Genomic DNA, 72089 nt, shown 5'->3' on the forward strand with positions numbered 1-72089 from the left:
TTCACATTTTTAATGCAACAGAATTTTGGAGGCTTTTTTTTTCCCCTCTTACAACAGTTTTTTTATAACAGTTCCAGTAAGAAGAAATATAATCTCTACATAAAGACCAGCATGCCAGTGGATTTCTGGAAAAACAATCACCTTTCTGAGGCGATATAATCTCCCAGTCACCGTTTTGGGTACATGTTTGCGTGCTGTTTTTGAGATTTGAAATGGAGTAAAACCTTCAAGGATGTTCAGAGGAAACAAGCCTGTATTCCTAGGATGTGTTAGGTGACTAATAAATACACAACCTACATTCAGAAAATATATTTACCTTGAAAAGAACTGTATGGCTTACAAAAATGCACTGAAGGATGGCTTGTTGTTTATTTCATAGGGAAGTACTGCTGTGCAATGTAGCGTTTCTGTGGTCCTTAGGCTTCATGGACAGCAAGTAAACAGATTTATGATATTGTTAGAATAGACTGTGGTTCTCACGAGGTGTGACAGCTGTTATTTTATAGTACTTAAGTCAGTGTGAAGTGACAGTCAGCCACCTACTGGAAATGCTACACACAGGCATAAATAATGTGTATCCACATCATACCTGCAGCATGTAAATGCAATAATGTAGTCATACTCCCTCTTTCAAATGCACTCTCCTTGGCACATCAAGATCGCTTGTTGGGCAGCTGTGATACTCTGTGACAAACTGGCCATTCTCCATGCTTATCCGTTTTTTATGGCAGGATCCACCCTTTTTCAAATCTACACTTTTGTTGCATTTGCAGTTTTTCCCACCCGCATCCTTTTTAATACACAGACTGACTGAATTACTGGTAAACCCACAGATGTGAAAATAACCACCTATGTCTTCTCCACTAAAGATGAAAAAACCCACCCAATATTACTATCAGTATAAAACAGGGCTAGTTCCTGACCCACCTTCGTCACAACAGAAGAAAGATGTTTCGACTGAAGCACTGCATATGCAGGACATGCTTTGAAACACAGCCAAAAAAACATTACCTGATGCAACACATTGATTTGACTCTGATTCAGGCAGGACCCGATTGAGTAGAGTCAGGATAACCTCATGAAAAGGGTACAATGTCAGGAGCCAAGAAATGTGGCCTCTCCTCACGGCTCTATCTCAGATGATTTATGTAACCACTGGTAACTCGGGTCAGGGCTCAAATGCATGACTGAATTATGAGCATCTAGTAAGTTACTGTGGGTCTAAGCAGTGATAACTCACAATAACTACTTGCATTCTCATACTCAGCGAAGGACACGTAAGTTGATCCACATACCTTGGATCTGGGCAGACATAAGACAGCACTTAGAAACAGTTAATAAAACTCAGCTGACAAGGGGATAAATTCATGAAGTGCCATATGTTGCTTCTGTTAGGTGCCCATAAATTGAAATAAATCATTGTTTTTAAGCAAGCCTTTACAGTATCTCTTACAAAATCCTGTTTATTTATCACGTTAAAAGTTCTGTTTCCCTCAACATAGAAGGAATTTTGTAAGAGAAAACAGTGACCCTGCTCAAGTTAGTTTACACACTCAGCAAGGTGGGTGGTTTTGTTTCGGTTTTGGGGGATTTGAGGGTTTGTTTTTAAACTTCCAGGTTATCACGCAAAATGCTGATCAGAACTCATTGTGCCAGGTCAATTTTTTTTTCAAAAATATTTGTAGGTTAAATTTATATCGGCAGATTTTATGTAGGACATCATCTGTCAGCACCTGTCTAGCTTTACGCAAGATTTGGTATCATTTGTCCTCCCACAGACAATATAAAAGAAGAAAACCAGTACAAAACCCCATGCTGCGTACTTGGCTAACTCAACTTGGCAGGATATGGGGAAAGACAGACAGGAGGAAATTAGGTTGCACTAAAATGGTTTGTTCCATTTCACAAAATGCCATTTGGTTGCAAAATGTGTTTCATACGCACAGACTAAAATGAATTGATAAGAACTTGCAAAGCAAGTAGAAACATAACAACTATAGCCATTGCCAAAATAGAAGGGCTGGAATAGAGTAGCGCCCAAGACACTGACAGGGGATTAAAACATAAGGAAGGATGTAATTAGAGGAGGAGAGAATGTGTGTTTCATTATTTTAATAACATTTCTATCAACAAGCTAGGAGCTCTACATTCAGCTCCTAGCAGAAGCCAGTTGTGTATATGTTCCACACGCACGGGTGATTATTTTATTTGTACACAAGTGATAACAGCTGCATTCTGATCCCAGCAACACACCCAGCACTCCCTTTGTCCTGCCTCCCCACCAGTCTCCATGTTTGAGCTACCAAGAGGTGGCAGAACCATCAACCGAAGTATGGGGTAGCCGACTGACAGGCCAAAGACCCACACTATTTCAAAATTACTTCCGTGTCACCAATTTACATATTGAAGCAGAATGACTGAATGAAAATCATTGTTTGGATTCATTAAGGAATCTGGATGGGAGAGAGAGTATCTGCTTTCTCAGCTGGAGCTCTGCATGCTCAGCATTATGACCATGGCATTTCAATGGGTTCCTCTACTTCAGCCAGGTGGATCCTGGCAAATGCTGCCCCAGGACAGGCATTTCAGCTCCGCTTTATAATTTAATTGAGTTCTCTAAAGTGCCTATTGTCGCACGGCAGAAGAGAAAACGTATGTTCCTCCTGCCCTGTGGGCATAATACACAACTTTTCATTAGATCACTACTCAAAATCATGCACATTCAAGGCTAAAAACCCTGCAAGTGCCAGGTGTTGAAGTGAAATGGATTAAAGTCAACTGGGACCCCTCAGACAAGGCTCACTTCATCTTTCCTGTTTCCCATTTAGCACATTCATTTCTGTGCCAGCGGGAGATGAAGAACAGATGATGGCAATATCATCAACAAGTAACCACTTAAAATGTATTTTCTGTCTGTCTTATGTCTAGATAAAATTCTAGTAAGAAGTGGTGCCTAACAAGTGGGTTCGATGTGAAACTGAAAACTACAGTTTCAGAAGACAGCAACACAGGTATAGCCCCAGCATCAGCTGATGTGGACTACTCAATATTCTGCACTTCTGAAGCAGATTGATCTCATCCACCCTGAATAGTAGATGTTCTGGACTCTGAAAAAAATAAAATAAAATGAAATAATAATAAAAATAAAATATTATAATAATAATAATAATAATATTCTATGCTCCACATGCCAGATTCAGCTGAGGACACCATCCTGCAGCTCATCTATATCCTGCCGCACATCTGTAACATCCCTGAAGTCACTCCAGGACTCTCATCTCCATACAGTCTGCCCCACAGTTCATATTATTAAAACAATGCTACATTTTGTACTGCAGGAGATTCACGTTTTAGAAGACAAGCTACACTACCAGGGCTTATGTCACCTGGATCTACCACAATTCCTGGTCTTCCTCTGGAGCCAGGCCAGTTTTCCTCTCCCACCACCACACATTCCCTAGTCAGGCAACCATACCTAGAGAAAAGAGGGCTACATAAGCAGTTCACCTAGGTTCTGACCAGCGACTCAAACAAAAACACACATTTTCAGCCTGACTGGAGAAGTCTCAGGGTAGAGGTTGTCATCCTCACGCAGCGAGGGGTGCTGCAAGGCATAAGGAGCTGGGTGAACTGTAACACCCGAGCAATCATTGCAAACATTATTTCCTCCAGTTTCTCTACATCCTGCCTGTAACTGTCTCTGCTTGTGGTTGTGGTTTCCAGATGTACTGCTTGGGACAATAAAACCCCACAAACAACATGACCATGAAATGAGCTATTGACAGAGTTCCTCTCCACCTTAACTCAGACAGCACTGGTTTACTGGTTTCCTCATTCCCTTCTCTCTCCACTGTGGTTTCCTCGTCAAAGTCCTCCATGCAAGGTTGGAGGACCAACATAAAACAAAACAAAAAACCACCATACCACAAAACACAAGATGATGATCTATTTCCCTAAATATTCCTCAGCTCAGACTCTCACTGTATCTGCAAACCAAAAGAGCCTAGGGCAGTATTTGCAAAGCCCAAAGCATCAGACTCATACAATGGGAACATCCCATGCATCTCCACTGGAACAGACAGCTCTGAGGTCAGGCTTGCACGCCCACAGCAGCCAGGCACCAGCACCACCGACCAAGATCACTGTCAGCACCCCTTCCACATGCTTATGGCTGGAGAATGGGTCAGACTGAGCTAAGATGAGTCAGGCACCTCACTCCTCACGGATACCTTTAAGAAGCACATCAGTTTTTGCCAGGCTACAGACACACAACTCAAGACTCTCAACAGACTTGCAACGCAAATCAAAATAAATAAATAACCCAGTCCTCACCTCCACTCAAAAAAGCCCCCATTAATATGTATGTTGATACCAGGTGTATTTATTCCTTGGTGGACTGTCCCAAAACAGTTGCTTGGAAAAAGGTCCATCTTTGGACCTCCTCCTCCAGTTACTGGGAAAACACTGCAGTTATCCCTAATGACCTGAGCTTCTCCACAGCACCTTTCTTGGTGGGACTGCAACTCCTGGAGGAATGACACAAGCAGTAATGTTAATTTAATTTCAGCGTTACCTTAGTTCCTAAAATAAATGCTGTCAAATCAGACTCCACTGCTCAACAGGTAACACAACACACATGACATTTTTTAAACAAACTGGAATCAAGGATGAGTTACAGCCTTAACCCAGAACTGATTCAGACTTACGCTAGGAGTGACTGATGGTCAATTGATATCACAACTGCTAAGTGGCCTCTACAAAGCTGGTCTCTGTCCAGTCCCCAAAGAAACAGGTGCCCACACGACAGGAGTCAGCAGCATGGCTGTACAAATCACTACCCAAGGGCAGATCAGTCTGGCTCAAACCCGTCAGTCACCAGAGCCAAATGATCCTCTGAACAGCATTTTATTCTGAAATTAGCACCATAAATGGCACAGTCAAGGTATACTACACAAGGCTTTTATTTCAAGTCCAACAGAGTTCAGAGTTTTCAATTTACAAATAATAAAAAAAAAGAAACCAACAAACCCCTCAGCATAAATATATAACACTGATCTTCCATTCTCTCTAACACAGTCCTCAAATCTGGTTTTGCATTGTTAAGATGGCAGATTTGCATAGATTCCAGAGAAAAATGGCCCAATGAGACATACTGAATCCCAAAACTTTTATACCCTCCACCTTCTAAGGAAGAGACCTAGAAAACAATAACTTTCAAGCAGTCTTGCAGCCAACTTCTGAATCAGCAGGACAGCATCTGAACCCTGGCTTCAGAATGCGCACTTCTAAGGGCAATCTAGGGCAATGAGTGCTGGTCACTTCGCTCACATCTCAGCAGGGTGGCCAGAGCACAGGCAGATTCGATAGTTCAAAGCAGAGGCTTTCTGCCTCTCAGAAAAAAAAAAACAAAAACACAAACAAAAAAAAACCAAAACAAAAAACCACCAACCTTTTTGCACAGGTTTTTTTATCTGCTTGGTTTACAGCAGTAGTGCCTGAACTCCAAGCGATTCCCAACATCTCTAAGAAAAACAGATCAGGTAAAATTAAGCCATTTTCTTCCAACCCCACTCCCTTCCCTTTGCAAAACCTGTCATCCCATTCAGGGAAAGTGTAGTGGTCAAAGTGCTCCATAAAACATAAGTGCCACACAACCCACTTGAATCTAGCTTCCATCTGCATCTTGCAGAAAATAAAACAAAACAAAACAAAAAGACTTCACACACAAACAATTTTCACACGTTTAATGTAATGGCACTCTAATTAAGTTTACAGTACTTTCATCTTCACTAGATACTGTTTTTCAAAAGTATAATGGGAAAAAAACAAACATGAAAACAACCACTTTTTTTTGTAAAGGTTTAGAAACTCAGCCATTTGGAGTTACATATGCATAAACATCTTTCAAAAATTGTTAAGAATTGTATTTTTCACCCTCACACAACCACAAAAAAAAAGCTTTTCTGGGTCTTTTCAGAAGATATGGAGATCAAAGATGGCACTTAAACTTCTGGAGTCAGGGGTGTCGTAAGGTTATATCAGGACTTCCGCTGGAGAGCCTGCCATGAAGCAAACACTATAAATAGGCAAAGAATGTGCAAGAGCACCGAATAAGTGAGAAGCACAACATGTTTTGCAAGCTTGTGTTCTGATAGCCATGGAATTGAAGACTGCTGGCTGAGGAAAGTCTGTCTGAATTTCTTCAGCTAGAGTCAATTCAAAGCATACCCATCATAGAAAGTCATACGGATAGCAATACACTGCAATATTGACAACGAGCTCTCCTTTGGATTTTACCTTGGTTCAACAACCAAAACAAGGAGAAAGGTCACTTTGAGAAGCTATAGGAATAACAGGAACTATTTGTTGGTCTTCCTATGCCAAGTACTTCAGAGAACTAATATGGAAGCAGATAAAAATAGACTAGGCAGAAGTCTTTTTAAGGTACTATCAGCTAAAAAAACAGCAACTCCACCATTTTATTATCAGTTTCATATTTTGACTTTTAAGAGTTAAGGAAAAAAAAATACATTTAGCATGAATAGTTTGGAGCATCCTTAAAGAGGGGAAGCTGACCTAGAAGCAGCCAAGGATCCTTGGTTTTCAATGAAAAGCTTATCCTGAAAGATGGTAAACTCATATAGTCACCTAAACTAGACAAATTTTGTGAGTGGCTGTGTTTATTACAATTTACAGTGCTTATTTTAGCTTTTATTCCTCTAATTCAGGATTAGGCAACAGATCCAAGTTCATAACTGGAGAAAACTACTGTTGGAGAAGTCAATGGTTTGGTTCTGGTAAGAACTTCAAATATTCCTTCTCCCATGCTTAGTAACTGCTCATTCTGCTGTTTCCATTTTTTTTAATTAAGAAAATATTCACTAGACTAAGACAGACATTAACATTTTACCTTTGCATTCTGTTTCTAGACTTGCCTCCCACCTCTAAGTTCCAACAGTCATCATCTCTAAAGGACATTCACTAATACTCTCTTATATTTAATACTAAAGGACACACATCCTTCCAAAGTCTTAACACTGTGAACAATTCTCCCCAAATGCATACAGAAATGCCCTCTAAAAAAAACCTTGATGTTTGTGATAGAAAGTAATTCAGAACTTTAAGTTAATTATTTGTTCACTTGGATGCCCATATGGTACGAATCAGGCAGATCATCTGATTCATACACAGGACTGATGGAGTATGTTAAAGAAAAAAATGCAGAAATCTACACGAATTACAACTTTTGGTTGAATCATATATTAATTATACAGAATAAACTAAATATTTCTACTTACACAGAAAAAGGGTGGAAATAAGAGATAAACACACTCACTCCAACACTTTTCCTATTATAAGAATATTGCACATTCCGATAATGTTACACAAATTACTGGCTTTTTATAAAGACCAAATATGAGGTATTAGTCTATTAATAAATAAAGAAGAACATGGAAAAGGAAAAGCACTTAATATAATGCAACAATCCATTAGAAGTAATTAGTGAATGAAAACTGAACAAGCAATAATACATACCCTTGAAGGGAAGGTTAAAGTTACTTAGCAAATAGGCAGCTTTCAATACCCAGCTGAGAAGCAAAGGGTTAAATCTCTTGATAAAGATTTTGAGACTTCAAAGCCTATTAGAACACTGCTGTTTAAAATGCTCATTTTGCTCATGCAATCAGTCTGAAAGGTAAATTCTTATATCTATTCTATAGAGACAGCAACATGTGAGTGACAGTAATCTTATTAAGGGGAAATAAAACAGAACTTTTGGATTGACATCAGCTAAAACATTCAAGGGTTTTCTTGTGGGGTTTTGGGTTTACTCCCCCCCCCCCCTTTAAAAAAAAAAACAAAAACAAAAAAAAAAACTTCTAAATAGTTTAGACTATGGATTTCCACGGTGCTGAAACTGATACCCATTAGTACTGTCCTTATTATTAGCAGATTCCAGCACCACAAGGCATTAGATGAGTACAATAATTTTAATTTTCAGTTTTACTCTGTGTTTATGTTAAGAATTTATCTTTCAAATCACAATGCTGAAAAATTCCTGCTGAAAGGTAACAAATCTGTCAATCTAAACATAATCTATTTTTTATTTAGACTCTTCCAGAAATATTAGGAATCTGTAGGCAAGCTTAAGCTTATCTTGTTTAAGTTCACAAGAGCACAGAGTAGTATTTAAGTTCAATAAACTGAGCTATGGAATCTACATTGCACATGTGGTAATACAGTAAGCATAAAACAAGAGTGTTTTCAGTATGCTCTTCCAAACCTTTTTAAAGAGATATTTGTATTTTGGAAGAAAAAGAAAAACCCTTACATGCACACAGACTTACAGACATGAATATCCCTTAACTAAGTCAAGGCTTAGTCAAATCCTAAGACCTTTTCAGGCCAATGAAAGGCTATTTGGAAATAAAAGTAATTTCTACATCACTCTCCAAGGTGAAGCACAATCTTAACATATTCCTTCTTGTTATTTTCCAACTTCGAAAAGTGTTTTTTTATTAATACATTTGCAGTGTTGGACAGAGTAACAAAGATCCAGGTAAGTCATATTTCTGCTGCTATTTTGTGTAAATAATCTAATTTGCACAATAAGTCTGTACTAGGTAAAAACTGCAAGTGAAAACTTGGAAAGACATGATAAAAAAAAGCAGCACTTCAAAATTAAAGTATCTCCTCTGCTGCAATCCATGCACCAGTAATCGAAACAGTCCTGAATTGGCATATATGAAAACATTTATATTACATTTCTGAAATTTAAAATATATATCTTGTGTTGAAGTTCAAATTTATGGAAAGTGTTTACTCAACTGAAACATATATACTTTCTCCTGTCACGTGAGATTTTTTTTTCTCTCCCATTCTAAGTAGTTACTGAGACACCTACTTCACAAATGCATGTTTTTTCTACTCTGACGATTAGTTTCATCTACAATTTCTTTATAGTAGTTAAGTGTTTTTTAGAACAAACTGTTCAAAGAAATTTTTTCCATATTAGCACTAACCCAAGAAAGATTATGAAGATGTTGAAAGAAGAAGAAAAAGAGATGAAAATAAAGGAAACGTTATTGTCCGGAACAGTCTGTATATGTGGTAACCATGTTTCCTCGTCTCTGAGTGACAGTCCTACAGTGCTTGCTGGATCCATGAAACCTGGTATCAGTTCGCACCGCTTGTCGGTGTGCATTTTCAAAGTCACTAAACGAAAACATTTTTTCCATATTTTCAAACACATCATCAAACAGTCCACCTCCAAAGGAGAACTCTTGGAAAGAGCGTCTTTGCCGATTGTGAGCTTCCCGATGGCTTCGGAAGTGATTTTCAAAGTGCTTTTTGGACCGTGAGTTTTGACTAAAGAGGTCAAAGTCTTTGAACAGATCATCAAAGTTGAAATTAAATGACTGATGGAACGGGCTTCCATTATTTCCTTGTCCTCCATGACGGCCAAACTGATCATATTCTCTTCGTTTATTCTCATCTGATAATGTTTCATAAGCTATTTGCATGTAAAAAAAAAAAGTTTTAAAAGTTTATTTACATTCCCATTAAAAGGGAAAAAAAAAGAAGAAGAAAAGAAAAAGAAAATCATACACAAATAGAAAAAGAACAGCTTTCTCCCAGTCCCTCAACAGGACAAATTTTAAGCAAGACTTTCATTTGACACACAAGCCAAATCAAGCTCACCATTTGCTTCACTTTCTCCAACCCAAAATAAGCTGTTTCAAAATAAACAGGGTTGTTTTTTTTTCTAATAATAAATATAGCTATACTATGAGGACAGATTATATCCGCAAAGTTTTAAATTCACATAACACAACACATTTTGACTAGCAATAAAGACTAGCGTTTTTATATTTGAAAGAAAATAGCAATGGCACACGGCCATCAGAAAGACTGAGGGAGAAAAGAAGAGTTAGGAGCTCTGCCTAACAAAACGATCTGCCTTCTGCATTCCTATCACAGAGACAGTGCAATGTCTGCAAAACTACTTGCCAGCCAGCGCCAGCCAGCAAGTTCTAGCTACGCCACAGTTACAACTAAGCAACAAGATAAACATAGAGATGAAACAGAGGCAATGAAATTTCCCCTATGTCCAATAAGCCTAAATTTTGTGATTGGATATACCTGACATAGCATTAGGTTTCCACCAGATCTTTGGTCCAGAACTACAGATACTGGTGTTCCAAGGCAGAAACAGAAAAGACAGAAGATATACGCATTCTGATATCATTAAGTATGTTAAATGCTTTCATTTTCTTATCTCTCAAAGGCTTGCAACTATTCTATATGCTTCAACACTTAAGAGTTCCCAGTTTCTCCCATAACAGCCGCTAACAACTGCAGTAAGTATCTAACAAAATTGTCTCTCCCTTTCACTGTATTAATAACTACCTTTCTTTCAAGAAACTGTTATGCAGACAAGAAGATAAAACCCAGAAATCTCTTATTAGCTTAGTTAAGAGAACTACACAAATAGATGGATGTTCCTCATAGACTCTGTTACAACGAAGTGGGAACACTTTATTTTTCGGCAAGCCTTTGATTATTTACTTCCACCATATGTTTAATCACAACACACTTACAAATGGTCCAGATCAGAGGATAATTTAGGTTGGAAGTGACCTCAGAAGGTCTCTACTCGAACCTCCTGCTCAAAGTAGGATCAGTTACAAGATCAGACGAGGCTACTCAGGGCTTTATCCACTCATTCCTAAAAAAATCTCCAGGGACTGCACAACCTCTTTAAGGCAACCTGTTCCAACACTGACCTATCCTCAAGGTGAAAGAGATTTTCCTTATTACCACTCTGAACCTCTTGCATCTCTTGTCCCTTTCACTCTCACTAGGAATGACCTGCTTTTTTTATAATCTCCCCATAGTTGCCCTTAGGTCTCCCTGAAGTCCTAGTAATCCTGAGCTGGATCTTGCTAGACAGATCAAAAGAGAAGAATTAATCTCCTAGGGCTAAAGTTGTCCTACTGGCAAGTATTTTTTGTGACAAGAGACTTAAGTCAAAAAGCCTAATAAACAGGAATACATAACCTGTGTAAAAGGCTTGCCTATGTGCAAGGCTATAGAAATGAGTCAGATATTGATATAGGACATTGGACACCACAGAAGTGGAATTAAGAAAAAAAAAAAAACACTTTTTACCTCTTATTCAGTGAAAACAGTATACTTAATTTATCACATTTTCTCACAGATACAACTCATGTTACCAAATTATTAAGACCAAAGTTAGCATATATTACCTTCAGCAATTTCTCTAAATTTTGCTTCTGCACCAGGACTCTTATTTTTGTCTGGGTGGTATTTCATAGCCAGCTTATGAAACGCCTTCTTGATCTGGCGGTCAGATGCATTTTTTGGAACTCCTAAGATATCGTAATAGCTCTCTGTAGCCAGTATTAATTCTGTTATCATTAAAATGCAGAGAGCAAATGTAAAGACAGATTGCGTAGTTGCCATTTCTCTCATTCCTAGAAAGAAAAAGAAACATACTTAAAAAACAAGTTATTTTAGGTTCCACAATAACTTAAATGTACAACTATAAGCTCAAAGAGGAAGACCTGTATGTTTGGAGTCACTCAGTGACAGACACCTAAGCATGTTGTTTCACACACATCAAGCTCCATTCCCCTAGTTCCATAATCCCAGAACATGTGAATGAAAATACTGCAAATTCACATTTCACATGCACACAAACATGCTTCAGTGTTTATCTTTGTTTTACACCTGTCCTTAACAGTACATTCTCCCACAGAGGGGTTGAAGTAAATATACTCTATGTTTCACTGTATCAAATAGTTCATGCTAGCATACCTGAACTAGCTTTAAATTAACCCTTGAGTTCTAGGATCATAAACACAGCAGCTTTAAATTAAGTGCAGGTTGCAAAACTCGCTCAGTACTGCAAGACCAATCTACTGACTAACTTGTGCAACACTAAGAGCCTGAAAATACAACTGGCTGACAGATCGACTGTGAAGTGCAGGAAGACAAGACTGTCAGACACTCATGCTTGGCTCCAGAAGGTCATTTAACTGACCTAAGGTGAATATAATAAAGAGTAAAACACTGTACTCTAAATTAGAGTTCACTCCAGTACGGCGCATCTTCCTTTACTTTACAACAGGCTGTGCTTAGCTTACTTTAATATCAGATTGTACTCTACACAAAACCATCTACCATATCTTTAATATCAAATAATTCATCTGATTAATTCCACTGCATATAAAGGTTTACATATGAAACTCTCAATGTCTGAACTGAACTCAAAAAATAAGTCTTCTATACAAGACAAGCAGCTTCAATAACAATTAAAAGTTGTAACTATTTTTTCAGCAACATATTTGTAAAAAAGTCACACTTTAAAACAAACTGATGCTAGAACTCAAGGGAAAAAGCTGTGGCATAAATAAGTCATAAGAAAAATCAATTCCTGATTTTTATGAAGTACAGAGTGAGTTCTCTCTATCAGAAGAAGAGATCAAATGATACTTCCAAGGCTTGTGCATATTATATTTAAAACACAGAGTACAGAACCATGAATGTTCAAAGAATGCTGGCTATCACCTAACCAGCAGGATGTATGACAAGGCCTTGAACAAGCCAGAAGTAACGCATTTCCCTCAGACTACACTGATCTGAGTGTACTGTAAGTACAACACAGAGATGAAAGGTATTATTTCCTTGAAAGTTGAATAAACTAGCCTCGCAGTCTGGGTACCATTAAAGTTAGAATACTTTTAGATGGTATGTGACCCAAACATTTGTCATGTGGAGTTCAAAACATTTGAGTATGCAGTAGACAAAACAATTAAGCCTTTATTAAAAAGTCCATATCCTCTAAAGAAAATTAATACCCACGCACTAAAAACTGGAAAAAAAAATACCATTTCTAATAGGTAAGTGAGGAGGCTCAAATTAATGTTGTGAGGCAAGAGCAGAAAGCTTGTAAGATTAATGTACCCATGCCCTCTTAAGCATTTATTTGGCTTGCAGCCTGCATGATATCAAGTGTTAAGGAGCAGCAGTTGAAACAAATTGTATTTTGATCAGTGTACTTAGATACCAAATGGACAGTTCTTTTCAGTATTCTTAATGCATGATACCAGACACATTTTTAGTACAAGCCTTTCCAACTCTTCCATGTATTTTCTCTCACCACTTCACTAACCTGAACCTTTGTTCTTGGGCACTAAGAACTACACACACGTACATCCTTCCACACTTTTGGGGCTTTCTTGCTGTTTGTACTTTACAGATACAGATTTACCTCTTCATCTCATAAGCAAGATGGGTTTTATTTTACTTCATCCCCCCATGCCTGCATCATGCTTGTATAATCACCTGCTGCATTCTTTCAAAGCTAGGCTCTCTGCTTCTACTATTAAACACTGAAAAGAGCTAAAAAGAGCAGTTTATATCCTTCATTAGAAGCCAAATCCTCTTTTATAACTCCCAAACTCATCAGAGCCTGAGAGCATCAAGTCACTCCTTTAAAGTTTTCTGCTCTGCCTAACCTTCTCAACTTCTGTTATTCTTGAAAATGAATTACACCTAAGTTTTCCTTTTTCTACAGTTTTACATCAGGATTTCTGTAATGCAGTTCCATGCTATACTGCCCCTAGCTTTATCTGAATTTCTAAACCATATTAAAAAATAAAAATCAGCACTTAGGTTTCATTATTTTTTTAAATAATGTAGACAGATTTAATGCTGCCCTTGAAAAACTCAAATGAAATTAAAGTATAAGAATGAAATGAAACGTAAATGAAAGTCAAATACAAATGAAACTCCAGTATAAGCAGGATTTTAAATTATATGGTTATCACAAGGACATAGTAAGTCTTATATTTAGACACTGTCATCAATTATGGAACGTACTTTTTAGGAAACATCTCTTTTATATGCCGTCAGCATCTTAGCGTTGCTACTAGATGTTAAATGCCTGACCTCCACCCTGCCATGCTTAACTATTTTTACAATCTCTTTCAAAATCAAGTCTCTTTTAAACAGTTACTATACTTACCTCTCTTCTCCCTCAGTTTCTCAATTGAAAAGGGATAGATAAGTTTCACCTTCCAGCTACGTGCAGCAGTTACTTAAAAGTCCAGGATTCGTTACATTCTGTATACTTCTTGCCATTAAGCTCACCCACAAAATAGTCCCTCCTAGCAATTATGAAGAACTACATTTTATTTGAGTACAATCTAGCAATAAAGTTAGAGATTTTATTAACACAGATTAACTATTTAACTCTGTGGGATAAGCAGTTACAGATCTCAACTATTATTAAGCTCAATACAAGAAGTACACTGTCCAAAGTTTACCAAAAGTAGTATAGAAGTGATAATGTTCAATCGGTTCTCTGTCAGTTTATCAATATTTATCAATAGCTGCATGATGAAGCAACGTTTAAGGATGATGTCCCTGGAATAAAAATCTGTCATACACAGAAAATAAGGAGCTACTTCCATCTTGCAATGCAAATATCCTATTCCATCCCTCTTTGAATATAATTAGAAAGATCTTAGGTAAATGTTTATATTCCCAAAGCCTCACATACTCAGAAAATCCAAAGCATCACTACTGCTCCAATTACACAAATTGTGATGCACCATCCAGCGGAATTTTGATGTTATGTAAGTATTTTTGCAAACGATTTTCAGTGGCAAGAAAGCTATCGAAGTTTTCCATTGGTTCGCATATCACGACTAATCCGATGAGTAAGCAAGTCTCCTTAGTTCACAGCCAGCTACAAGGAAGTCTGTCAAACTCCAGGGCTTGCATTTTCCCTGGCCTCTCCTACACCGATTGGAAAGCAAATCCAGGAGAAGGCTCCTGAATCTTACTCTGGAGAACAGGGAGACGAGACAGAAGCCTCCCGTGGCACCACCCTCCTTAGGGAACCTCATTAGAGCCGTACCACAAAGCGAGGCCGAGTTGGAGCTCGGCAGACGACACCAGCGACACTTAAGTGACACTGTCCCATCTCCAAGTCGGCCAGCCTCGGGAAAGATCACAGCAGACAGGCCTACCGGGAAATGAGAAGCCAGAGAGCCTCAAAGGGCAAATAAAACCACCAGACCGAGTTCGAGCTCCAGCTCCAGTCCCAGACCCTCAGCCGCCCCGGCGCCCCTCTGCGTCCGCCTTCCCTCCTGCTACCTCAGCGGCCCTTCGCCATCCCCAAGCCCTTCCGCAGCGGCCCAGGCCCCTCGCTCTCGCTCCCGGCCCTCTTCCCCTCACCTCAGCCCTCGCTCGCCGCCGCCGCCGCCAGCACACAGGCCGCCGCCCCTCAGCGCCCCGCGCGCAGCTCCCGCCCAACGGCCACCCGCGCTCGCGCAGACCTTTCCCCCCGCCCCCCGGCCGCGATTCCTACACGAAGCGCTGCGCCATTGGCCGCTCGGGCCCCCCACGTGACGCGGCGCACGCGGACGGCCGGGGCTGCGGCGGCGACTGCCGCTGGGCGGGGCCTCAATCTGTGACGCGAGGGGCAGCGGAGGAGAAGGGGGCGGTGGCCGCGTTGTCCCCGTGACTCCCGCTCCCCGCGCCCCCGCTGCCGGCGGACGGATGGTTCCGCCCCGCGCCCGGGCTGCCCGGCACCGCCATGCCGCGGTACTGCGCCGCGTCCTGCTGCAAGAACCGAGGGGGCCAAAGCGCCAGGGACCAGCGCAAGCTGAGCTTCTACCCGTGAGTGGCCGGAGAAGGGGGTAGGGCCTGGGTCGGGGCTGGCCCCGGGGAAGGCCAGCGCCAGAGGGGCCGGCCCCGAGCGAGGCCAGGCCTCAGGAGCCGGGAGCGGGGGTGAATGGCCGGGAAATGAACTTCAGGGGCTCGGAGCCTCCTTTGAACCCTATCAGGTCCCGAGAGGCTGGAGGGAAATACCGCTCTCATCTCTGGGAGGGAGAGGTGTATGGGAAAAGGGTGCCCCCCTTGCTTAGGGGCAGCAGCGTCGAAGGGCTCTTGAATAGTTGCATTCATGAAGTGAAAACCAAAGAGATTCGACTAAAAAAACCCCAGCATCTTGCGCTTGTAATCGTGAGGCTGTTTAGCTGTTAGAGCCGAGTAGCACCGGTTACCGTGTTTCTTTCCAGCTGCCTTTGTGGGAGGGGTGTTTCGGCAGGGTAGGCATTAGTGGGGGCAGTGGCTTAATGGCGAAGGAGCCGAGTGTCCTGTATCTGACAGCTTGTGGGCCAAGCAGAGGGCCTAACAGACTAGAAGAGTAAACATATATTCATTCTTTAAAATAAAATATTCCCACTAGAATAATTATTTTGCCTGTGCTGCGAACAGAAGCATCGCTGGTTTCTTTGGAGGCAGCTGAGCTAGCTGGAAGCTAACAGGCTGGCTTGCCAAAAACCTGTTTATGGTGGCTGCGTAGTACTATCAGGCCACCTGATTGATTAGTCACCATCCCAGGCCCGCAGTAACCTCTGTACTGTTGTGGTTATGTGGCTCTTGGTTCCCAGAATGGTAAGTTAAAAACAGTGTTTCTCAATCCTGAGAGGAGCACAGTGCAGGTAACTAAATACTAATTATTTTTGTTGAATAGAAGTACAATAAGTGTTTGTTAACAGAAGGAATTTTGTAGCATTTAAGAAAACTTTGAGGAATAGATTTCATAAATAGCCTCAAAATCTGTTTTTGTAAAATCTATACCTCAAACAAAGTTGTGAGTTTGTTTCAGTTGCTAGGTAGTCATTGTTATCCCAAGATCAGGAAGGCTATGTAGGAAAACCCACAGGAAGACTGCTTTGAAAGGGATTTTAGTTTAGATTGAAGAAAACCTCTTTATCCCAGCATGTCTCTAATATGTGATTGATCATAAAGCAATCATGAAAATGAGGGGAAATAATTTTTTTTATATTGCTTTAGAGACTGAGTGCCACATGGATGATCAAAACAAGTTTGAGTACGTATTTATATTCAAAACCACAGCTGTTTTACCTAGCCATTGAATTGCTCTGCATTACCAAGTGCCATGGTTCTGTGGAAGAGGTGTTGAGATTTGATTTATAGAGAACTCTTGCCCTGCATTAGCAACTGCTACTGATACGAATTGCAGTGTTTTACAAGTTTTATTCCTTTGCCTCTTACTATCCCAAAGAAGTCCTCTGCTGCTCTGTGGTTTTGGATCTGACTCCCTTCTGAACTTTCTGACCCTGACCTAATCTTGGCTAGCCTAACTGCCTTTGTTTTATTTCTTCACACCTCTGATTTCTGTAGGCGTGCCAGGTCCTGAATAAATTCTGTCCACTTCCTCTTTCCATTTTCCTTTTTTTGTGTCTTCTTTACATCAGAGAACAGATTCTGATGATGAGTAAGGGGATATTGAGAGCAGGAGTAGGTTTTGGCAAAGTTGCTCTTTAGCTAATACAATACATTTCTCCACCAGATCTTGTCTTTCACTACAGATTTTGTTTCCCATTTGAAGCTGGCTGACTGTGGGGAAGGCAGCACATGCTGTGTTGCAAGGGCAACAGCAGAGGAAGCAAATGTTCTCAAGCCCTTCTTGGAGAGGGTGCAATCTATGACATGACTTTCATGTGAAAGAAGCCATCCTCTTAGCGAGAGCCTTCTTTAGACCTATGTAGGAACATTCCAGGCTAAGCTCTGTTACTCATGGGGCATGCTGTGTAATATATGTAATGCTGCTATTGGGTGTACACAGTCTAAGTAGGCAGGGTTTGAAAAGACTGAACCTCTAACCTGTCCTGGAGAGCTTATTGTGTTCTCGCTAGCATTACTCTTTGCACTCCTGCAGACACTCAGAGCCAGATACATCAACAGCTTGCTCTGTTTCCTTGGTAACTTCAAAATTTAAATGGCAACAAATTTGAAAGATTGGGGAAGGGGTGAAGACATGCACATTTATCCTGTGAATCTCGGGTATCTTTCTCTCAAAATCAGCTAAATTTGCAGTTTTGGAATACTGTGGACCTGCAGAAGAGTCATTGTTGTGTGTGACTTTTGGAGGAAACCTGCAGCTTCAGGGATTTGAGGATGGGACCTAGGGTTTGCCAAGAAATAGCCCAACTGACTGGTTCCTTTTGTAGCATTCAGGTGACACTGGGCACTCTAGGCTCCCTCCCCAGCTTCTGTTGTGTGGGAATATCTCACTGCAGAACCAATTTTTTGTGCATTGAAGTTCCATAAACATATGGTAATAAGCTTAACCAAAAGAACTGATTGTTAATTAGAAGGAAAAAGGAGTTAAGGGAAGAGAAATGGAGTTAGGAATGATCCATTTCTATTTAGGGAGTAAAACAAAACGGCTCTTGTAAAGAGGCTGTAGGCAGTTGTTCACATCTGGATGTTTCTGTTGTCCATCATCCTGCCACCAGCTAATACTTTTTACATCCTATAGTTACGATCAGGTCAGGTTTAATGACTACATGAATCTATCTCTTACACGTTCATATACACAAAACCGCAGATTTTTTCTTCTTATTATTGCTCATGATTCTAAGGAATATTGCTTTCTTAACAGTAGTTATTTAACAGTACTCAGAATTGAAGTTATGGTTTATATATATCATATGTGGTTATATGCTAGAGTTGAAAGAAACTTGATATGCACCAGAGAAATCTGTGCATTACAAATACCCTAAATGTCTGTCTGGTAAGAGATGAGAGCCAAGAGTGGTCTGAATGTTCATGTTGCCATTACCATAACTGCTTGGGTGTACGTGCACATTAAGGAGCCTTTAATTTCCCTTTAATTTGTGTATCGCAATTCATTAGGTGAATTACGTATCTTTACCTACTTTCTTTTAATTTAGTTTGCTTTCATATGTGTATCTTTTTAAAATCAATTTATCTTTTTCTATGAATCTGTATACTCTTTGATTTCCTTTTCAAGAAGGTTAGATGGTTGAAAAGTTAGTTACAGATTACATAATATTATGTGGGCTCTCAGCACTGTAAGAAAGCTTAGTTGCTGAAATACAAAATATAAAAATGCTTTACATTTGTTTGTATTCACTTTTTGAACAACATTTAAATCCTACACTGGAAATACTCAGATTTCCATATTATCAGATAACCCGAAGTATGACATATATTAAGAGATACTCTGTTGAACAAAAAATAATAACAAAAGTTTTTGTTACTAGTTTTGTCTAGTAGGACAAAAAAAGCTTCACAAATACTATTTCTAAAATGAAGACCAGACCTAACTTTTCTTAAATGAAGTCAGAGTATTTAATCGGACTTCAGCAGAACTACTTTCTGAGCAAGTGTTGGATTAAGCCTTTTAAAACATCTTGGCCATGGGTTCTGAAATACTGAGCCAGATGAAATCGATAGAAATTCTGTTGCACAACTCTGGAGCAAATATCCAACTAGAAATAATATGGATAATTATTGGATTAAGTAACATCCTAATTAACATTTCATAGTTAAATTTTATTTAAAGGATTATTTTAATCTTTTTCTAAGGAAAGACTATGTGGTAAGGAACAGTGAGATATTCTATACTTAAAATGAAAAAAGGAAGAACAAAATAAGAGCTTGTTTTCTTTGTGTTTTTGTTTATTCTTTCAACTGCTTCAAAAAGATTTCCACTTCATGATAAAGAAAGACTTGAGAAATGGTTGCGGAATATGAAACGAGATGCATGGACTCCGAGTAAGCACCAGCTTCTATGCAGTGATCATTTTACCCCCGATTCCCTAGATGTGCGATGGGGTATACGATACTTGAAACATACTGCTGTACCAACAATATTCTCTTCCCCAGATGATGAGGTAATGTATTTCTATCTTTTTTTATTATAGCACAGAGCTAACCAACTATTTATGTTCTGGTTTTGTTTGGTGGGGGACGGAGCGGCCTAAGGTGGTAGCTTCTGTAGGAAACTGCTAGAAGTCGCTCCCCTTTGTTCAGTGGACTCGGCCGGGCCTAGGGCGGACCCGCTGCAGGCCAAGGCCGAGCCAATTGGTAGCAGAATGTCCCGTGATAACGCCTCTGCGATAACGTATTTAAGAAGGGGAAAACAGGAATAAATAAAAGGAGAAGATGTGAAGCAGCTAAGCCAGTGCAGAGAGGGGGAGGCGTGAGACTTGTGGGCCTTGCAGGCCTCACCCTCTGGCCTCCCGCCAGGCAGCTGACTGGGCTCAACTGGGCCTGGCTGCAGGAAGTGGAGAGGAGATGAGAAGTGAATAAGATGTAAAAAGGATCCTGAGAGGCGTCTGCCAGCCTGTTGTGAGGAACGGCTGCAGACGCCAAGGTCAGTGAGGAAGGAGGGGGAGGAGTAATGCGGCTCCTGGCCAAGATTCCCCTGCAGCCTGTGGTGAAGACCATGGTGGAGCAGGTTGTCCCCCTGCAGCCCGTGGAGGTCCCCAGAAGGGCAGAGATCCACCTGCAGCCCGTGGAGGACGCCATGCCGGAGCAGGTGGAGGCCTGAAGGAGGCTGTGGCCCGTGGAGGGCCCGCTGGGGCAGCTGTTCTGGAGTGACTGCACCCCATGGAAGAGATGACCCACGCCAGAGCAGTTTCATGAAGGACTGTGGCCCGTGGGAGGGACCCCACGCTGGAGCAGAGAAGGAATGCGAGGAGTTCTTCCCCCGACGATGATACAGCGGCGTAAAACAATGTGTGATGAACTGACTGCGACCCCCATTCCCTCTTGCCCCCAGTGCCGCTTGGGAGGGGAAGGTAGTAGAGATAATGTTAAGCCTGGGAAGAGGGAAGGGTGGGGGGGAGGTTATCTTGTTCTCTGTCTCATTCTACTGCTAATTTTATAAATAAATGATGTCCCCAAGTCGAGTCTGTTTTGCCCATGACGGTAACTTTAAGGATTTCTCCCCATCCTTATCTCAAACCTTGAGCCATTTTTTCTTATATCATCTTCCCCTATTCTCTCGGAGAGTGGGGGGAGCGAGAGAGAGACTGCGTAGTCTGGTCCCGATCACGGCTGAACTACGACAAATACAAATGTTCTGATTATTTGTCATATATTCATATTTTATTTTAAAAATAGAATTCCTGCCCATCAAAATATTTTTGTCAACAGGACTGACACAAAATGAATATGTGATTCCATAGTGTAAAGGAAGAACAACTTCCCATACTTTGATTGGAGGTTCTATATCTTTCTTTAATTGGAAATTACAGAAGCATTTCCCATAGGAAAATAAATTTCCTATGAGAATATTATGATTCTAAATATATTTTCCTGTGCAATTACTGTTAATACTTTAATGTTCTTTTAAGGGCTTTTATTAACTGTACATAAATACTGGCTTTGGAATGTATTCATTTCAAACCATGCATTTCTCTTTCCTGTCCATAAGCTCTATAACACCTAAGAAAGCTATGCCACAAGGAACGTTCCATCTTGTCTTTCAGAGTTGCACTATTTGTCACATAAAATACTGTGCTAGACAGACACCTAATCTTGATCAAAGCTATGTTAATTCTCTTCTGGCCCATAATTGTCTTCTTCTGGATCATCATATTGGAGGTGGGAGAAATGGAAAGACTGGAATTATTATCAAGGCTTAATTGCTGAAACTGAAATGTGTGTAATTAGTTTTACAAAATAATTTAACTATAGTAATAAATTTCTCTGTCTTCTTGGATAGCTGCAAGTGTTGCCCAGAGTGCTTTTGACTCTATAGAGTGAGAAGCAATCTTGGTAAATCTCTCAAATATAAAAATAGAAAATGTTGCCGTTTATGGCAGTAGTAACTTAGCAATAAATTTATTTCCTTCCACACACCCTGCCCCACTTCAGTATATCCCTTACTTCCCTGTGCCTCTTCATTCTTTCTTGTTTTGCCTGTGACCATAGACCAGTCATAGTATACCTACAAAGGTGGACAGTAGAGTTATGAAGTTAACAAACTTTTTATGCAGTGTTATTGCCAAGAACATACCAATGGCTTCTCTAAATTATTTTTGCATTAGCAGTATATATGGGAAATCCCAGATAAATCTATCCAGTTTGGGAACAATAATATTATATGCTTCCTTTCAATGTATCCATCAATTCCCTGCTATCAAAAGAAGAGAGGTGCCAGTTCTTGATATCTCTGATACTGTGAACTTGCTTTCCTGGGATCTCACTTTGCTCTCTGGCTGTCTGGCATTATTGTCTTTTATCTCACTCTTCTGACTGTGCTTGTCTAAACATCTACACATATCCTGTCAGTGACCACCTTGGCAAATCAACAATACCCATTGGCTTGGCCACTGGTGCTGTAGTTGCCCCAAGTACAGGTCTTCAAGCAGCTCTATCCAGAGAGGTGTTTTGGTGCCTTTCCTTTAAACTTAGTGTCAGTTTTGATAGGCAAGGATTTGGGGGACATTTCCCTAATGTATTTCATAAGAGATTTGTCTAGTTATAAGATTTAGTCTGAGAAGGCCTTTTTCAGCTGCTGGTAGAATCCCTAAATTGATACCATGTTAAGTATCACTTTTGTCTACATGCATACCTTATGAACATACACTTTGAAATTATATTTTCCATCATAATCTGTTTTTTCTTTCAGCCCTCTTCTCCCCATCCCCCTTTTTCAGTTAAAGCTGATTCTTGTTCTCTTTGTTTTGGTTTGGTTTTTTTATTTTGTTTTTTAGTCCATAGGCCTAACATGAGTACAAGTTCTGCAGCGTGGTCTCTTCATAATCAAGCCTACTAGAAAAAAATAAGACACTCAGTGTGTTTTTTTTTTCCACTGATGACATATCAAAGAGCTTGTTTGGATACTGATCTTAAATTGAATCATGTGGTAATGTCATTATGTAGAGTGGTGAAAAAGAAGGTGTCTAAAAAAGGATAAGCTTCAAATTCTCTCAGTAACAGCTTCTGTTTAAAGTCCTGTTGAAATTTTAGCCTCCTGTTAAAATTTTTGTCCATCCAAAACAAAGTTCTCCGTTCTTATGAACTGTGAAGTTTAGTTGTCAGAATTGACTTGTTTGTTGAAAAATCCGCCTGTGTGTTTGTGCATGAATATGTTTCACTGTTCTTCAAGCCTGTGTTCATAATCTTTGTTGTCATTGTTGTTATTAAATTCTCTTTGGAGTGGACCACATGACTAAAAAGTTGCCATAACTGGCTAAAATAACTTTGTTGCATCTTTAATACAAAAATCTTGTACTATGTGTATTTAATACACGTTTAATACAACGTTTCAGTTGGTAATAGGAGATGCTAGCAGTCTTTAAAACAGATTTGTCTAGCCACTTCTCTTCAAGTGCTTTTAAAATTTTGTGATGATTCATGTAAATCAGTAAATTTCCTTAGAGTTTGAAAAAGCAAAAAAAAAGTATTCCTGCCTTTAGAGCTTAAAAATAATATTTTAACATTTAGGACCTGAAGCAAAGTTATAGAAGACACATGAACTTCCAGGTCTCTGGTGTAGTTTTTAAATAGTGCTCAACTAAATTACTAATTACTCAGTACCATGCTATAGAATGAGATTTGCCCAATTTTTTTTAATGTTCAAATGATTTTGTAGTTACAAGGTTGTTGGATTTCTGTTGTTGTGTTTTTGTTTTTTTTTTGTCCAGGAAAAAGATTCTTCTCAGAACACCCCACAAGAGATAAAGAGAGAAGACGTGGAAGAAACAAATGTAGAGTCAGAGAAAGTGTCTGTATCACTTGAACCCTGTACACCGAAGAAAAATCCTGTAATTGCAGAAAATGTAGATGAGAAAGCAGAAGTAGTTTGCTCAACTGCATTAAGTAAGCCTTTACAAATTCAAAAACTGCATCTTCAAAACGGAGACTTTCAAGCAGACAGCATCATTCTTGATAGTTCTTCTAAGCAGCATATACATCAACCTAATCCTGTTTTAATGGCAGCAGCATTCCAGAGCATGGAAGCTACTTCTGTAGAGGATCCAGTAGGTTGTACAGCTACAGTCTTGCAGTTTACAGACCCTGACTACTTGAATTCATCCCTGAAAAATGCTTTAGGTTCAATTACTGACTATGCAATTGAAAATCCTAACTCTCATGTTGTAGACCATCCTGTTGAAGTAAAACAAACAAATGAAAATGCAATTTTACTGAGTACAGTCACACAAACTATTGAAGAGTTCAGTGGAAGCGAAGAATCTGTCATTGCTATCATTGTGCCAGCTGAGAGTCCAGAAGAGCCTGAAATAGTAAATAGCTCTTTCCTGCCTATTAAGCAGGAGTTTCTTGACACAGAGGAGACAGAAGCAGACAGACCTGTGTATATGAATGCATATGGTGGAAGTGAAGTACTACAGGCTGAGCATTCATATTGCAAACAAGACATAGACAGAGATCATCTTTGGCAAAAAATTTCAAAGCTCCACTCTAAGATAACTCTACTTGAAATGCAGGAGGTAAAAACTTTGGGGAGACTCAGGTCCTTGGAAGCTCTTATTGGACAATTGAAGCAAGAAAATCTGCTTTCTGAAGAAAAGCTGAAGATTGTGGAAAACTGCTTTACAACACTTGAAGTTACTATGATACAGTGAAGGCTCTCAATAATTGTTCTAAAATACCTTTTTATTCTCTTTGGCTGTCTTTTTGGACAAAATAACTTTTGTTTCAGTCATGGTATTTTAAATACCTAATGCAGATTGTGTGAATAGCAAATGTGTAACATTTAAAATGTTACATCAACCACTACCAAAGCTAGGTGGTAGAATATTGCCTATAAAATATGATTTGCAAGTAAGCTTTAAAAAAAAACCAAACCTGTTAAAGTTTTCTTTAGAAGTATATGAATTGAATTAAGAAAGATAAGGTAAACCATTCTAGCTGCAGGCTCCTCTGAAACATGCAGCTCCTGCATTTGGGGCAGTAATAGAATGGACTAGCATGTAGGATGGACAATTATAAAACTGTTGTTTAAAAAAAAAAAAACATTCCCAATTCTCTTTCAAATGAGTAACGAGGTATGTAATACACATTGTCCAGTGACACCGCAATTACTCTTTAATCTTCTGTTCGTCTAACATCTGTTCTGACAGTTTTTTGTACACTTTGACCTTATTAAAATTGTTTCTGCAATAAAAGGAGTTTCCTTTCATTTAGTTTTAGAAACAAAAATTCTTTAAGAATATTGTTACAGTGAACAGGTCCATCTCTTTTTTTGGATGATTCAACTCAAATGGAAAGAACCATCTTAAGTAGTGATGTTTTTGCTGGTTAGTTAAAGGTAAAGCTGTAACTGTTCAGTTAGTGCTGTCTGCTCAGCATTGATCCTCTTACCAGCTGGTAATGCATGTATCCAAAATGAAACAATGAAGAAAATAATGCCTTGCAGAGCAAATTGCTAGTGAAAGTAGCAGAATCTGGGTCATTATTTTTCTGTACCTTACTCTTCAAGAAATGGATTTACAAAACTAAAAATCCACTCCCCCATATTGATTTTATTAACTGTTTCTAGTGCACAAGATACCACTATGGTAGAAAGATACTGACAATTCTTTTTGAGGGAAATTAATTTGCTTAAATTCGTATTTTGTCTGCATGTCACCCCTTAGATCTAGAGTTCACTGTTGAATCTAGTGCAGTGAACTAGTATTAGACCATCTAGTCCCAACTGTACAGTTGGGCAGTGGGACTAGATGATCATTGGAGGTCCCTTCCAACTGAACTATTCCATTCTGTTCTGCAGTGATTAGATTACTTGAGGAACTTGGATGTATTTTCCTTTATTCAAAAGTGTATCCCCACCACAACCCCCACCAGTTCAGTCTAGGGCTGGTTCCTTTGCAGTCTGTTACCTGTATTCGCTATCAATCAGACGTAGAATCACAGAATAGTTTGGGTTGGAAGGGACCTTCAAAGGTCATCTACTTCAACCCCCCTGCAAGGAGCAGGGACATCTCCAACCAGATCAGGTTGCTCAGGGCCTCATCCAGCCTGGCGTTGAATGTTTCCAAGGATGGGGCATCCACCACTTCTCTGGGCAACTTGTTCCAGTGTTCCACCATCCTCAGTGTAAAAATTTTTTCTTTATGTACAGTTGGAATCTACCTCCCTCTGTTTTAAAACTATTACCCCTCGTCCTGTAAGAACACATTCTAAACTGTTCTGGGAATCTCTTGGTAAGAAATTGAAGATCAAGCAACACTAATTATAAAGCTGACCTCCAACAAGATAATGAGTTGTAAACTAGTCAAATTTAAGGAAATTTTTGGAACTCACAGCATAGCTGCCTAGAAGCTGGGCTGCTAAAGCACAGTGCTGTAAGAGGTTAGTCTGTATCAGTAACCACTGTAATAGGCCTGTTTGTCCTTCAACTTGTTAACTTTTTTCAGGCTCTAAGCACAGAATATGCTTGGGAAAATTCCTAAAGAAGATAAGGGTCAGTTATAATATGATGAATTATTTACAGGGACTCTGTGACCCACACATTTTTTCCCCTCTGATTACAGAGTGCTGTCTCTGTAAGAAAAGAGCACACCTGTTCTGCCTTCTGTGCTCTGAAATCAGAAGGGATGTCCTGTATCCTCTAGAAACATTACTGATATACAGGGTCCAATCTTGTGAACTTTGTCCAAGTGGCCTCTCTGAACTGTACATTTTGTAATTTTTTATAAATTAAGATATCTTTCAAAGTGATTTACAAAATGCTATATGAAATTGCTAAATAATTTGGCAATTTTAGAAAAGTCATGCATGTCGCTACAAATCCTCTGCTAACACTGTATATTACTGACTGACCACCCTTTTCAGAAGTCCTCTGTAGGTCTTGAATGGCAATGAGAGCTCAGACACAGCAAAGGAGTTGCAACACTTCAAGCTGTTGTCTCAGCAAAACTATTCCCAAATATTTTTTTGACATGGTATTTGCTTTTCTGATATAGTTTTGCCTTTACTAACAGTTCCCAGTATTAAAATTTAGAACATTATTTGTGGGATAGATGTATTTAAACCTGGGAAAATATAAATGTGCCATTTTCTTTTTTTTTTAATGGAGTTGTTTTGGGACTATAGCAGAAAAACTCGGTAACTCTACAAGCCATATCACCAGGTCTACAAATTTCCCTCCTATAGGATGATTTGGGCCAATGTGCTTAGGGTGGACATAGCAGACCCTCTGCCTTTCTTCTTTGCACAAGGCTTTTTGTGACAGGTAGGTCATTATTAAGGCCTACAATAGCTTTTCTCACCTGAGCCTATTACCAAACAGCTGCCTAAAGTAACCCCTAGGCTCTTACCAAGCAGGGTATTACAGCTGTTAAGCGAAGTTGTCTAACAAAAGATGTTAAATAATATGGCAGTTTATTAATCTGGTGTTCTCAAGTAGAGCTTTACAACTCTAGGTTTAAATTTACCAGTTTTCCTTAATTCTGAATTTAACATGTGGTTGCTCTCAGTGTGTCAAATCGTAGTGTGTCCATCCCATCTGTGTGTCTGTCCCACCCAGGTTCATGGTTTCTGCAGTGGCCAGCATCGCCAACTTCAAAAAAAAAAAGCCAGAGACTGCCTGAAAACAATATGATTTTGTATGTAGCCTTTCTCAGGACCAGTCTTGTAGCAGTGAAGAGATAGAAACTCCACAAAACAGTTTGAAGGTAGGGCAGAATCAATGCTGTGATTTCTATGTTACTGTTGCAAAATGATTCCACTCAAACAGTTTGGGCAGAGACCTTTTGTAGTCATTTTTAAATACTTATTATTATGGCCAGCTGTTGTTGATTACAGGAGAATACGACTAGGTCCTTTACTTCAATGATATGCTGATGCTGAATTACTCAGCCTAATAACTGTAGCATTATAGCATAATTATAGCATTTTGTAATGTGTGTTCCTCAGGGGTGCGAGTTGGGCTCCGCCCTGTTCAACATCTTTGTCAGCGACATGGAAAGTGGGATAGAGTGCACCCTCAGCAAGTTCACTGACGACACCAACCTGTGTGGTACCGTCGACACGCTGGAAGGGAGGGATGCCATCCAGAGGGATGCCATTGACAAGCTGGAGAGATGGGCCCGTGCAAACCTTATGAACTTCAACCAGGCCAAGTGCAAGGTTCTGCACCTGGGTCGGGACAATCCCAGGCACAAATACAGGCTGGGCAGAGAATGGATTGAGAGCAGCCCTGAGGAGAAGGACTGGTGGACGAGAAGTTCAACATGAGCAGGCAATGCACCCTTGCGGCCCAGAAGGCCAACAGCATCCTGGGCTGCATCAAGAGCACCGTGGCCAGCAGGTCGAGGGAGGTGATTCTGCCCCTCTACTCTGCTCTGGTGAGACCCCGCCTGGAGTACTGTGTCCAGTTCGGGAGCCCCCAACATAAGAAGGACATGGACCAGTTGGAGAGGGTCCAGAGGAGGGCCATGAAGATGATAAAAGGGCTGGAGCACCTCTCCTATAAGGACAGGCTGAGAGAATTGGGGCTGTTCAGCCTGGAGAAGAGGAGGCTCCGGGGAGACCTGATAGCGGTCTTCCAGTACCTCAAGGGGGCCTACAAGAAAGATGGGGAGAGACTGTTCAGTAGGGCCTGTTGCGATAGGACAAGGAGTAATGGTTTTAAAATAGAGGGGGGTAGATTTAGATTAGATATTAGGAAAAATTTTTTTACACTGAGGGTTGTAGAACACTGGAACAGGTTGCCCAGAGAGGTGGTGGAAGCCCCATCCCTGGAATCGTTCAAGGCCAGGTTGGATGAGGCTCTGAGCAACCTGATCTAGTCAGGGATGTCCCTGCTTCTTGAAGGGGGGTTGCACTAGTTGACCTTTGAAGGTCCCTTCCAACCTAACCATTCTATGATTCTATGACCTTTGAAGGTCCCTTCCAACCCTAACTATTCTATGATTCTATGATTTAGAGGAAGGGAAAAATACCCTGTTGGGAATTGCCACACCCCACTGAATTAGATGCTGCACGTATGCGTTGTTTTCAATATTTCTTAACCAGAAAGCTGTACAGCCTTTGCACACAATTTTATTTCACTTAACTTCAAGGACCCTCAAAAGTGCTATGTGATTCCCGGAGATCCAATGGAAACTGCTTTTGTGCAGCTGCAGCCCAGCATAAAAGTACACTGAACCATCATTCCTTCTGTAACATATCAGGCTTAGCTTCATTCAAGTAAGGTTTCTTAATTATCTTTTCAATAATTTCACATTAGCGTCAACATTTTTTGGTAACTTTTGACTACCTATTTCCATTCATGTAATTAATTACTTCAACAGTTTACAGATGTAACAGATGTGGGCTGTTTTCTTAATTCACCTCTTCAACCATTAAGCTGTGTTTCTTTTCCACTGTCCACTGGCTACTGTAGGAATTTGGCATTTGTCTTTCTCCTAGGTCTTCATTTAAATTCCACCAATTTTATTATCTTATCTACAAGCAGCGTAGTTGCATCTGGAATAAACTTGTGACAATTTTCCCTAGTTTTCCATCTTCTTTACAAGGTGGAGTGTGAAGTTTTATTTAACTCATTCTGAATGCAAGAACAGCTACAGGGAATTTTTCTATCAGACTAATAAGTATCTGGGACTTCTCTACTTTCTTGCTTCAGTGGTACAAATATTGACTGCAATCTTCCATGCTTCACAAGCATTCATTAGAAGTCTGTCTGGATCTCTCAAGATACCTTTGATATCTTTTTACTCTCTTTTACCGCAGTGATGTTGTAATTGTTCTTCCCTTCCACTTAAACCCTCTCCTACTCTGAGACTTGGCTCCTACATCAGAAAAAAACAGCAGCAGGCATGGGCTGACTCAAAATGCCATCGTTGTTAATAATTAATTTTCACTGTCTTCCTCTGTCTTGCCCAAGGTACTCTTTGAGGAGGGGTGCTCTGAGCTGGTGCTGTGGGGTCCAGCTGTGCCCACCCTGGCCATGGGCCAGTCACCCACTCTGCCTCTGGTGAAGGGATCCTCCCTCTGACTGCGATGCTATTTGGCACTGTTCATAAATTCATGCTAAATGCTGTCTTCTTGTCAGTAAACTTGAAGGTACATGTCACACTGAAAAAAAAATCTATCCATCTCCTAACTTCTTCTGTAATAGACTGATTTCCATAATAGCTAACCACACTGCAGTCCACACTGCCTTGTGTACAACTCCATGCCTCCTCTCACTGGACAATGCTGCTGCCCTCAGTAGGGCAATGAAACCCAGGGCCTGCTTTTGGGAGACATTGTATCTGCCCAGTGAGAGATACCAGGAAAGACCCACCTGCTTTCTGGGCAAACCCAGGAGACACTGAGCAGCAGGCTGACAATTTTTATAACCACTCAGGCAGAACGAGAAAAAGTCCGCATCCAGCCTCAAGAAAAGGCTTAAGACGTAAGTTAGCACTGAGTGACTCAGGCTGCTCCCCTCCTGTAACCCCACGAGCAGGAAGCCTCGTGCCGTGGTGTAAGGCTGGAGGGGAAATGGCATCTGCGCACCTGGTCCTTGTGAGGGATGCTCAGGGTGGTGCAAGGGGATGGGGAGGAAGGAGTGAGTTTTGGCGTTTAAAGTTGTTGCCTGGAGAAAGTGCCTTCCTGAGGGGCATCTTTGCTCTGCCCCAGCAGCATCAGTTGCAGAACGTGCTGCCCCTTCTTTGGGATCCCTCATGCCAGGCACAGCTGAAAGCTACAGGGAAAACCCAGTAGTGCACTGGAAAGGCATGAATTAGCAGCACCAACACAAAAGGGAAAAGAACAAATTACATAAATGGACTTAGATTTGGACAAAAAGAAAAAATAGCTTTTCTTTTCTCGTTTGCCAAATAATTTTATGACTTACTAACACAAGCTGATTTACATTTCTGCAACCTCAAGTGGCCCACTGCTTTATTATCTCCTTCACTGAAATCAGTGTAATGGCTTTCTGATTTCCCAGAAACCACTTACTGCTCCAATGAAAATGTGAGTTTCTGCCAAAATATTTTCCACAAAGGAAACAATAAGAATAAGACCTCTAAACAGATGGTTTTTTTCCAGTAAATATAACTCTTGGCATTATTAAATACTGTGGAGTACATTGCACGAAGTCTATCACTGTTTAAATATTTGCCTTTCCTGCAAAGGACACTTAGAATGGCATTTCTGGATCATAAAAGCAATTTAGAAGCCTGTGTCTCTGTCGTAGTTCAGCCCCAACCAAGTCGGGACCAGACTACGCAGTCTCCCTCTCACTCCCCCCACCCTCCGAGAGAATAGGGGGAGATGATGTAAGAAAAAAGGCTCAAAGTTTGAGATAAGGACAGGGAGAAAATCCTTAAAGTTACCGTCATGGGCAAAACAGACTCGACTTGGGGAAAACTATTCATTTATTACTACAAATAGCAGGAGAATGAGATAGGGAACAAGATAACCTCCCCCCCCACCCCTCCCTCTTCCCAGGCTTAACATTATCTCTACTACCTTCCCCTCCCGAGCGGCACAGGGGGGAAGAGGGAATGGGGGTTGCAGTCAGTTCATCACACATTGTTTTACACCACTACTTCGTCGTCGGGGGAAGAACTCCTCACATTCCTCCCCTGCTCCATTGTGGGGTCCCTCCCACGGGCCACAGTCCTTCATGAAACTGCTCCGGCGTGGGTCATCTCTTCCATGGGGTGCAGTCCCTCCAGAACAGCTGCCCCAGCGGGCCCTCCATGGGCCACAGCCTCCTTCAGGCATCCACCTGCCCCAGCGTGGGGTCCTCCACGGGCTGCAGGTGAATCTCTGCTCCTCCGTGGACCTCCACGGGCTGCAGGGGGACAACCTGCTCCACCATGGTCTTCACCACGGGCTGCAGGGGAATCTTGGCCAGGAGCCACATTACTCCTCCCCCTCCTTCTTCACTGACCTTGGTGTCTGCAGCCGTTCCTCACAACAGGCTGGCAGACGTCTCTCAGGATCCTTTTTACATCTTATTCACTTCTCATCTCCTCTCCACTTCTTGCAGCCAGGCCGGGCCGAGTTGGGCCCAGTCGGCTGCCCAGCAGGAGGCCAGAGGGTGAGGCCTGCAAGGCTCACGAGTCTCACGCCTACCCCTCTCTGCCCCTGCTCAGCTGCTTCACATCTTCTCCTTTTATTTATTCCTGTTTTCCCCTTCTTAAATACGTTATCGCAGAGGCGTTATCACTGAACGTTCTGCTACCAATTGGCTCGGCCTTGGCCAGCAGCGGGTCCGCCTTAGGCCCGGCCGAGTCCACTGAACAAAGGGGAGCGACTTCTAGCAGTTTCCTACAGAAGCTACCACCTTAGGCCCCCCTAACTTAACAACACCAGAACAGTCTCTTCCATTCAAAAAGGTTAAACTCTATAGATGCTTTTGGAATATATACGTAAAACATATTATCTATCACAGATCTGTAAAACAGCAGTGTCCCCTGTAAACACCAGGTGGTGCTACCGGTTCACGCTGTAGAAGTCAGACTAAAGCCTGCATTTTATTTTTATTCTGTTCTTGTTGAAACGTATGCAAACAGATTAACTACACAGGGGTTTTTTTCCCCTTATATTTCAAATGTATCTTTAATAAAGAAGGGTACTATCTAAACAAAACGGTATGACTAATTGTCTTCAATCTTACAGAAATAAAGCTTCAGACAAGAAGAAATTCATTTATATTCTGAGCAGAAAATGTGCAATTCAAGAGCATTCAGTTCAAGTGAGTGGCAAAAGAAGATCTATTCATTGTCCTTACGTGGCATGTGATTGCATTCCTCATTTGTTGAAGTGGGTCAGTGATTAAAGTTTGAATCTCATAAACAGTTTAGCATTGCTTATTTGCATATTAATCAGGGTAATGGTGTGAGTGTTTAATCACACCCTTCACCAAGGGTGTCTGGCTTGCTACTCGAGTACTGTGGCCATGGTTTCGAAACTGGGAAGATACGTGCACAAAAGCTTTATGTGTGGCATAATCCTCTCTTAAAGTGTCGTGGGACAGACTTTGCTCTGAGAATACACAGCTTCAGATGATACAAACAACATTGGAAGAGGGGAACGCTGGTCCTGCACATTCAAGCAAGTTTCTTCTTGCTTATGTCAGTGTTACTTTCAAAATATAATAGATAATAGCATATTACAGTACAGATTAGAAATATCCATGGGATTTTGTGAGTGAATGGCACAGGGCTGTGAAACAATGGAATTGCAAAAACAAATAGTAAAGAGAGCCCTGTCGAGGTAAATGCTGGCTTCAGAGGCATAAATTTGTCTCACAGTTGGTGGGGCGAAGCATTGCAGCTTCTCTAGGTACACAGAAAGTGGTGTTTAGCATGCTGTTCACTGACCAAATCCAGCCGCACCACCACAGCCTCCTGAAAGAAATCATCTCACCTGACTCTGGATGTCTCCATCATGAGGTGCACCTCAATTAAAAGGTATTTGAATGAAGAAGAAGAAATGAACTGAGGAAATGCCTGTTTATCTACTGACTATAGCCAGAGGGGTGTTCTAGACAAATATTTCACATTGAGTTATGTATGTTATAAATACCTGAAGTTAATCTCACCTTGTGTTTCAAATGGTAAATCACTTCTAGTTGTCAGACACGGACAAGTTAGGAAGATTAAATGCTAATTTGAAGGAGCTTGGTGTGACAGTTCTTCCAAATTGTGCTTTATTTTGTTGTACAGCCAGTGACAAGAGGAAGATCTCTCAAAGCTTCTAGAGGGGATTCTGCTAAGATATTTAACTTACATAGTTACAGCCTTTTATTTATTTTTTTTTTAAATATTTTGAAAGACACTTCTGTCTCTGTAAGAAATTTGGACAAGTAGGAGAATTGATTCACCAGGTGCCCGTCTTAGGCAGAGTACATCCTAGGCACAATTCTCAGTGCTGCAGAACATCCTCACAAGGTGTACATCAGGCATAAAAGCTCTGCACTGCTTCATGAATAGCATTAACTGGTTGTAGTCAGACACATTTGACCTCTTATATTCCCTTGGGACTGAAAACAACATTCTGATTGCTATAGCTTCACTCCAGAGTAGCAGCAAACACCACAAAGAGGTCTTTTTCAGCCATGTATGCTTGAGTAAGCATGTTATAGTTCATAAATACCAGCAGTCTGACCTTCAGTCTCAATCAATAGACTGTAAGGCCGCATATGAATAGGATTCAGGGGCTCTCAATGATCAGAATAGCTACTGTTTGGAGATGGAGGATAATTAAGACATGAGAGAGAGAATCTCACAGCATGCAAAATACATCAAGACCTTTATACTTACCAGCAGATATTATTAATTTTACATCAAAACTCTTTTTTTTTTTTCCAGTGTTTTATGTGATGCGAAAATCTGTACCACATAAAGCTGGCTTTGGCTAAAGGGCAGTTATGGAGCAGCAACCCCATATTGCCTCAGTGCCGACAGACAGTCTATGAATACTCTCACAACAGTGGATTACCCTCACCAGGGCTGGCTTTAGCAGACTGACCAGGCATTTTCAGAAAAAAAAAGGGGATGTTCTGCTGCCACTGGATAAGGGTGAGTACAAGAGCAGGCTCTCTTTTCAAGTCAGAGCCCCAACCAACACCTGTAGAAAAGCATCCACACCTCACTACCAACGTAGCAGCCCCTCTCCACAGCTCAGTTATCTGTGACCCTTAAAACGGGGGGGAGGGGGGGAGGTGGGAACTCACCCCTACTGAGCTCAGCACTCCACCTGGTACAGAAACGCTAGATTTTCCCACTGTGGGGATAGCAATTATTCAAGGTTTGGCTGGCAGAGAGGACATCAGCTTTGAACTAAATCATAGCTCAGGCCTCCAGCAGGGACTCGACAAAGCAGCAAAACATGGACTGACGCTGGCTTTTGTCCTGGTTTTTCTGCCCCGTGGTGTAGTGGAAGAGGAACCAATAAACCAAGCTCCTGAGACTTGCTGGGGTAGGAAATGCTGCAAGAAGAAAAAAGATGCAGACAATGAGCACAAAACTACATTTAATTTATGAAGATTAATTAGAAACAATAACAAATCCCAGTTAGATTTTTAATTAAAAACATATTAGCAGCTGACTCTTATCTGAGAGATTCTACAGAAATACAAGCTCAGACAGTTGTATTTGAGATTACTAATTTCACAACTTTTAAACGTATAATTCACCCTAATAAGATCAGTCATAAACCCAAAAGAAATTGTATTTTACAACTTTTGCATTAAAACCATCAATTTACTTCTTCAAGTGTAAGTTTTGTGAGATTTCAATAAAAATATTTAAACATTTTTTTATTTGCAGAGCTTCATATATTTTATTCTATATTTAACATATGAAATGAATTTACAGCTTTATCTACAGTTTTTTCACATGTACTGAGGGATTTCAGACACTCTTTGCTTATCTGTATTTGTTGGTTTTGTCCACCTTTCACACTGATCTCATTTCAGGTCGTCCGGAACACAGCTTCCTATTGCAAAATCCCTCACCAAACTGCCAGGTGTCTGCAGCTTGTAAGAGGCATTGCTTTCAGCCTACATCTCTTTGTCTTACCCCAAGCTTACACATTAAAATTATGGGGTATGGACATGCACATGGCTTATTACACTGAAATCCTTAGCTTCATTTGACTGCACCTTGGCTGATAAGGTGAATTATCATCCACCACCTAATGTAAATATGTTAGGTGGTGTCTTTTTTTAATGAACAGGATATCTTTTTAACCTACTTCATTTAAAAGACACTCTCCATTATGTCTGAAAGGATTTTGTTAATACTAATCTGCCACTGTGGGGTCTGCAGCTCCAGCTCCTGCATTCTGTATAGCAGATAGTACATGGCAATGGCAGAATAAAAGGCAAAGAATAAACAACAAAACCACAACTATGGATCTTTTCTAATTATTTGTTCCATTTCTTTGAGAAATACAAATTTTTGAAAATTGACATATTTCCCTTCTCCGTCAGCAGCTGTAGAAATGATATAATAGTGAAAATCACTGTTCTAGTCTCTAGAAATGAGAGACATAAAAGCTGAAAAGCTTTTGGGAGTCACTGTGAGAACTGCCTGTTATAAACACCTGCATATTTGTTTAATTTACTAGTTACTATTTAAGTACTCCAAGAAAATATAGTTTGACAGTTAAAGAAATATGGTAAGCTTCCTGAACAATGTCTTAGCTAGCCATGAAAATTTTTCTTTGGGTTTTACATAAGTATGTTTAAGAATAGTAACAATTATAAGTGTATAGCATAAGTTTCATTGCAGATGCAGTGAGTATCATGCACTGATATCAACACACTGCAGAACTGATGTGAGCCGATAGGGAGGCAGGGGACTTTTACTCTCTCACATGCATGCACACTCACAAAACACTTAAGATACTGTATTTGCCTTAAAAACAAGAAAATTTTGAAATAATGTTGCTAGAAGAAGTCGCGGATATATTACCATCTTCTCCCTCTGAGCATTAAAAACAACATATTCCTGCTCCCCAACATTTATGGCAAAAGTGTATTTTATTCTTTGTACAACAATTTTTAACAATGGAACACGAAGCAGCAGTGTACTGTTATATGACAGAATAATATGTTTTGCCTTTTCTTGCAGGACTGTCTCTAACATTGTGCAAGATTTGAAATCACTGTTTTATGTTACCTCAAAATTCAACAGGATCAATAGTCTTCTGGGAAATTCTGCTTACTGCATTCTAATGAGCAAATTGATGGCTTTTAAAAAAGAAACAAGTTATCTTTTAGACAAGCTATAGCTGTAAATGGCTGATTTAGAATGAATATTGACACCTGCGCAACAGCCCATGTTTCTGCAGCTCTCTAGAGAAAAAGCAGAAGGCAATAGCATTTAAGAATTGTAGGGACATTAAAAGTATTAAGTGCCCGTTCATCTTGCTTTTCTCCCCAGAAGATTTGTGATTTTCAAGAGATCTGAGTGAAGACTATAAACAAAAGTAGAGTCATTAATTTTTAAAGTTTAGATCAACTCTGTTATTTTTTGTTCACCACATAAACCATTTCCTGTGCTTTACAGCAAAAGTCAATTTCTGTTACGGAAGAAATTCCCTGAGCCAGGCTCAGACAGGCAGCCCTGTGTTAGATCCCACAAAAAACGTGAAGATGCACTGGAGACCGAGTCAGACATACAAAACTTATCACTGCTGTTCCTAATGCCCTGTTACAACAAGAAGAAAATAAGGACTAAAAATTTCCAGTGCCCTTTCCTCAAGCCCCCTTGCACACAGTAAGATGTAGGTAATGCCAAACATACAGTTTTTCATACTGTTGCCCTTTCCTCAAGTGTTTGTATTTCTTAAGAAGAAGCTAAAGACTAAAGGTTGTGTGTTTAAAAGTATTTAGCTGTTACACATCATGCTGCCTTTACAAATCTGGCCATGTCGTGGTTTAACCCCAGCCGGCAACTAAGCCCCACACAACTGCTCACTCACTCCCCCCTAGGTGGGATGAGGGAGAGAATCAGAAAGGTAAAAGTGAGAAAACTTGTGGATTGCAATAAAGACAGTTTAATAGGTGAAGAAAAGCCATGCATGTAAGCAAAGATAAATAGGGAATTCATTTGCTATTTTCCATTGGCAGGCAGGTGTTCAGCCACCTCCAGGAAAGCAGAGCTCCATCATGCATAATGGTTACTTGGGAAGACAAACACCATCACTCCAAATGTCCCCCTTCCTTCTTCCTCCAGTTTTATGCGCTGAACATGAAACCATATGGTATGGGATATCCGTTTGGTCAGTTGAGGTCAGTTGTTCCAACTGTGTCTCCTCCCAACTTGTTGCCCAGTCCCAGTCCATTCACTGGTGGGGTGGTGTGAGAGGCAGAACAACACCTTGATGCTGTGTAAGCACTGCTCAGCAATAGCTAAAACATCCCTGAGCTATCAACATGGTTTTGGTCACAAATCCAAAACATAGCTCCATACTAGCTACTCTGAAGAAAATTAACTCTATCCCAGACAAAACCAGTACATGTCACTAATCTTTTTTATTCTCAACAGATCCAAGATGCTTGGCTGGAGGCAGGGAGTAACTGCCAAGGCTGGTGGTCTGTCGGTGGCCTGGAGCCACAGCAGCCACATCAGGCACACCTACCCCTGCAACCTGCCCCTCAAAAAGGAAAGCAATAGCTGCTAAGAGAAAGTCACAATATTTATACAGCCTCGGGGCTGGGAAGATGCTACAAATGTTAAAAGAGAGAACTAGTACCTTTGTCATCTGACATGATGTAACATCAAAGCACTCGAGCACTGTAGTCATGAAAGCCTTACATACATCTGAAATAACAATAGAACTGTTCTCCATCTATTCAGTGCTTCCTCTGAAAAATGCTACGCCCTCTTCTCCCTGCCACTATATCAGAGCCTGCATTCCCCCATGAAACAAAATTCCCGGTGAAGTCACAATGCACCAGAAGCCGCCTCCCAGACGACTGTGATCTATGCTCGTCACAAAGGGCTTCGGAGCAACCCCAACAAAGGACAAATATTTGAACTCTGCCAAGTTTGGTGTCATACCTGCTGCTGAAAAGAAGGCACTGTAAAATACCTCCTGAAGGAAGAAACACAAACCTTCCCTTCCAGAGCGAAAACATTTTATTAATTTGAAAAATGAGAACAGTAACCTACCATAAATACCATCTGCAAAACACAGCTCTATGAGAACAGGAATCCTGGCAAAGGTAACCCAGAAGTTTTGCACCATTTACAAGCTAGATTATTCCCTTATTGACAACTGCTTACTTTTAGAGCAGCTCTACAAAAATCCCATGTACAACATGCATGCTGGTATTTCACTTGTCCTTTCTCTTTTTTTTTAAAGCCCTAAATGGGTCATGTTTTCCTTCTACATGTAATCATTAATAATAAATATTCAGGTGATTCAATTTCATGGACAACACATTTCTGTTCTAAATATCTGATGCAACATCAAACAATACTCTTTAAAAATGATGAAAAGCACTGTAACTGAAAACATTTATTTAAGACTTGAGGGAATACATAAATATAATACGAAAAACATAAGAGAAGAGGAACTAACTCGTGATCCTGAAGGCACTATAAAACATGCTATAAAAATACTTTGAGAGTGGTTTAAGAGAGAGTGAGGGCCAAAGTAACACAAAATATCAAACTTTGATCCAAATTCTATCTCCCATGACCCATGACAACCACAGCATAACTGCCTGCTGGCTTAATTTTCATTACTATTATGAAGGGAACATGTCCCGGGGGTGATGGGCCCTGCAAACATACCCTGTAATGAACCTTACAGAAGAATCAGCTAGCGAGTAAAAGAAAGATGATTTTACCACCCCTATTCTATAGATCTAAAGCCATGCAGGGAGGTGAATTTCCTTGGGAAAACTGGGAAAAGATTCCAGATCTTCCAAATGCCAGTCTAGTATCTCAGTCACAAATCGTCAAAACACAAAATCCCAGAAATGTTGGTTCTGCCAGGCTACTGAAGGTCATTTAATGTGGCTTCCCTCTCAGAGCAGCTCTGCCCCTCCTACCACTGCAGCCCTGATGCAATGCGCCTCTGAGCTGGGCAGCTCCCTGCCAGGAGCAGAGAGGGCAGAGGCCCCAGTACCACACCGAAACACTCTCTGTTCTACAGAACATTGCATAAAATAAAAGGCAGGTGTTCCCAGTTATAATTTCTGGATATAATACCGGCACAAAGATGTGCTTGTGTTCGCGCAGGAGTGCATAGACCAGACAATCATTATTTTTTGGGTGGAAGCCCTTTAAATGACTTTAAAAAAAAAAAAATCCTTTGTTTTTGCTACTGGTGAGAATTTGTCACCAAGGAAAAAGAAATAACGTGGAACAAGAATGACAATGATTTCCATCCATGTCCCAGCTCTACTACTTTAAGGCTGCAAAAAAGTCATTTTGCTTTTAAGATGACATGAAGAGTTCTGTCACTACTGGGTGAGAAGAGCATCACAATGGTGCAAAACACATCAGAATCAATTGAAAGACTCCCATGTACTGTCCTGAACCTGCTCCAATTAGGGGGAAATGCAAAGAGAAAATGCGCTCTATTCTTTGACACAGTTTCTCAGAATTAGTATAAATTCTCTGGCACCAGCAGTTTATTTTTGCTAACACATAGATACTTCCTGCTTTATAATATTTTTACAATTCCTTTGTCAACATTCCCATTGCCATATTTAGCAAGAAAAAGAATGAAAAGTAGGTGAAAGGCTGGAGAACAAGGGGGCAGCAGCGTCTCTTGCAGGGTTTGAAATTACAGCGGCATTAGAGACATCCCAGTATGATTAAGGGAAAACTAGGAACATCCATCGGAATCAGTTGCAGTGGAACAGTGTAATCCTCCCATACTAAGCCCTGCTTTGTTTTCAGCTTGTGCTGCCAATCCTGAAAATGGGAGAGTAAAAAGGGGCCTGAATATCAGTTTATATTCTTTGGAGTAAACAGTATCATTTCTACTTCTGATAGCATCCCCCAGGGCTGCCTTTATCTGCCCATTTCCTAATTCGATCTCAGAAGTCAATCACCAAAATCTCCACTGATTATTTGTAAGTATATCTGGATATATATTCATGTACAGGTTGAAGTTTGTTTCCTCAAAAGTAAAAACATCAAGAAATATAAAACCAAAAAGCCAACCTGCCACTACCACTTTCCAGGCTTTATTATGTATTTTCACACACTCCTGTGATTTGAGGCAGTCTCAGCATATTCTGATTAGAAGTGTGAAAACGTTCTCAGGGGAAGACAAAAAAAAAAGGTCAGATACTTTCCCTGGGGAAATTGGAACTAATTAGCACAGATTTTGCCCAGAAATGACTGAAACATACCAGAAAACTTATTACGGACAGAGAGAGAAAGATCTTGTCATTGATAAATCCTCTTATTTCCCATATGCCATTCCAATTCATTCATTGGGTCACACAGCCACAACTATTAATAACTTGGAACACTTGATTTTAAAGGAAACATCTGATTTTAGCAGCATGGATGTTATAATACGCAAGCTGTCTCATTTGACAGCCTGAGCTACCCTTATGAAGTCTGGTAGGCTGCAAATAGACACTATTTTCCATACAAAGAGCCTTTCTGCTTGAGCAGCTCTCCTCAGTCATCACCACAACACGATTTCCAAGTGAGCAGCTGCCAAGCTCATCAACAAGACACGGTAATACTCCAGCATAAGGAGCAGAGAGGAGCTTACCACCTCCAGCAGACTAAGGGATCTGCACTGGGTTGATGTGACTAAGGTTTAGCTTTTGACAATTTGCAAACCCCTGGGAAATGGTGTTTCAGTGGGCACTAATTACATGACCTCTTTTGGTTTGAATTTTCACTGAGAGTAAATTGCCTTGCAGATATCTTATCCCTTTCTGTAAACTTTCACTTATTTTCTAGTGTTTTCCTCTATTCTTTGCCATTGATATTTAAGTGTAAATCAAGTTTATACCACGCTGGAGGGTACCTAGGGAATACCCGTGGGATACTATTTTGCCCACCATCTCAAAAATGCTTTCCAGGATCAAATACGAGTTGCCGACTTGCTAAATCTTATGACTACTACCTCTTTGACTAATCTTCTTATTTGGTTTCCCCAGCTGTGGTCATACTCAATGGGATTTAATTTTCATAGCAACTTGCTTATCTTTGAAGTCAGTGTTATCCCTTCATAAAATCCCTTGTGTGCCAAAGCTCAGGGGAGCCACTCTTTAGCATGCTCAGCTTTTGCAGCTCCTATAGGCAACCCAGATAGTCCTAGCTGACCACCGTAGCTAGGATCACGTTAATTCTGCTCTGGGAATCAAATATGCTGTTCAGTAGCCCAGAGTAGCTGGAAAGGCTAAAATGAAAACAGTTTTGGACACTGCTGACAGCCAGCAATACTTTTCAGAACCAAGGGGAAATGAGGATCCCTTTTGACTAACCAGACTGAGGTCATTTTGTTCTCATTCAACAGTCTGAGCTAATTTACTTATTTGTCTCAGAGTTCCTAGAAAAAAATCCACTACATTCAGATAGCACTTTTCAGCATTATGGTGCCTTACTCTTGTTTTAGGGTAACACGCCTGCTGTAGAACCAGAAAATAAACAACAGTTTATTTAATATATTTTCATTCTAACATCTAAAGGTAGATTTGGTATTGAAATAGTTACTTTATTTATCAGTCTGGCTTACAACCAAACAGTTTCACGGCTGCTAATCAGACTAGAGCAGCTGCCACCTTCAGAAGAACGTATCTGTGCCAGGATGTCTGCTGCTTGCTTTGTAATTTCCCAGTACAGCTTTAACGGCTGCTGAGTCCTTCCTCTCGCATCTGAATTTCATGGCCAAAGAATAACAAGTTTCTGAAATGAGAGTTTGCAGATCTACAGTGCTATCCACCTAGAAAAAAAAAAAAAAAGGTGTTTTGTAGCATTTTATAAGTTCTTCTATTAATTCCAGCACCTGAGTTTTTTCCACCCCTGAACAGCCACAGCACTTGCTGGCAGCAGCACTTGCAAGGCAGAAGTCAGAGAGGGATCCAGCCCTTGTCATCTGCACAGGGAAGGTGACAGACCACCACTGGGGACCTGCTCCAGGTGGTGTAATAAGCCATATGGGTTATTTCCACATGGGTCAAGCCTTGCTCTTGAATTTAACCTGGACCATTTGTTTCTCCTTCTAAAAAGTAGGAGCTGCTCAGATATTATGTTGGCCATGGGGATATATATTGGATTGGTTGACAAATCTGCAGTGCATGATAGGTTTCAGTCTTACAGGTGTCATGCCATCAAGATGGTTACAACAACCAAATACATAGACACATACTATGGAGGAAAACAGGAGATTACTGGCATATTTTATTAAATTTTCTGTAAAGCAGGCATTCCTTTCTGTATCTCCTGTACACTCCTCCTCTTCAAAAGGAGGTAGTGTTTCATGCAATGGGTAAGACCTTTTTAGAACAGGGAGTTTCTTGAACCTCTGCCAGAGGGCACTATGAGTACTACTTGGCTTGAGAGGAGACTGATGATGAGTTGGAAGGACACCCACTGGACACTTTTCTACTGTTGAGACTCACTGAGCAAGCAAAATACATCCAGGAGGGTAGGAGGGAAGTGTCATATACACTTGTCATGTTCCTGCACTTATGACCGCTGTTGGAGACAGAATGCCAGGCTACGTGAACCTTTGGCCTGAGCTGCTACAATTATCTGATGTTCTGACATTAATTTATGGTAATCATTATGGTAACTTTTTAATTATTATTCAAGTGTAAGGCATCTGAAAGGACTTTGCATACATTGATACTAATAATTATTAATAATGCATTGTTAGTTACATTTAAGGATGACTTCAGTAGGACCATTCATTACAACACATACAACTGTGGAAAGAATATTTGCAGGACAAAACTTTTGGGTATTTGCCATGTCTTCCATGCTTTTTAATGAGAAAAAATAACCTTGCTTTATAAATGCGCATGATAGCAATAATTCTGAAGCTGCTTTGTTAAGTAGCCATAAAACACATCTTTCTTTTTCACAGAAATAAAAATTCAGTCCTGATCTAGCATGCTTTAGAATATAGGAAAAGAGACGTGTCTGTGCACAGAACTAAACCCATTGTAGGGTCATAAAGTCTCTTCAAACTGTCAAAACAAATATCTCTTGAAACTTGAAAAAAAAAAAAGAGAAACAGAAAAAAAATTGATGTCATGAAACTGAACATTAATAAGCTCCTATCTATGTAGTCTACTTCAGCACTTCCCGTGTAACTTTAACAAATGCACATCCACAAGGATTAAGACTTTCTCTCTCCCATAGGGGTACATTCATTTCAATTTTCCATTTGTATTTTGCCTGCAGGGAACAAACTCAGTGAACTGAAGCATCATTTTAAGTTTCCTACAGTCCTTTGTAAATTCCAAGTTGTGTTTTTACTTCTCTTTGGTGATACAGTCTATCATGAGGCTGGAAGGTATTAAAAATTATCAGATAATCAAAACTATTTCTATGACAAAATCCCATTTCCCCAGGACAAAAGCTTACCTTTTCTTCCCAAACATGAAACAGTGCTAATACAGACCATGAATTAGTCATTCTCAGGGAAGAAGGTAGCCCCTAAAATCTGCTTTAGCTGTTTCCTTTCCTTAATATTCATTTTATACTGATTAAAATGTTGAAGCTATCAATTACAGACATAAGGAAAGGGGAATTGATTCTTATAAGAATGAGACCATCACCTTTTTTTCTATCTTCTAACTCCAGCCCACAGCAAACCACTGGAAAAGTTTGCACCATCACCACTCATTATCGCTTGACCATCCATCTCCCACCACAGCCAGCTACACTGGGCATGAAGGTGACTGGCAGCATGCCGAATTCCCTCCTGACCCTTCCCTGTTCCTGAATGGCTTCATCATCTTGGTACAACCTTCACCATCTTTCAGCAGTGAATGGTCCTGCTCCCTCAGGCCTGTGAGTCTCTTCATGCATCCATCAGCTGCAGGATGTGGCACGACAAGGCAGCTCTGGCAGCGTAGCTCTGGCAGCGCAGTGCAAAGGCAGCAGACCCTCCAGCAGATCCTGCAAGACGCCTGCATTTAAATTCTCGGGCTTTCTCAGCTGCAGTTTATGTCTCTCCCATACTTGGTTAAACTTCTTTTCTTTATTCTTTACTTTAAATATTGCTTTTTAAAGGGTCTTACAAAATTGGAACAAAGCAAAAAAATAAAAACAGTAATGCTTTTCTTCAATGTGTTAGTCTCTTCATTTTCTTGTCTGCTCACTCACTAGCAGTTTTTGCCATTTGCAGGGAAAGGTTGGGCTTTTGTTTTGCATCTTAATATCTCATCTTTACATTTTTAGCCATTGGTTTAAAAAACATTAAATGACCTTGGAGATACTTTTTCAATAATTTACTTTGGCCATAACATGTACTCTTTTAATAAAATGTCCTATGTTCTCATGTTTAGAAGTCTGGATAAGTATTTTTCAGCTTTGAGGTGAGTCTTCCTTTCAAGCTGTGGAAATCTTATTGTACCTTAAAGAGAAATAGTCAAAGATTGCAGCCTCAATGAACACTTTCTTTGATGCTCTGAAGTGATGACAGGTGCTAAGAAGGTGCTGCCTTTGATCTACCACCCTTGGCAGCCACTTCTAATTCAAGTTAAAATAAAAAAGTTACTCTTTGTTCAGTAATTAAACAGTAGGTACCACCCAAGTGATTGACAAACTAGTTTTATTTGGCAAAATAGTAGATGAAATAAGAAGGTAAAGATGTTTCTGTGCGATCAATTGAAAAAAAAAAAACAAAATCCAACACAGAAAACCACCTCTTGCTGCTCCTCCCATCTGTGTTGCAGGAAACGCACTGCTGGCTGCATTTCTGTAGATAAAGAGGGTTGCGCTGAAGAAATACTTGAATCTTTCAGTAATTTATCTCCCAAGGAAAACCTTCCTAGCAAAGCACTGAATATTTTGGGCCAAGTGGTAGTGCTTTCATCAGTCATGCAGAGCTGACTGCATTTTACAAGAAGGGAGACCACTGAGACTATGTTTCTAAACATCACCAAAAAAGTTTATTTTCTCTGTGAGGAAGCAAAGAGGCAGTTTTTACACCACTGTATTGATTTTACATCATAGCCATTTTCCTCCTCAGAACACCTCAACACAATATGAGTATGTTTAAAACAATACAGAAGTGCTGCATTAACTTTATGTGCTGATGATAATATTCTACATAATACACCTGCAAACATCAACAGGAAAAGGAGATATCAAAACTCAAATGAGAATTCAAAGAATTGGTAGCACAACATATGCCTGGCCTACACTTTAATTTCTCTTATTTTTGCACAGCTGTGGCCAAAGTGATTTGGTAGTGATTCGCTTAGCAATGTGACCATCTGAATCTTTCAGACCTAGAGGAAACGTATACCAAGCAGACAAGGGCCAAAGACGATAGAGGGAAGCAATCTAATACAGTGAGTAAAAATGACTTTATCTTATGCATTTGCTTGCTTGCTTGCTTGAAGTTTGTAAAAATGTTAAGTAGGGTTTTTAATAGGGAAAATCTGATTGTTAGAAACTTCTAAAATAAAAAAAAAATATTGATAAATTGCCATAAGTTATCTTTAGCTATAGTACTCTGCAGAAAATTTTAGGCATGGGAACCGGTTTTTTCCAGTCAGTTTGCCCATGCTCTGCATGGGAAGCTGCCAAGGAAAGGGCATCTGAGCAATACTGCAAACTATCAAAAGCAATTTCCTCACCCAGAGGTCCTAGGCTCTTAAAGGACACACTGGTGTCCTTTCTTTGATGAAACTCAAAACATAGAGGATAAATCGAGAGGGGAAAATGCAGCAGAAGCTTCACAGTTGTCCTCATATCTGAGTTACTTTCCTCTTTCTTTTGTTTTCCACTTTGTTTTCTTTTAATGACAAAAAAAAAAAAAGAATAGATCTTTGAGCTCATAACCTGATATATTATAGTTATGTTATACTATTCATTCCACCAAAAGCAGAGTGTGGGTCTAATTGGAGTGAGCAGCAAACCTCTGCAAAGGAGATTTCCTTGCTTCCCACCAGTCTTGTGTTTCTGGGACACAGTTCAGCGGCTGGACGAGTGGATGCAGCTTAGCATTCACCTTGGGAATTCCAGTATTTGGTTTGCACGTATCTGTACACAGGCTGATTTTGGCAAGGCAAATACATGTATTAGAACAAGAAAAAAACCTAGTTCAAAACACCTCTCCAGACTGTACAATAATCTTTTTCGTATTTTTTTGTTCATACTCACAGATTTTCAACATCTTTGCAATCAGTTCTAACAGTTCAACTTTTAAGAAACAGCAAATGTGCTTTATTAACTCAGTATATTTCAATGGGTGTTGGGGAGGGGGGAGTGTACAGTTTTCTCCAATGTTTTACCTTGCAAAATAGCAGCAGCTGACAATAAACGTAGCTAGCTGATCAAATGAAATTCTTCTCATTGCACTCTGAGATCTCTAATTCTCTACAGGCAAATAAAAACCATATTCAGAGGCCTCATGGATTTCTGCACCAAACAAGGCTCAACAAGATACTGTTCCTTATTCTACCTAGTTAGTGGTAGCACAGAGACAGTACTTTGTGTCACATAGGAGGTTAAGGCAGTAATGTCACGTGCCCCGGCTTTCTGTTTGACAATTTGTCATCAAAACAAATAGCTGCAAATGCCCTAAAAGCATTTTATATATAAAAGCATTTGAACAGATTTGTATCCAGGCAACAGTTGTAAGCTTCTAGATAAATTGCTTGTTACACATTGCTTGTAAATTAGTTGCAGCTAATTTCTCCTAGCAAACAGGGGCTGCATAGGCCTGATAAAGGGAAGTGATTAAAGCACCTTTTAGGAAAGCAGACAGAACACGTATTGTTTTACCAGTCTCTGGCCCTGCTTTTCCTGGATTATGATCTGAGAAGGACCTTGGCGTGATTCTTAGCAGTGTTGCAAATTCTGACCGTTGCAGAGGGGCTGACAAGGCTGCATGTTTCTTTTCTGTAGATGAAAATTCTGCATACTATTTGCACTCCAAGGAATTATAATTATAATACAAACAAAGTATAAACCAACTGAAAAAGCATCCCAATAGAAAAGAACTAACAAGGTGAGCACACGCCGCCACGGCTGCAGGAAGATGCCCCAGTGACCCCAAAACTTGCTGCCAGCTACACGTGCGTAACAGCAGACTTCCTGCTTTTGCCATAAATTGACCACAGTTATCTCTACCTACAGATGCCTTCAGAAGTTAATATAACCCACAGCAGTTTAGAAACAACTTCTCAGCTTACAGACCAGTTGCTGGACTTTGTGGTCACATCTATACTGGTAAGTAAAATGCAGCAGGAGCTGCTCCTTGGTTCTGCGACAAAGACAGTGCAAGTGTACAGCTAAACCCTCTGACCTTCGTAAACAATGCAGTTATATTAGCATTACATATAGAGTAATATTAATATATTATCATATTGTCTAGAATTAATACCATTATATTGATATAGTATTATATTTTATATAATTGTGTCTATATAGATCATATAATACATTCTTTATATAGTAATTATTAATGATATTACTCTATTAATATATTATTATCTATTAAACTAATATGTTAATATTTCTGCATTCTATATATGTATTTTAAATATATTCTATATGGTAAAATAATGTGCTAATATATAATATTATACTTACTTAGAATTTAATATATTAATGTGGCTGTTTGGGAGTGATCTCTGGCTTGTGGTAACCAGACAATGCCCAGAGACTGTTTGGGAAGCACTAGCAGACCAAAGCCAGAACTGGGCTGAAGTCTGTGCAAACATTTTAGCAGATGGTGAGCACAGATCAGAGCTCAGCCCTGGCCCTGTTAATGTTCTGATGCACACAAAGCCTATAATGCCTTCAGCCTTAGACAAATGCCTTGTGAAAGACAGATCCTCAATTTAATCCTGTTGGATTGGTACAGCTTTCAGGACACCAGTCACTGCCAGACAAGGAGGTAGCATTGCCTGGACACGTGGGTCTGGAAAGGAGGGCAGAGACGAGGCTTCTCCAAGTCACCTCCCATAGCAGCTCTGGGGCACAAATGGCATGAATGGTACCAGGGATAAAGCATGGTGCATCTCCCATGCCTCCCGCCCAGGGAAAGCAAGGGTGAGGATGCTCACACCATGGCTTATTTGTGGAGAGCAGATCAGCCTATGTAGATCAACAGCCTGTCTTGAAGACCTGCCACGATTAGGTTTTTTAAAGGAAGGTGCAGGGAGCCACGTAGCAGGCAGATAACAGCTTGAAATCAGAGTCCTCTTCTCTGGGGTTGGTGAATGTGCATTTGATGTTTTTAGAATTTCAAAATACCGAAGAAGGAGCAACGCAGTGCTTCTGCATGTGTTCAGCCTTTTTATTTTCTCCTGTGCCTAGATGCTTTCAACTGTAAGCTCCCTAGGAAGATTTATTTTTTTTAATATTGAAAAATAATAATTTGTAGAAAGTTAAAACAAACTTGCATCACAACAAATCCAATTCACATGAAAATGAAATTATGAAGGCAAGAATAAGTGTCTTTAAAGCACTAGGAATCTACTTATCTCTTTGCTTCCTTCTTGAATTAATATGCATTAATATTCACAATGTAATCTAGCTGCATACCTTCTCTATTTGCAAACATATGCCCATTGCAATTGTTCAGGTATAATTAATTTAGATATCATTTATACTTATAATCCCAGCTAAAACCTGTAACACAGGAATTGTAAAGTTTATTGTAAGCTGTTAAAACATAGAAAAAGTATTCACTCACATACACACATTCTGTTTCCCACAATAGCTCTGATTTTAATTAAGGCCTTTTAGCATTTAATTAGAGCAATCAATAATACCACTGATGGTCCCTGCTCCTTGCAGGGGGGTTGGACCTTCCAACCCTAACTATTCTATGATTCAGAATGTCATTGAGCCATTGCTCATGGGGAACTGTATTCTAGGAAGGGGGACTATCAACACGGGCCAGCAAAAAGACCTATATTTAAAAAAAAAAAAAAAAAAGCATAATTTGCCTTCTTAATCAGTGACACAGCAGTGTCATGTTTCTTGAAACTCCCAAGAGCAAAAGCAAAACCCCTCCTGATTTCTTCCATTGGTTTTAATGGGACAAGAATACCTTCCCAGCTGCAGACAACTATTTTAAAGCTACTTTGGATATGTTTCCTAGTTGGAACTGAGAGATTAAAAAGATAGCTTCTAATTTTCACTTGCTACCTCTCCTAGCCAGTGAAACTTGGTTTCCTGTTATATATATTTATAGATAGCTAATGCATATGTAGGGACATCTTTACCAGAAACATTGACTCAGTTGATGAGCTTACCAGCTGTTACCGCTTACCATGAATGCTCAGCTTCCCCCATTTGGATAACTATCCTGAGAGCTAGATTTGCCAAACAAGAGAGAGAAAGTAAAAATAATTGCTTAGTTACATAAGCTACATAGTTGTTTAACTGAATAAGATCCATTGTGCTTTGGAAGAAATACATTTCCTGCTCTCACATTCTTCCTTTTCAGTTCTTTCCACTCTGCTTAGATATATATCTATCAGCTGTATTTTCTTCCTTTGTTATAGATAATTTCTGTTGATATCTTTAGTTTGCTCCTCTTATTTGGCAGTGTATCTGTAGGGCTTCTATGATGGCTATTAATCTTCTTTAGAAAATCCCTTCCCTTAAGCCTCTTCACAAAAAGAAGAGAAGTGACATATATATATGGATGCTGTTTTTTCCCCTTAAATTTTCCTTGGGAGACAAAAAAGACATTTTCATCTTTATTCTGCTGGCCAAGGCAAGAAAACAAAAGAAGGGTAATTACAGGTGTGAGCTCTAGGCATTAAACCACTCACTAGGGAAGAGTGCTGTTGATTTCACTTTTTCACAAAGAAGCATTTTGTCTTATCCCTAAATCTGTCAATACACTTCCAAGAAGCATATTGCTTGCTTTTGGAACAGACAGAAGATGGCAAGCTTTGAGGAGGAGGTGAGGAAGCTGGGGAGGAATGTTAGGACAGTTGACCTTGAAATTCACATTTCAGGATTTTCAGATACCCACTCCATACTTCAACGTACGCAGTGTGACATTCTAGCCTCCCTTTGGCATTCTTCTTTTTTTTTTCCCTAATTCAGCATACCCACAGAGAAATACCTCTAAAAATATTATTTCCAGCCTCTGCAACTCTTCTGAAAGTCTAGCAATCAATAACATATTGAAGCCCCAGCTGCTGTATTTAAAATACTGCATGACAGCCTCAGGTAAGTTTCTAGGTCTCATATTTTCACAAAAAAAAAAAAAAAGCAGGATAAAATGACTCAAGCATGCATTGAATATTTAAAACAAAGCCAAACAACTCCACCTCACAATATACATTTTTCCATTGGCTTAAAATCATGCTTTATTGCTTTAAAAGAACCTGTGATTCTGTTCATGTTTTAAGCTGTCAGCATTATGACTACTACACCTCTACAAACAGCGAAGCAAATCAGTAGCAAAATATTACTAAAGCAGACCCCTTTCAGCAGTATACCACAGTATGTTTTTTTGTACTTGGCCGTAAGTCCTGAAGGCTTGCAAAGTGGGGCACAGGTTGATGTATGGCTTCTCATTATTTATGAAGAAAATTCTGGAAGACTTTCAGTCTTATCATACCTTTGGGACATGGTTATGGGGTGTGCAAGCAGCTGTGCAATCACACCCAGTCTGTCTTTGAAGGTCTCAATCATGAGGATACAAGGAAGAAGTGAATGCTGGAAGCTGTCTAGGCAGGAGGCCTATTTACTCATCCTCTTAGCCAGCCTTTCTCAGGATCCCTGAAGCACCTGTTCCTAGGGCTGACAGGGAAAATGCCTCTAGATTGAGTAGTCCTAATCTTCTGATTGTGTTAAGTCACAGACAATCCTTTCACTATGGTTTTCAATGGGAACTAGATAAAACCTGAAACCTAGCCAGAAAGGAACGATGGAAGCTATTGCTTAACCAGAGAAGAGTTTTGATGGAGTTTTTCAGCAAGCTCTTACTAAACTGAGACCCTGGCAAATGACCTGTCTTTCCTATTAAATGTTCTGTCCAACCAAGAGGAAAAATTTTTAGACATCTGAACAAACATTAAACTAAATTTTATTAAACTGCTTTGACTACATTGTCTTCAATTTATTAAGTTTGCTCAAGACAAAAACTTGGGCTAGAGTAAGTGAATGATTGTTAAAAGGTATTATTTCTAAAGAAATAGCCTACTGGGTGCATAGGCATCTCATACTAGTGCTCTACAGTCCAGGCTTCTTCCAGCCACGGAAGATTTGCGAGGTCTCTCAATGGATCTTGCTCTTACTTGTAACTCCACTTGTTAAAATGAGTGTTCTTTTTGTATATTCAGCTCACTAACTAGCACATTTATACACCCATAAAAAACCAACTAGACAACGAAATTGCAGCAATTCCTGCTGACATAAAGTACAGAAATGACATATCTGATCTTCCTGGATCCGTTTAGTCATATATTATTTCTTCCATCCATCCTTCTTTATATTTGTCATGTCTTGACTTTATACTGTCCACATTTAAAAGCATTCATAACAGAAATGAATTATACCATCTGGTCTAGATGACGAAAACCTTTTTAGATAAGAGCATTTGCCATCTAATGGATACTAAAAGACTTAACTATGAGACAGTTGTTGTCAGAATGGCACCAAAGTTTACAAAGGGTTGAAGCAAATGTGAAAACCAATTTATATATGTTGTTCAGTTCAAATCCTTTGGTACTTGTGAATGAAGTCACATCTTTTTATCCATCCTGAGCAGCAAAAGGAACAGACAAATTCAAATGGATTACTGTTCCTAGGGTCCACTTCAGCATGGGACAGGATATCCACTGCATTTCTAGAGTTGGCATGGACTTGCTGCCAGGTCCAAATTTGCCTCTCACCACATCTTTTGCCAATCAAATTGTGACCAAAGGCAAACTCATACTCACTTGCAGGGTGATGGAGTAGATGTCATCCTTTTCTGAAACACAAGAAAACATGCCAGCTCCCAAGGAGTGCTGCTAAGCGTACACATCAGCCTCAGTCTGCAAGTCCCTAATGAATCTAGCCAAATAATTCCAATACATTTACATCCTTGTATATCATCTGTCTTGTAAAAATACTATCTAATGATACAGAAGCTGTCATCGTAGCCCCCATGCTACACAAAACCAGCACAATGTGTATTATTGGAAAGTCTGTGCTGCCTATACTTGCCGAAGCGCTGTTCTCTCTCTATTCAACGGGCTGGTATGGAAAGCCACAACAATGCTCTGAGATCAATGTCTTATCTCCAAGGCATGCAAGAGTTGTCGATCTGTCCCACATTTTCCTATTGGACTCATGGAAAATTTCCTATAAATAACCCTGACCCAGATCGAATATGTAGTATGATAGTTTTATTGTTGTCAGACAGGTTTTCCAGTATGTTATTTACATAAAAATACAGCAGAAGCTGTGAAGGTAAGTAGCTGGAAATAAAAACCAAGCTGTGCTATATTTTACTTGTTTTCATGTATGTAGTTTTGTCTTGGTATACCTTTAGCTACCCTGAAGGGCATGCCTCCTTGACTATATTGTTTTATAGATTACTTTGACTATACCTGTTCTTAAACCACTATAATTAGTGGCAGCACACTTCTTCCCACCCCCACTTCCAAAGATCAAATTTCCAATTTTCTATGTTCTTTTAAACAATATCCTACACCTGGGACAGGCTACTGGCTCTGTGATTCCAGTTCATTTAGGACAGCAATCAGATTGGGTCTGCCAGCTATCCCAAGCAAGAGAGAGCTAAATGCAGGATATATAAATTCTGCTCTAAATTAAAAAGTTTTGAGCACTCATTTCAGTACAGTTTCAAAACTGAAGCTGTAAGGGGAGTTTTGCCAGCTTGGGATCACCAACTGTCATTATACAGTAAAATGTTGCTAACAAAGCTTCCGACTAGCACTGTAGTCACGCCCTGTCTTGATTTGTTGTTGAATGGGATGAGTGTAAATCCTAAAGCAGTATTTTCTTCAGTGCTTAAAGGTGCAAGCCCCTTTGAAGCACACCGCAATGGCTCCCTACCAGTCCTGCCTTCTGCTTCCTTTTTTAAGCCTGCTTCGTAAATGAAACAAGTTGTGTCTTGACTATGGGTGGACATACGATGCACACTGAAGGGAGGAATAACCTGTCTTCTGTTCAGCGTCTGCATCCCTCTTCTCTCTCTGGCTAGAAAGATCATTAATCTGATGATTGCCTGCATTTTAGCTTCATTCTTCTCAGGGGAGGTTGTCTTGCATTTGTCACAGATATCTTAAACAATGTTCTTTTACCTTCCTTAATTGTATGTTAGAATAAGAGGGAAAGAAGGAAGTGGTTATTTGTTTCTTGTCCAGCTCCTCTAGACATAACCTTTTAAAATCCTTTAGAAATCCTCTAAACTCAAAAGGCTGCATTCTTTCCCTGCATTCACCCCTAACATTACCTTCTCCAAAATATAATTTATTTTCTGTAAAGGATGATGTAAAAATTATATACCTCATCCTTGCTGTCTTCCACAGCAAAATAAGCTTATTCTTATTCTTATTCCTGCTTTTATTTACTGCATACTGGACACAGCTATCTGAAAATGATATGAACCCCATTGTATGTCATTGTTTATGGACAATAAAATGGCTTATTCATGTGAAGAATCTGTGTCAGGGTGCCTTTTTATTTTTTCTTTCCTTCTTTCCTTCCTTCTTGATTTCCTTCTTTCCTTCCTTCTTTCTTTCTTTCTTTCTCTTTCTTTCTTTCTCTTTCTCTCTCTTTCTCTCTCTTTCTCTCTTTCTCTCTTCCTCTCTTTCTTTCATTCCTTCTTTTTCTTTTGTCCCCCTCTTTCTTTGAACATCAGCAATCAGATTTTCAAAAAAAAAAAAAATGGTAGTTGCTTTCTGCTGACCACTTGGGAAAACCCAGGTACTCAATTAAGGGACTAAATGAATCCTTGTGGGCTTTAGCTTCAGGATCTCATTTATCAGAACTCATTTTTTCAGTTACTCCATAGTATCCTCATTAATGACATTATCCTGCCACATCTGAGTACACTGTTGGAAATTGGGAAGGCTCCCTGGCTGACATGAAAAGAAAATGCCCTACAGAAACTTTTTGCAATTGATGCTGCTGATGGTGATGGTGATGAGTAAGCAGGAGAGCTTCCAGTTTATTTTTGCTTTTTCTATCTTTAAAGTATTCATCCAAGCACATCTGTGTGTCTCTAAATGCACTATAATGTTGGATGACGAGCCGGTTGCTAGGCTACTAACAACATGTCCTTTTATATGTCTAAAAATATATTTAACTTCTGTGTTTAATTATGATATTTCCTCTGTATTCTAAAGCACACACGATTATTGCGGAATACCTTGAGGCTTCAGGAAGATGAATGTTTTATTCCCTGTTACTCAGCCCTATTGTTAACGATTGTTACAGAATCTGGGATGAGGCATGAGTGCTCCTCTTTCCTAATTCATATATGCTCTTCCTTTCTTGGCAATCATAAGAAGTAGAGCTGGAAAGGACTTTAAAAGTTGTATTACTTATCTGTCTATATAAGGCAGGATCAACTAAACAACTCCTGGCAGACATTTGTCAAACAAGAGTCTGAAAGTTTCTAGTGATGGAGATTCTTTGACATCCCTAGGCAACCTAATCCCATGCCTAAATATCCCCACTAGAAGGTATTTCCCCAATATCCAACCTAAATCTCCCTCACTGCTCTTTAAATTCATTACTGCCTTTATGAATTGCAGTTCATGGGTGTTGCCTGACTAGACAGACTGAGAAAGCATAGCCATAACAGTAAAATTAGGTACCGGGCCTTTTTCAGACTACAAAAAAAGGCAGTTATTTCTAATAAATAGAATAAAGGCAGCTGCTGCTCCCGTTTCAGATTGAGATGCAAGTCTCTAAAACAATTTAAAAGGGGAAACTTTGATACATTCAGAATTTTGTATCTAGTTTCTTCTCTTCTTGATGGAAAGAAACACAATAGCAGAGATCTGATAGGAGTTTGAGAGATTATTGAGGGAGGTCAGCATCAAGGCTGTACTGAAAATTTACATGCAGCCTTACATTCCCCTTGTCTAGATTGCTCCACGTAAGCAGAAGTGAGTAAAAGCGAATGTACGCTTAGTTCCTGACAAAGTCAAGGTCTTGGCTGTTACAGGCCGGAGAACGGAGTCTTTGGTGGAAGTGGATAGTGGACAGGGTCTTACAGTCCTGTATGAGTGAAAGAGAAGATTTTCCCTGTCACAATGAGGAAAATTGCAACAGCCTTCTTCAAAAGAATACTTGCACAAAGCCCAGGCACATGCAGGGTGGCGATGGATTTCTAACACTGTCACTGTGAATAATTTATGTTGAGCAAATAATGGGTATTTTGGTCTAGCTGCTGAACCAAAAGAGGAAAAGATCAGAAAATGAAGCAAAAAATATGCAAGTGGTGGTATCAATAAAGCCTAGTGCCTTACAGATCTGTATCTTAAGGGTGATCTCAGGCATGGATTCTTTACAGCCTATCCGTCAGGTCACCAGAAGGATCTCTCTCCTCTGTCAAGCTACTGACTTTTATGAAAGATGGAAGATCCTGTTCTACTTTCAGATTTGGCCAACGAAAAGTTATTTCCACAGATAGTTCTCATGCTCTGATCAGGAAGGCTTCCAAAACCAGGTCAATGTTAAATAAAGTTATTGCTCTGAAGTTAACAATAAGCAGCATTTTGAAAATGTCACAATGAAATAGTATGACATTTTAAAAATGAGAATGACAACCACAGCCTCAGAACACATTAAAAATGTTAAACTGAGCCCTTATTTAAAAAAAAAATCAAATTAAAAAAGCAAAATACCGAGAAAATTACACTGTCTAGCTCTCAGCAGACTGTCTGCCCTACCCTGGAAAATGACAAAAGAAAGAGAGAGTTCATACAGTACCAGAAAAATGAAGAGAGGACAAAAAATACCACAAAAGAAACCAATGTGTTGGAAGATTTGAAGAGGTGAACCATCCTTTGATGTGACTTACCGGGTTTTTTTTCCTTTTTAACAGGAACTGGATGGAATCTACGCCAGAAAGTGTTCAGGATTAATTGGGGTTTCTACTCAGAAAAGACAGCTCTTCCCAGGAAAAAGATATTAAAAACCTGAAGCAGTTATCTCTTCACTCTTACTGTAGTACAGATCTCTTCATCTTCTCAATGCTCACACTCCCGCACAGACATGCTTCCCAGGCAGAAAGCAGCAAAATCCCTAACTAAGCAAAGCCCCTTCTGTTTGTTAACTAATTGCCCTTCATGCAGCTATCTGAGCTAGAAATGTGCCTGTATTTTACTACAAAAGTGGAACCCTCCTACAAGATAGTGATTACGAGAGGTGGCAGAAACAAGTGCACTGGAAAGAAAAAAGGCTTTGTTTCTTGCATGTATTCTCCAAGGTGCCTATGTCATAATCCTCTTCCAGGACAACTGATACAGTAATTTGTTCCATAATAAAATCTTCAGTAGCTCTAAGAAAACTTCTGGCAGAGACAGCAATGTGATCATCCCACTCTAGTCAGTGCCTTTCAGGCTGCACCTGGAGTACTGTGTCCAGTTCTGGGCCCCACAATTCAAGACAAAAGCAGACAGATTGGAGAGGGTCCAAAGGAGGGCCACAAAGATGATCAAAGGGGCTGGAGAACCTGCCCTATGAGGAAAGACTGAAGAAGTTAGGTCTCTTTTCCCTGGAGAAGAGAAGGCTCCAAGGGACCTCATCACAGCATTCCAGTACTTAAAGGGTGGCTACAAAGAGGATAAAGGCTCTCTCTTCACAAGGAAGCACATGGAGAAGACAAGGTACAATGAGTACAAGTTGCACCAGGAGAGGTTTCATCTCAATATAGGAAAGAAACTTTTTTACAGTGAGAACAATCATTCACTGGAACAACCTTCCCAGGGATGCAGTAGCGTCTCCATCACTGAGGGATTTTCAAGATGTGATTGAACAAGATGTTAGATAATCTCACCAACGCTCCCTAGGTTGGATCAGATCATCTTTCAAGGTCCCTTCCAAGCTAGGCTGTCCTATGGTTCTATGATTCTAGGAAAATACAAGTTTACATTAGAATTCCTCCTGTTACCTTGGCTGAAGACATCAGATATCAACTGCAGCCTTTAGCTGTATGTTTACATGTAGAACAAAAAGGATGGTGTCACCTGTGAGGTCTCATTCGACCATGATTCAGTCTAACTCAACCAAGAGACTGGAGTCTCCTTGCTTTATTCCAGCAGAAATAAACAAATATCAGATTAGGAACTGGGCTGAAGAAGACTACGTATGTTTTGGGGGCTGACATGGCTTCAAGCAGGTATGGTATTGCAGCTGAACAAATTGCTTTCTCAGAGAAAGATGTTTGCCAGCTCATTTGGTGGATCAAAGAAGTAGAGTGACCAAAGAGAGAAGGGACCAGAACGTCTTCTATACATGCATTTGACATACTCAGGAAACCTTTTGTCCCATGACCCATTGATGCTGCTATTGTTAGAGAAAGTTATTGCTTTACTTGTAACAGGAATATTTAATCTGTGACATCTGACTCCCTTTATGGCATATGGATTGTCAGAGTGTTCCTTTCCACAAACCAAAACTGTAATAAAAAGCAGCCAAACCAATGCTTCCAATTTTACAATGCAATCATGACCCAGATGATGTGATGGGGCAAAATATTGCTTCTAAAGGTGTTGTTTATGCCTGATACAATTCTCTCCAAGGAAAAGAAATACGCCAACAAAGGTATATTCAAAATAGCTTTGATGGCTAAGTCTTTGTTATTGGTCCCTTGTACTCAGAATGATTAAATTATTTTTCTTTCAAATCAACAATTTTCCTCATAATTTAATTCCTTATCTAAATTGTCCTAATAGCATAACAAATTTTAGAAGAACATGGCAATCAGTGGCAATAGATCAAGCTTGTCAAAACTGTAAATAAACTAGCAACCAAATCTTTTCAACAACTACCATCATCACACATGAATTCGCAATTTTTTTTTTTTTTAATTTCCTGAATGTTTCTTGCTTTACAGGAATCAGATTAAGATGAGAGGCATTCAAATAATGGTATGGACATGGAATGTGACAGAAAGAACTTATCAAAAGCTTGTGAGAATGTAAATTAGTGGTAGCCCAGAATCAAAATCTCGAATAAAACACTTAAACTTTGAGTAGCTAAAATCTTAATGTTAACTTTTCTATGTCTAATTTTGGGGAGCTAAAATTAAAATTCCCCAGAGCTCGTGCATCAGGAACAGATAGTGCAAGTAAAAGAAATTCTTTTTAATATTGAATCTATAAATTAACACACAGCAGTGTGGTTCACCATTGGCTATGCCTCCAAAAATTACTTGTACCTGTGCAGAGCACTGTGGCAATAATTTAGCTGAAGACAATGAGAGGTACAAATCTCTGAAGAACAACCTCTCTTTAGCATTTAATTTTCTTTGATTGCTGCTTTCCACACATTATAGTCAATGTTGGCATACCTTGCAATATCTGCTCAGAAGTACATTCAAAGACAGGATAAAAAAAAATGATGGTCTCTGGGATTCATCTCAGCCCATCTTTAGATGCATAAGTCTGAACTAGTCATCCCAGGCTCAGGTTAGAATCACATCAGAATAACAGAAACTTCCAAAAAGGGTTTTGCATAATCTATCATAGACACTTAGTTAATGATGAGATGAACAGCCTTTTGGAGATGTCCACTGACTGGAAGACAGACTAAAGGGAATCTGGTTCAGTATCTTCTGACTTTTAGATACCCAGACTGAAGTGTACATATTACAGTGTTAAGCATGTTAAAGAGGACTCTTTATCCATAATTAAAATAGACCCCTTGTTGCCTGTGTCTGAGGTTCAGCCCTGTGCAAATGTACAGAACTGCTTTGATTGAGGACACACAACACAGCACATAACCTCCACCAAAATCCTATTCATTTCCAAAAAGAATTCCTCCGAAGGGACCAATCTTTTAGAAAAGAAAACAGTACTATTTAAACATAGTAGTTCCAATAACACTGAGTCTCTCACTGGCCAGTGTAAACAAGTTTTGGATGGAGGGGACGAATGTTCCAAACAGTTGCAGCATTTCACATGTAACCTTGTGTCTAACTGACTTTTATTAGCAGGCTGGAACCTGTTCCTGGATCAATGCTTGGATTTTCTGAATTGCTTCCCTAAATCAGCTAGTCTTTCAGGACTGTGTAAAACTCCTGGTATTAGTGGGCTTTGTACTACAATTCAGAAGATCAACTATCTCACATGTAGCAACTGTCACAATTAGCTTGTAAGAATTTGTAGGTGGCATTATAGAAGCTCTTTCAATTAAATTACAGCAATCCAAGAATTTAATGTCCCCAGATACTCATTTCTGTCCTTGGACTTGAGATTGCAGCCACTACAGGAGGGCACTGGGGTGGAGGATGATCCACTTCAGTGTACGCTGACCAAAATGTGCACGTTCAGTTTGAATCACCTTCAGCAGTGACTGAACATCACTGGAATAGATCAGGTATGTTGATGTGGTCTCTAATAAAGTCTTGGCTTAGCTAGGAAACACTTCCCAGCTGAAAGGGGCTATTTTGGAGCCAAAAGCTGCTACAAAGGGTGCAGGTGAAGCTCAACAGCCACACGGCCTTGTAACATCACTTGGAGTGTGTGAACGGCACTCAGTAGGGAGTATGATGAGCAGCACTCCCAGATACTCATTCTTCCCAGTACCTCTCAGTAATAAACAGCCAGAGTTTGGGAGAAAGATATAATATTTTCAAATCCCACAGCTGTTTCTAAAGTGATCATGCCTTTACTGTTGTAAAGCACATCAGATTGGGCTTTAAAACTCTGGAGATCCACATTTAAGGAGTGTCTTATCCTTGAATGGCACTATGGCATAATTGATGTCAAAGATGGTGGCATACAAGTTGTAAGAGTACAAGTTACTTCTCAGACAGAATTAAAACTAAAAGAGAGAAAGGGAAGAGGAGGAATAAAGGGAACAGAGAGGGAGAGGGAGAGGGAGTTGTCTCCTGTAGCCAGCCAGGAAGAGCAGCAACAGACCTCCTCTGGATGCTCTCTCCGGTGCAGGAGGTAGCAACACTGAAGATGTCCAGAAGAGGATTTCCATCATGGTCTTCCCCTCAGTACTTTCCATTGTGATTTGCTCAAAGTCCCTGGTACTTGTTCCAGTTTATTATGTTGTTCGCACTGATTGGAATATGCTAATTAAGTGTAAGTAAGTGCTGCATATCCATTGGATGTTAAGTTCCCGTGCACAAGTATAATTGCATAATATTTATCCCATATTTAAATGACTGCTGTTTACCTTGCTGTGCTCTGTGTTTGCTTTCTCTCTGCTATAAGCTAAAATGCACAAAACGAGGTGAAGGAAAGAGCCTCTATTCTCAGGCTGGTGATAGTCACCTCCCATGAGCACCCACTCTGACAACAATATAGAGGTTTGCAGGCACTAAGTTAGGAGATGAAAGGCAGCAGAACAACATATGGGGAAAATACTGCCACAGTGACTCTGGAAAAACAGTGCCATGGCATCTTGGAGGGGAGATTGCATCAGTAAGGCTGAGATATGAAGGCACCTAGGGCACTGTACAACAGCATGGTGATACTGACCAGCTTGAAAGCAGAACAGGATTAGCAGAGAAACTGTTGCTTTTCAAATTCTTCTGTGAGAAAGTCTCACCTTGAGAGACCACAACCCTGGAATACAAATATAAGGTTAGCAAACAGACCTGAACTAAGTCTTCCCTTTTCTGATGGTAAAAAAAACCAAACAAGCAACAAGCAAAAAGTAGTAAGAAATTAACTCACTGGCATACATCTGTGGAGTGATGCAGATTAAATAGTGTCTATGAGAAGCAATCATTAATATTTATAAAGAATCTCAGCAGCAGCTGCCAAAGGATGAAGGGAATCTTCAGGAAATTTCAGACTAGCAATAAAACAAGTTAGGGTTATAAGAATGACAAGTTTGCATATGAAAGCAAAATTTATCAATTTACTGAAGGTTTTGTAATACACGTTCCTCCACAGTTCCAGTATTCGTACTCTGAGAGAGAGAAGACCTTTTTTAAAATAAACCATTGCACTGAGATCTGGCAGGTTTTGGTGACTTAGGAAATCAGTACTGGGAATCATTAGTCAAGTCCTGTAAAGTACATGAAGAAGTTCAACTAAAATACAGTCAAAATGAGCCCGCAGACAAAGTTTTCAAAAGAAAAATTACTCGGGCAGTAAAAAATTGTAAAAATATGTTTCATTTTTCCTACAGAGCTACTTCTTGTTACAGACACTGTTGCTGAGTCCTCAGATGAGATTCTCACAAGACAAGTAGCGCAGGGAATACTCCCCTCTATAAATTGTTCCATGCAGTAAATTTTATATATAGAAATTTTATAAACTTGTTGTGGTTTTGTTTAGTGAGGTGGGGGGCATAAGGTGGTAGCTTCTGTAGGAAACTGCTGGAAGTTGCTCCCCTTTGTTCAGTGGACTTGGCTGGGCCTAGGGTGGACCCGCTGCTGGCCAAGGCCGAGCCAATTGGTAGCAGAACGTCCCGTGATAATGCCTCTGCAATAATGTATTTAAGAAGGGGAAAACAGAAAAAAAAAGAAGAGAAGATGTGAAGAAACTGAGCAGGGGCAAAGGCATAGAGCGGGGCGCATGGGCCTCGTGGGCCTTGCAGGCCTCAACCTCTGGCCTCTCGCCAGGCGGCCAACTGGGCCCAACTCAGCCCAAGCCGGCTGCAAGAAGTGGAGAGGAGATGAGCTGGATGATGTTAAGAGATTCTGAGAGGCATCTGCCAGCCTGTTGTGAAGACCTTTTCTTGTGACAGAAACAGCTGCAGACGCCAAGGTCAGTGAAGAAGGAGGGGGAGGAGTAATGCGGCTCCTGGCCAAAATTCCCCTGCAGCCCGTGGTGAAGACCATGGTGGAGCAGGTTGTCCCCCTGCAGCCCATGGAGGTCCACAGAGGAGGAGACATCCACCTGGAGCCCGTGAAGGACCTCACATCGGGGGAGGTGGATGCCTGAAGGCAGCTGTGGCCCGTGGAGGGCCCTCTGGGACAGCTGTTCTGGAGGGACTGCACCCCATGGAAGAGATGACCCACGCCGGAGCAGTTTCACGAAGGACTGTGGCATATGAGTGGGACCCCACAATGGAGCAGAGGAGAAATGTGAAGAGTTCTTCCCCCGACCATGAAGCAGCGGCATAAAACAACTGACTGCAACCCCCATTCCCTCTTCCCCTTGTGCCGGGCAAATGCAATTTTCATAGCATTTTCACAGCATCCTGCTGAGATAGCGTGTGTTATGAGCCCTACTTTACGGATGTGGAGTTGAGGCACAAGGAGAAAAAGGCTAGAAATAAACACTAATTTTCAGAGCCTGGTTTGAGTTGCACATTGGTTGATTTTTCAGAGTATTTATCCTTACACAGGAATTTGTACCTATAAAACACACAGCACACTCATTTTAATGCCATAATATACAAAGAGGGAAAGATTATTTTATCCTCAAGATTTTGATAGTATTTCAAATTATCTGGACATAGGCTTTCAAATGTAATGATATAAGAACTGAAACCCTAAGCTCAGCTGTGGCAAGCTGGTGTAAAGAGCTGAATGCAAATCAGAAGCGCTCATAGTAGCCTGTGTTGCTGAGGAACACATGGACACATTGTGTACTATTTAGAGTTTCCTAACAGTTGTAAATCTCTTGGCTATATATAGCCAAATACACTTTCGTCTTGTGTTTCCCACTGTGCCCTAGTCGGGAAATGACTAAAAATAGACAGAAGTATTGAAAGGTTGCCAGAGATCTGTATTTGACTGCACTGCTTTCCTCCAGAACTCCTAATGAGAGATGAGTCTCATACATGGCCTCACTAAGGATTGGTGAGAAAGTGAGATAAGTCTACAGTGATGTATATTCACGTGTTACATAAAGAGCTAAAGCCTTGCATTTCATCTGATTTCCTTTATCCTAATTAATGAGCTAAACAGTAAATCATCTAAAACAGGCCGGAATATCTGTGAACACTTTTTAAACCATCTACTGTTTATAGATATTCCAGTTTGTTTTACGTTATTTACTGCATTATTTTAAATTCCGCAGGACAATCTGATAATAATAATAGTACTTAGTAATAAAATTATTGTTATTACTTTAAATTATTGACTACAGAACTGTGATTATACAGGTAGGCCTTTCTGCCCTTTTTGAGACCAACTGTCATGAGATAAAAAAGACGTACTCACGTGGTATCTTACTTTCACTGTCAATGGCTTCTAATGAGATCTCTCTAATAAGGATGCTCAATCCTTTACACAAATAGGCTTTCATATTCTCCATGTCAATACCTGTAAGATAGGAAATATTTTCAGGTTATAACTGCAGCTGCACATTGCTGTTAAATTCTGGCAAATTGCTTATCTTGTCTGTGTTGTACATATCAGTGCCACAGTAATAAATAAATAAAAGAACTTTTAGGGCATTTATTGCTTTGACCAAGCTAGAAACTTAGGCAAGCTTTAGTCATTCAGTTTCTAGTTAAACATAAGAAATGAACTTTATCAACTACTAATCACCAATACAATTGAGATATTCATGGAATGCTTTGAGGGGGATTTTTTTCACATGTGCTGTCCATGGAAGGTACTCTGCTTGATCTGCTCCTCAAGACCAAGGAAGAATGGTTTGGAGACGTGACAGTCAAGGGCACTTTTATCTGGAGTGACCACAATGTGGACCCTGAGGGAAGTGAGAAAGGTAAGTAGCTGAGTATCTACTGTGAGGGTACAAGGAAATTGAAGCCAGACTCTTCTTGAAGATGCTCAGTGATAGCATGAGATATAATGGTCATAAGTTAAAACAAAGCAAATTCTGAGTAGACAGAGGGGGGTTTTTTTAACCCTGAAAGTAATCAAACACCAGAAGAGATGACCCAGAAAATGTGTGGAACCTCTGTCCTTGGTCCTGAGCAACCCAAGCTGGGTCAGACCTACTTTGGGTATGGGAGTGAACCAGATGATCTTCAAAGGTCCATTCCAACCTAAATTATTCTAAAAACTATGACTAAAGACTCTGAACTTTAGGATAGCAGAGTTAGTTTTGTTCAGAGAATTGTTAAACCAGTCCTCCTGGGAGGCTGTTCTCATGGGCAAAAGTGTCCTAGGGAGTTGGCTGATCTCCAAAGACAAATTCCGTTATGTATAAGGACAATTAATCCCAGTTTGCAAGAAAAAGGGCAAGCAGAGCAGAAGGCCAGCTTAACTAAACAAGAAAATCCAAAATTCCTGACTGAGCTAGAGAATGACTGGACTATGACTAGAAAAAGGCAAACGCTACATCTATCTTCAAAACATGACAAGAAGAGGATTTGAGGAACTATAGGCTGTTCTGTCTAGCCTTGGCTCCAGAACAATTCTAGCGCAAATCTGCAGGCATGAATGACACTGAAGTTCTTTATTTAAAAACGCACAAACAGTATGTTTAAGGAAGCTTACTGCAGACTTCTTAATGGGCAGATCTAGACAGCTATTAGATGCAAAATGAGTGTTGAGCAGATAATACAACAGCTTGGGTGTACTATTTAATAGATTAGATTTTCAGTCTCCAGTTTTTAGTCTGAATGCTATTCTGAATGATCAGTAGGCTACTTGCAGTTTTTCCCGTACTGAGGTATTAGCTGTATCACTATGACATTTGTATATTACTGAGTTGTCAAGTGGACATGGAAATTCCTTTTTTTTTTTTCACAAGTCTCAGCTTGTTGATTGAAGTCGTGTTTAGATTGCCCTTTCTCCAGCCTCCCACCACTACTGCTGCTTTCCTAGAATCCTACTGAAGCTACTCCTGCTTTCCTAGAATGGTGAGATTAATCAGATCATTGAGCTAATCTGACAGAAAGCTAACATACACCCTCAAAACACATCCATTACTCCTGTGATGTTTTATTTTAATGAGACTAGTTTGTGAACACAAATGCTAGATCCAAAACAAGGCAGGAAAGTATACAGACAGCTAGGAATGAGTGAAAGGTCATAGGCCAGTTTTCTCAATTTATTTTCCCATCCCAGCTTCCATCAGAGTCAGTGTCAGCACAAGGGAGAGACTAGGGCTGTAAGATCATGAGCACCTATGGAAAAGAAAAGCTCTTCTCAACAGCAGCAACCTCTTCGAGTAAATTGACAACCATACTCTAATAAAACTCTGTCCATGTGGAAGAACTCTACTTCAGAAGGAGTATATTTATGCACAGAATCATCCATTTAAAATGTTTTTGACATCAAAGTTTTACTGTTATTGTCCATTATTTACCTTACTGTCCTACTTAAGCTCTGTCTGAGATCAGGACCACACCATGATAGATGTTGTACCTATTTAAAGATAAAATCCCAACTTCAAAATAGCTACAAGAGATAAGAGGTGAAGGAAAGGAAAAGTGTTATTCCCCATTCAAAAAAGGGAAACTAAGGCACCAAGTGATTACTGATTTTTTTTTAACTTCCTGAGAGGTGTGAATTCTCAGTTGCCATCCATTTTAATAGGAGCTGAGTGTTCAAAGACATGAAAAAGCTTTGTAAATCGTACCCTAAACCGATTCCCAAAAGCCTCCCTGGAATTTAATGTAACTTCTTTTTTATAAGCATTTAAAGTAGCATGCACATATATGCCTATGTTTGTACATTTTTGTGCGCTTTCTAGCTTTCAACAAGCAGTCAACTCAGCATATCTTTGCCTAAGTGGGATTTATTTATACTCCTCTGTAGAATATCACATAATCCATTTACAGGACAGTGTGTAAATGTAATATACAGGCTGAACAGTTTATTCTTATATACTTACCCAGACATGGGCCCTGTAAACTGCCCAGCTTGCTCTACTGACTGAATTTTCTAAATGTCATGGTCAGCTGTTTCAGATTTGTAGGACACCACAGGCAAATATTCCACATTGCTTTCAGTGCCATTGGTCCCTAGGAAATTATCTCTTTGCAGGGTATTGCCATTGTCCAAATTGCAGGCATAGGCAGACTCCAGACTACACAGTTGCCCACTAGCCACACATTTGACCACTCCAGCCCCTTCTCTGGCCATCCAGATGGATGAAATTATGAAATGAAGCAGTGTGGGACTTACCTCTCAGTGAGGCACTTTTTCAATAAACTGTGCCATCTTATGTAGGATGCATTTCCTGTGGGAAGAATATCAGGTCATTTTCTTTATTATACTGTGAAGTATTTGTGTGCTAAAAATTGCCGAAACCCTCAGTTTATATTGCTAGCGTGCCACTTAGTACAACAAATTTCAAAACATAAAGGTGTTATTTGTACACAGAGGTTTTTCATATTATTCCATGAGAGATTTGTGATTCAACAATCATGTTGCTTCATTATAACTTCTCTGTTCATTTGCATCTGAGTCCAATGAGTTTTAGACCATAATTCTTTTTAACATAATACAGGTTTTAATAGCTATTCAGAAGAACAGTATATCTGGCAGAAATATCCTTCAGAAGGATAACACTGTCTATATTTGCTGAGTTCCCACTCATCTCTGTGGTCATTTCAAGAGCTGGTATGAGGGCTGAGTGGTGACTGCGCAGACAGTGATCTCAGAGCATTCTTCTGACATCTGTGGCATACCCAGTCCTTTCGTATTTGGTAGTACATTGCATCAACTATTCTCCCAGGGCAGATATGTTTAAATAATGGATATTTTTTAAGCTAGAACGTTGACAACAATATTAAATTGTGATCAATTCAAAATTGACATATTATTCTAATTTATCGAAACAGAAAACTAAAAACAAAACATCTTGTTTCATTTTGCAGATGAATTTCTATTTACGTTTTCATAAACTGGTAATCTTTAAATGAAAACTTGATCATTTTGACATTTTGCAATTTTTTTCTTACACTTTTTTACCTGAAACTTTTCACCCAACATGTACAAAATTCTCCAGTTGATTTGGTTCTCTCAGGCAAAACCAACAAAGCCCATACTCATCTTCCCTAGAGTGTCAAATGAGAGATTCCCAGGAACTCCCACAAATTCCTTCATTATGATAGCTACAAACTATAAAACAAATTACCTACTTTATACACATTTCTCTGGTAATGTTAAATAAAGTTAAAAGCAATTCTTATCTCAAATCTGAGGAACAACCCAGTATGGAAGATGGAAGACAGTGACTCTGGCCTCACAAATGCTTACTCAAGCACACCCATTTTCCTCAAGTATTCACGCACTTTACCACAAATCTACATCAAATACTCAATCCTGCTGTGGGTCTTGTTTGAACCTCTTGTCCTGACTCCATCTGCAGCCAAGCCCCCATGTCTCTGCCTCCATGGTGCCTAGTGCCTGAGCTGGCTTCTAATTTCCAGCACTATTTCTTCTTCTTGCTTGCAGCAGTCCTTGGTGGTTGAACTGGGGCAAACACCACCAGCAATCTACCACATTGCTACCAATAACAATCTAGCACATTCACAATCAAATTCAGGGATAAAACCATTTTTCACAGTTCACTTCCTTCAAACAAAGATCAAAGACAAGCCCTCAATGTGTAATTGGATTCTTATTCATTTGAGAAGCCTCTGTTCATTTAATTGTCATTAAGTAAGATAAGTATGGCAAGCTTAATGAAAACAGGGATGATATATTGGCACTTTTATTTAACATTTAGTTTCTTTGACGTAGGCTGGCTTGTGAGGATATTAAAATTAGAACTGAGACAACCTTACAAGCTTCACACTCCTAAAACTTGCTGTAGTTCCCATTTAAGAACACTTCATAAAAGAATTAATGTTGTTGTCATATGACAAATTTCTCAGAATAAGCCACCAACATGCTTTTCCGAATAGACACATACAAAAATCATGAGATTTACAAGAAAGCTTGTACCTGAAGCTATTAAGCTAGGTTGAACTTCTGAGGAAGTGCACTTACTGGTATCCTTGGTACCCTTCCTGTTTATTCTCCATGATGACTGTATTCCCTGCTTTTTGCCAAGGCTGCACATATCTTGACTTCTTCCTTTAACCACACAACTATGAGTACCTAAAATACACATTGTATATCACACTGTATTGCAACTTGAAGATACGGGAAACCTGCAGAGTAATATTTGTACTATGGGTAGCTGATGAAGGCAGAAGGAGACGCACTTTAATTTACTTGCTAGCATTAGTTCTTGGTGCAGTGTTGCTCTTTGTGAGTCATGTTTTGATATCTGGACTGAGACCACTGAAGGACGGGACAGGCTGGAAGCCTCTGTGCTCAACAGCCGATTTATAGAGTGAAAATAAAACAAACTGTGTCAGGGAAATACTCACACTTTCAGATTACTGTCTGACTGAAAAGGATTCTCAATTTCTATTTTTGGCCACCTGAAAATGTTGCATTTATTTTTAAATAAAGTCTGATTATTTTATGGAAGGAATGGTTTTTATCAACCACTTTATATAGCACTCTGTATAATAATCTTTAAAACGCTGTTTTGAAGGTCTTTTTCATAGCATTAGATGATAAGGGGACAACGAAGAGAATAACTGCTTTATATAATATTCTCTTCTCATCTGACAGAGCGAGCAGTAAGGACCAGAAATCCACTTATATGGCCACATACCCATTGCATAAGAACAAGATGTATATCACCCCTTCCTCCAGACATTGTGTAGAGCGTGCCAGGGACCAGGGCAGCCCCCAAGGACAGTTTGCAAGAATTCTTCCAGACCCTTGTGTTACCTTGAATCTTGATGTCTTCAGCCAGACCTAAGATCAGGAGCCCGAAAAGGTGGCAGGTTGTCACCCACTAGATACTCACTGGCTTTGAGATTATGATTCAGTCATTGAAAGGTTAATTTCAAACAGAACTCTCTTAAACTTCAGGAAAAAAAAATAACAAAAATCAAACAAGGCTTGGGAAGAAAGAGTTGCCAGATTGTTCAAGCAGCAATCCATTTCAAACCACAGACATAAAAAAAAAAAAAAAAGTCATATAAGCAGCTTAAAATTTGAACTGCTCGGCTGCCAAGGAACAAATTGCAAACTTTAATAGTTTTTACGTAGTCTGTATGTTCTCAGTGGGTAGAAACAAAATAGCACAAATGTTTCTATAATTGTGTCATACAAATTGGCACAGTTCAATGACCCTCAAACCTATATTTTCAGCACTCTGTTACAATTTGCTGTTCCGTAGCGTATGTGCTGCAGAAAGCTTGCTTGGTAATTGCCTGTTTTCTATAGTCTATGCTTCCTTAAATGTATTTGCTTGGTATTGAGACCATCTGCAAATGTGCTGCCAAGTTCCACAGCAACCGAAAAACTGGCAGCAAACACAACCATTGGGTTAACATTGCATAGCATGGAAATGGTTCAAACCATAGGTCTGCATGTGACACATTACGGCGTTTGACAACATTGTTTTAAAGCCTGCCCAGGGAGAAATAGTCCCATTTTCTCCAGAGACCACAAAGGAAACCACAGGTTTTCATGTGATGCAGCCTTTTGCCAAACCTCACTTTAAAGCAGATAGATGCAATAAACTTGTTGTTGATAGGGATGTGGTAGGATTGGGTAACAATCATGTTTGCACTTTACTGGATTTTGAATCTTATAGTAAGCAGCCTAATCCTAAATAGCCTAGGACATGAAGAAGCTTTTTAAGTACCTTCTCCTCCAATTTGCCTTTATGCTAAATGCAGAATTTCTTTGTATGTCTGAAGGTGTATACCTACTTGGTTTCAAACCTTGGTTCAGATAAGAGGGTTTTTTTTCTGAACCAAGAGTTTTCTGATTTATCTTTTTCATCACACATGATATATTAAGCACTTTCATCTCTGACTGATCATTCACATTTTGAGCTTGCAGCATGCCTTGGGGAGCACAGTGAGGTGTAAAAGTTTGTGCCGCTAATGAGCACTCATCTAAACCATTTGCATTACCTTTTACACCAGAGGGGTGAGACATTTTGAAATAACAAAACTGACTTATTAATTTTTAGAGTTCTGGGGCATTATGTGACGAGTAGAATTTAAATAAGCAGAGTTTAAAAGAATTTTCAGAGTAGATATTGAATAAGTATTTCCATTCCTGTTTTCCCATTCTCATTATTACAAGGTAAATCATAATTTGGTAATGATGTTGAATTATACAGTGCTAAAATATTAACTTTGAAGGTAAAGGATATTCCTACTACATTGTGATATTTTCTAGCTACATAGCACACTCAATATATTTTTATAATGTTCAGTGTTAACAGAAATGTTGCAATTTCTAGGAAAAAATAATACAGTTTGCACAATTTCTTTCTCTTACAGATACAGGAGGCTGATGCACAATTTTAATGCAGTTCAGTTCTGAGGTTTTTGTCTGAATCAACTCTACATCTCCCCCCAGGACACAAATGCATGTATAAATTTGTAATTGGTTGATTTCTTAACCTGAAGGCAGAGAAAATAGTTCAGCTTTGGAGAGCAGTAGAGAAAAAAAAAAACAGTATTACAACTTACGCAGCTTGTATCAAATCACAAGATTAAGTTTTAACATATAAACACATCTATTTCTGACATGGATGTTTTCTTTACAAAATGATAGACTTACATTAGAAATCGATTTATACAACAGTATTTGATAGCATTCTAAGGAGAGTCCTTTCATGCCTCCAGATATTTTACAGATAATGCACATAAAATATTGTATTTCTTTTGATCAAAATCTCAAGTTAACTCTTTGTCTTTTAACAGTGAATTAATTCTATCTTACAGCCTCGATACAGCTTAAAATTCAATAGGATTAGCCTAATTTTACATTTATGATATTCCTTTCATCTTTTTTCATTTATAGAAAAGAATCTTTATTAAAGGAAAACCTGAACCTACTGAATTAATACATAAGTCAGGTATTCAGTCAGTATTTGGTAACTGAAAATGTATTTTTTTATAGTGTCCCTGGGCAATTAAAACCAAAATTCAACACTTCGCGGCTTAGAGACAGTCGTTGCTTAAATTGCAAGTGAGATGAACTTAACTGTCTCATTCTCAGCAGAACAAAACCTCTATGGTAGGGTAACCTCCTTGTCTTGCAGAATCACTAGGTACTTTCTCCCAGAAGTATCAGACTAAGGTGACATTGTGGGGAAAAGGAGTCAAGATAAAGATGCTTACACATATACATTTATTATGTTGCAGAGATGCAACCACACGTTGTCTCCTTTTAGCCCCATGGAATAACAAGGAGGTGGAGGTGTTGGGAGTGTTGGGCAGAGCACTTCTGCCTTCTGGGCTCCAGTAGCACCCCAGTAGGACTTACCTGCACAGTCATCTGTATGTGCTACGCAATGTCATTAACTTCCACGCACTAGTCACTTGCTGTATTTTGTTCACGCCCAGATGGATATTCAGTTCACTGTTTCATCACAAAAAAAAAAGCACAAGTAGCTAAGGATATGTCTGTGCTAGTGCCTCCAAAATGGACATCACCTGAGATACTTCCTGATCACTTTGCCTGTTTGGGTGCGTATGTCCATTGGCAAACGGACTTCTTAATAATACACATGGTCCAGT

At 39.9% G+C, this 72089-nt stretch overlaps 2 protein-coding genes across 3 annotated transcripts; one reads left to right on the top strand and one right to left on the bottom strand.

Moving 5' to 3' along the window:
• Positions 1 to 9066: 9066 nt before the first annotated feature.
• On the bottom strand, positions 9067 to 15344 carry DNAJB9 (DnaJ heat shock protein family (Hsp40) member B9). Of its 2 annotated transcripts, none has more exons than XM_086747804.1 (3): positions 15271 to 15344; positions 11271 to 11498; positions 9067 to 9514 (listed from the first exon to the last, which is right to left on the bottom strand). In XM_086747804.1, the coding sequence occupies exons 2-3, from the start codon at positions 11494 to 11496 to the stop codon at positions 9084 to 9086; spliced, it is 657 nt and encodes a 218-aa protein (XP_086603930.1). In that variant the 5' UTR covers positions 11497 to 11498; positions 15271 to 15344; the 3' UTR covers positions 9067 to 9083. The 2 variants fall into 2 exon arrangements, with proteins under 2 accessions (XP_086603930.1, XP_086603941.1); XM_086747815.1 differs by lacking the exon at positions 15271 to 15344 and adding an exon at positions 14054 to 15113.
• A 204-nt stretch (positions 15345 to 15548) lies between these two features.
• THAP5 (THAP domain containing 5) lies at positions 15549 to 25019 on the top strand. The gene is made up of 3 exons (XM_086747830.1): positions 15549 to 15714; positions 19580 to 19769; positions 23535 to 25019. Exons 1-3 carry the CDS (start codon positions 15632 to 15634, stop codon positions 24474 to 24476), a joined length of 1215 nt encoding a protein of 404 aa, XP_086603956.1. The 5' UTR covers positions 15549 to 15631; the 3' UTR covers positions 24477 to 25019.
• The last annotated feature ends 47070 nt before the right edge of the window (positions 25020 to 72089 follow it).

This window comes from Chlamydotis macqueenii, chromosome 1, assembly GCF_036417535.1.
Source record: "Chlamydotis macqueenii isolate bChlMac1 chromosome 1, bChlMac1.mat, whole genome shotgun sequence".
In the NCBI taxonomy this organism is placed as follows: domain Eukaryota; kingdom Metazoa; phylum Chordata; class Aves; order Otidiformes; family Otididae; genus Chlamydotis; species Chlamydotis macqueenii.

Bases quoted from the DNA above. Each gene is read 5' to 3' on its own strand.
- DNAJB9 (XM_086747804.1), bottom strand. From the start codon at position 11,496: ATGAGAGAAATGGCAACTACGCAATCTGTCTTTACATTTGCTCTCTGC. The intron at 9,515-11,270 runs GTAATATATGCT...ACATGCAAATAG, and splicing joins ATTTAGAGAAATTGCTGAAG to CTTATGAAACATTATCAGAT.
- THAP5 (XM_086747830.1), top strand. From the start codon at position 15,632: ATGCCGCGGTACTGCGCCGCGTCCTGCTGCAAGAACCGAGGGGGCCAA. The intron at 15,715-19,579 runs GTGAGTGGCCGG...TGCTTCAAAAAG, and splicing joins CGCAAGCTGAGCTTCTACCC to ATTTCCACTTCATGATAAAG. The intron at 19,770-23,534 runs GTAATGTATTTC...TTTTTTGTCCAG, and splicing joins TCTCTTCCCCAGATGATGAG to GAAAAAGATTCTTCTCAGAA.